The sequence below is a fragment of the Electrophorus electricus genome, chromosome 12, assembly GCF_013358815.1.
Source record: "Electrophorus electricus isolate fEleEle1 chromosome 12, fEleEle1.pri, whole genome shotgun sequence".
In the NCBI taxonomy this organism is placed as follows: Eukaryota; Metazoa; Chordata; class Actinopteri; order Gymnotiformes; family Gymnotidae; genus Electrophorus; species Electrophorus electricus.
This window is the reverse complement of record NC_049546.1, coordinates 15,562,185-15,634,273: the sequence shown is the minus strand read 5'-3', so window position 1 is coordinate 15,634,273 and position 72,089 is coordinate 15,562,185. Positions and strand designations below refer to the sequence as shown.

The 72,089-nt window shown below is 39.9% G+C and overlaps 2 protein-coding genes and 1 long non-coding RNA gene across 4 annotated transcripts; 1 reads left to right on the top strand and 2 right to left on the bottom strand.

Annotated features, from left to right (window-relative positions):
- Positions 1-43,226: 43,226 nt before the first annotated feature.
- Positions 43,227-48,329, bottom strand: LOC113581331. The gene is made up of 3 exons (XR_003411058.2): positions 48,093-48,329; positions 43,905-44,044; positions 43,227-43,512 (listed from the first exon to the last, which is right to left on the bottom strand). It is a non-coding gene; the product is annotated as an uncharacterized LOC113581331 (long non-coding RNA).
- A 792-nt stretch (positions 48,330-49,121) lies between these two features.
- Positions 49,122-51,871, top strand: lbx2 (ladybird homeobox 2). The gene is made up of 2 exons (XM_027017093.2): positions 49,122-49,903; positions 50,706-51,871. The coding sequence occupies exons 1-2, from the start codon at positions 49,579-49,581 to the stop codon at positions 51,164-51,166; spliced, it is 786 nt and encodes a 261-aa protein (XP_026872894.1). The 5' UTR covers positions 49,122-49,578; the 3' UTR covers positions 51,167-51,871.
- A 2,913-nt stretch (positions 51,872-54,784) lies between these two features.
- pcgf1 (polycomb group ring finger 1) lies at positions 54,785-65,504 on the bottom strand. Of its 2 annotated transcripts, XM_027016509.2 has the most exons (10): positions 65,394-65,489; positions 64,344-64,449; positions 63,700-63,852; positions 63,545-63,613; positions 63,330-63,435; positions 59,325-59,367; positions 58,312-58,398; positions 56,835-56,984; positions 55,291-55,371; positions 54,785-54,906 (listed from the first exon to the last, which is right to left on the bottom strand). In XM_027016509.2, the coding sequence occupies exons 1-10, from the start codon at positions 65,478-65,480 to the stop codon at positions 54,856-54,858; spliced, it is 933 nt and encodes a 310-aa protein (XP_026872310.1). In that variant the 5' UTR covers positions 65,481-65,489; the 3' UTR covers positions 54,785-54,855. The 2 variants fall into 2 exon arrangements, with proteins under 2 accessions (XP_026872310.1, XP_026872317.1); XM_027016516.2 differs by lacking the exon at positions 56,835-56,984 and having other exon boundaries at positions 65,394-65,504.
- Between the last annotated feature and the right edge of the window lie 6,585 nt (positions 65,505-72,089).

The window sequence follows — 72,089 nt, the reverse complement described above, 5'->3', positions numbered from 1 at the left end:
TCAAGTTAAAAACCTGATTGAGCATTATATTATTTTATAGATGATTCATAATGATAATTTTGAACTGTGTTGGAATGTCCTTTTTTTGCATTGATTTATATAGCTGTGATACAATCATGTCTAGTCATATTAAAACATGATTAGAAAAATATTGTTAACATGACAACAAGACAAAGATTTTTTCGAGAGTTTTGAACATATCTGATATGTTTTCATGATACACTGCCATTTGTGATTTGGACTTATCTGAAGTAAATAGAAGGCACATTTTGCATCTTTCTTCTAAGCCTCCACTAGTTAAAGATAAAGTTTCAGAGAATTTTTGGATTCTGAATCTAACTCTCTTTTCCAGCAGGTGGGGAATCAGTCAGCAAGGCTACCCGTACTGATAGCACACACACACATACACACACACACACACACACACACACACACACACACACACACACACACACACACACACACACACATACGCATGCACATACATGCGCGCACGCACACACACGCTTGCCCACACATATGAACACACACACGCACACACGTGCACGCACGCACACACACACGCGCACACGCGCGCGCACACACACGCGCGCGCGCACGCGCACACATACACGCACGCACACACGCACACACACACACACACACACACACACACACACACACACACACACACAAAGAACTATGCAATTGTTATAGCCTACTGGTAACTTCAAAGCCAAAGATCACATTTCTTTTGCAGACTGTAAGTACAACAGACTTACTCCAGATTAATTGTTATTAGGTTCATTTTGGCACATAAGAAAAGTACAACAAAAGTGTACTAAAGTCTGTTTATTTATATTTTTCAATATTATTTTTATCTAGATAAAAATATTTGTATCTATTATTTTATACTGCAGAATAGTTGCTCATTTATTTTTGCAACAAAGCTTGCTGGACGCATACATTAAAAGGACATGGGTCTGGGGTTTCATGATCATGTCTGAGTAAAGAGTTTCAGTACATGGGTTGAGAACTTCATTTAACCCATATAGCAGGGGCTATGACCTTATACTCAGTGGGTTTTAACTGTCTTTGGCTTGAAGCTTTTATTTTATTTTATCTAATATATATATATATATATATATATATATATATATATATATATATATATATATATATATATATTTCACAGCAGTGAACGTTTGAATGTACCCAATATTTAACACAACAATTCCTTTAAAAGGCTATATGTTCGCTGTAAAAATCAATGAAACATTTCTGTTACATCAACTTTTAATTACTAACTGTTTTTGTAAAAGGATTATGGTTCCAACACTAACACACAATGTTAATACAGATCTTTTTTTTTCTGTTTTTTAATATAGACATTTTCACTCATAGAGATTGAACTTCATAGCATTTTGTTTTGGCACAATGAATACTATATGTTTTGTAGTGCAACAACATTCAAGAAGCCTTCAAATGTAGCCTGCTGATTTGATTTCTACAGGCTAAGAACATTTTCCAGCTGCCCTATTGCATTCTGTTCATATTTCATGATGAGTGGACTACTGGAAGTTACTATGGTCACAAATGGTCACTTGAATTAAAATCTCATAAGACTAGCAAACAGGGCAAACTGTCTTCTGTATCTCCTATAAACTCACAATTTCAGAGAGTTAAAAACAGAGAGTTAAAAAAAGTGACAATATCTAACTTCAAAAATTTGGTCCTTTCCAGAGTGAAACTTGACCAGATTCTCAAAGTCAATACTTTGCTTAAGAAGCGCCCCACCACTCTATCTTCCTTTGACACCCTTTGAGCCTCCCTCTAGAACACAGGAAACAAATGAAAGACTTGGGGGGTGATAGAGCGAGCACCTCGCTCCAACATGGGCTATAGCTAGTCATAGCAAGAGAAAGCATAATTACAGAAAATATGAAAAACAAACACTAAAAATGTTACCTAAGTTTGATCTCATCTTCAGCTGACGTATCGTCAGTGATGTAGGAAAATGCAAACTCACAAATTACAGCAATCAAGGATAAATAAAAAAATGTATTTATTTATTTTACACTGTATTATAAACTCAGATCTTCTTTTATGGTTTCTGATATAACTTCAACAAGAATAAATATATTTTACATTCTAATATTTTCTACGCGCACTCAAAATTCCATTGATATTTTTAAAGAAGCTTAATTATTCGGATTACTGCACTGTCATAACCCAGACCTTATTTTGTTTACTTTGTCATGACTTGTCACGTCATCTAATTTTAACTATTTGTTCTGCTTTGTTATTTTCTTTGGTAGAGAGAGAGAAGGGGTTATTATGTTTAGTTGGTGAGGGTTATATTTGTGTTGACAGGCTAAATCAAACGGCCTCTCAAAACAGACAACAAATGGTTTGTAGCGCCAGTGTGGCTGCTTCATAGTCTCGCAAGCACACTTGAGCTCTCCACTGTTTCTCACCTTATTCTCATACAGAGATACTGGCGGAAGCAAAAGCTGCCATACGTCTCAGTAACGACAAGTTATATGGCTGTAAGGTGTCCACAAATGAACCCACTTTTCTCACTTCCCTCATTTCTCATTAGCTTATATTAAAAAGTAAACATGGCTTGCTTCCATGTGCACTCTGAGCTAGTGAAAAAGCATTGCAGACCAAACATTCCAAGCTGTCAGGCGAGCTGTCATAGTGAGAGATTCCCTCAGACCATGTCACCTTCACATTCAGTTAAGATGTAAACCTTGGCAACCCCCTGGTGAGGACTTGGACTTTACCACATTGTTAAAATCTTGGCTCATCCAGTTGGACTATACCACTCATCTTGTTTTGGAGGATTTTGTAACCTCAAGGCATATGCCCAGTTGTATAAAAAACAAATGAAGTGGTCACCCCTTAAACAGAGTTATGAATATATGACTAGCGTTCTTCTCTTAAAGGAATTATATACAAACTTTTGAAACAGCCAAGAAATCCAACCTACTTACAGGTTATTTTAAATGCTTTTTTGCAAATAAATAAATAACTCCAAACAAAAGAAAATTCTACTGAAAACATAAAGCATCAGGATTATCCGAAAACTTAAATCACGCCTCTTCACCATTTCAGCGGTAAGTATATTTGCTAACAACAATTATATTTTAAGCTTTACTGTAAAAGTAAACAAAGAATTAAAAAGGAAAAGAAAGAGACCCAAGACCTTTTGTTAGCAACAGCCTGACTCATGCAACAAAGCGCTGATCTCTAGGATAGATTTCACATTCACAGCGGAACAGACACTAAACCTATTTTTACTGGCCTGAGCTAGTGTTTGTTGGAGTGGTGCCACAACTGCTAAAGGAGCAACATTAATGCTCCTCCATGTTCTTCTGCGTATAGCAGGAACACAGGAAGTGTGAGTGACACGGCCGAATCAAAAGGGGATAAGAAAGGAACACGGCTCAATTTATCTCGACTTGTCTTGCCTCAATTCAGGAAGGGCTTAGTGAGCACCCCTGACATTAGTCTTGGTGATGCATCCCATGGGTCTCTTTTACGTGTTTGTTTGAGGAGTCCGAACTGCACAACTTTGCAGCCATGGCCATGGTTTAAACATTTATGGTTCCCCTAACCCTGTCAACTGAACAACTTTTTACACTGGATTCCGGAATAATAGTCATTTTCTGCTAAAGTCTTGACTAAGACAGAAACATCAGGAGGTGTGTTTGTATCTGTGTATATGGTGGGGCCAGGGGCATTGTAAATAGGCCCAGCAGGTAGCGTCATGGTTTGTGGAAGCGTCAAAGGCAAAGCACTGGATAGATTTACGCTTGGAATCCTGATTTTTCCTTCGGTACAGTGGGGCAGTATTTCTTTTTTTTTTTAGGATAGCAGCATGGGGCTGTCTAGAGATGTATGTTGTGTGTGTGTGTGTGTGTGTGTGTGTAAGTGTGCCTGTGTAAAAGAGGTTGGTGTAGTTAAAGAACACACTCAGCTGCTAGATTAACTCATCAACGCCGCATTGCCGGGTGTCAACAGAAATGTTTCACACACAAGACCAGCAAAGAATGAATACCATTTGGAGGTCATGGGAGGCAGCCTCCTGAGTCCCCTGGCCCTTTTTAAATGTTAGTGTCTGCCTTTCAAGAGCAAAGGTGTCACCCTGTAAGCTCTGTCAGGAACTGTAAACCTGTTGGACACTGCTGGGCTTCACCTAAGAGTGAATTCAAATCAATGAGAGTCATTCATTACATAGACTATTCGTTGAAATGTTTGGTCAGCATGTTTATGCTGTTTTCTTAGCCCGGTCATACCTTGCATGTGCTGAGTGGTAATGCTTACTCATTGAAACAAATAAGGTCAGGTGTGGTGGTAATTAGTTTTACCCCTACTTAGTATAGATTCCTAGGTTAATGAATATTTTTAATGAGTAATAGTCAGTCAATGTTGATTACGTGTCATCACAGATCATGTACAAACATACATCATAAATATTTCAAATGATTTCTAATGTGTTCAGTAAGAAATGCAACAATATGTTAAAAGACAGCTTAAAGCCGGTCTTCTCTGCTAGTCAGTGTCCAAACGCTTTTATGTGGTCCTCTGCATAGGCAGAAAGCAGAGAGGCTAAGCTCACACTCTGAAGCTGCATTAGCATCATACCTCCTGTGTTTGTTTTAGGGTTGTGGTAGATAGCTCATGTGCTCTAGATAAACCCGATCTAATCACACAATTGCCGCGCACCAGGGGCTGGCTGCAGCTCAAACTCGCCATGGTTCATGGGCCGTGTGTTTGTACGAGCACATATCTCAGACCTGCATCGTAACCATGACGTGGGGCTGCACACCCAGATTAAGGGCAGCGGGGGCCAGGCTACAACACTGATTTACAGCTGTAGCAATGGCCGTGGCCTGGTCCGTTTCACCCTGTTCCCAGTAATGTCTGAAGGTTCCAGGCAGCCGTGGGCGAACCCGACGTTACGGGCTTGGGTCACCACCTCCCCCCGTCCACCGCCCCCCTAAAGGGCCCTGGGAGTGACCTCCCCCGACAGTGTTCTTAGTGTTGGGTTCCTGCTCAGCGCCCATACGAGACGGGGGAGGGCAAAGGAGTGAATAAGCGCACTAGCCCTGTCAGCTCCAGCACCCCAGGTCCCAAGGGTTGGCGCCAGCCCTGCCTTGCTCAGCCCTGTGGAGAGGGCGGAGCTGGGGGGACCAAAATAGACGCGACACCCCCAAGCCCGCAGTTGCTGGGGCAGAGCTCAGCAGCAGGGAAAGAAGCAGGATCAGGTTGCGGCGGCTGTCATCGTAGCACAGTCATTACTTCTGGGCTAATTAGCCCAGGCCACAAGTAAACAAACAAGATGCCCAAGCACAGCGCACCTTGTGTTTGCAGCTCAGTCCAGCAGAGACACAGGGATGTGAACAATCACAAAGCTAAATGTGATCTACACATCATGTCCTGCCTGGGCGAGAAGACGTTATTGAAGTTAGCAATGAGGGTGACGTCTGTCAGATCGTGATTATGTAGCGTAAGATATAAGTGACGATTATCCTACTCCAGAAGCATTGTATGCTGTTTTATAGTAAGATACAATACTAGAGCTAACATTTGCACATACACACAAACAGCAGTATATAGCAGTGACTATAGCACTATGGAATAGAAATGACTTCTAGTCTTCTAGTGTAATACCACTATGATTTATGTTGATCAAAAATAACATTAGATTAATCCATAGCTCAAAGCAATCATGCCATACTTTACTGGCACACCAAAAAGGTCCAGTGATATAATCCTCCTGTGCCATTAGCCCAGCCTCTTCATCTGTACTCTGGTCATTCCAGACCATGTTTGGTCTGTTCAACATTCCCCTAGTCTCATCTTTCTGTCACAAGCTTGTCACACCCGATCAGTAATATTCAGCCACTGAGCCTGACCACTGAGAGAGCCAGCAAATCACACTGCATTCTTCAACTGTCAGTGTGTGTGTATGCATGTGTGTGTGTGTGTGTGTGTGTGTGTGTGTGTGTGTGTGTGTGTGTCTAAGTTACTAATATAAAAGCATAATGCAAATTTGAGTGTATGCCAAACACTCTTTGCTGTCAATTATGACTTTCTGCAAGTGGCCTATCTGTCAGGTCTGCCTAAACATTAATAATGTAATTGCCTTGGCGTTCAGGTTTCATGTTTGTATCTACTTAGAATGACCATCAGTGATTTTCAGATATTCATGTATGCACTTGAAACTTAATTATGGTATCCCCTGACATAGCTAAATACCTAGTGTCCATGCCGGACCTTGCTAAGTGTCAGCTCTAAACTGAAGTATCATAATATGCAGTAAGTGACAGCATTGTTTTAAGGGAATGGAATGCTGCATTTATCTGGAGAACAATGCAGTCAGATGGCAAGAGTAACTTAATATGTAGTCTTAAAGAACATATGTGGACAACCCTCCCAGTCAGTATGGCTCAAGCCTCTATTAGCTAATTCAATTCACTGTTCTCTTTAGGGTTTGAAGATGAGAAATGGGCTGGGTCAGAGATGTGTTTATCTTGCATTATGATGGAATAGATGGGGTTAGTTTATAATATAATTACACCATGCAGGACACTGACCCAGTACGACCCATGTCTGCTATGCAAAATGCCTGCCAAAAGGTTCAACCGCCACACGCCACTTGAACTCAACCTCCCTGGCACTCATTAACATGTTATTTGTGATGCTAGATTAACCTCTGGTTTAATACTATTGATGTGTGCATCTTATCTGCATGCCCTAAGTGTGGTTGGGTTGTGTGTGGGATGGTATCATAGCAAATGGCACCTGTAATTTCAGGCAGCGTGTTACTGGTGATTCAAGGGCAATGAATATCAGTGAAACATTTTCCATTGTGAGCAAATTAAACAGAACTGCTATGAAGTCATCTACTAAAGAATATTTCTCAGAAAAAAAAGTCTGACTTAAAACCTTGACTAGGGGTGTTTTCTGGACTATCATATTTTTCTGTTTTACAGAACATGCAAGTTGTTGCAAGGGGATCTAAATATGTTACTCCAGAACATGTGGTCTGTGCATTCAGAGGAGCTCAGTGCACAGAGCAAAGCATTATTAGTTTGTCTGTTGCTTCATTCAGTGGTGTTGACCTTAATGTCTAGCAAAGACAGAGCGACAGCGAATCACTGTATTTGTCTGGTGAACGAGAGAGAGAGTGAATGAGAGAGGCTCAACTCTTCCTGTAGGAGTGCTGTAAGGACATTTCGCCATTAACATAACTACAGTGGCACAGTTTTGAACTTTGATCTTTCTCAGCTCTCTGGATCAAAACAGACACAGCTCTACTGCCCAGGCCTGTTTCCGTTAACCACAGTCTGAACTACAATGGAAGATAAGATGGTGTTGACAGGGGACAATTTAAGCTCAACTGGAGCTAGTCTGAACAAATTAGACCAAAGTAGCTTCATTACATTTCTTAAATGTTTATAAGGGATGTATGAACCATTGTAGAAGGGCTATAAAATACTAATGCTAGGTAAAAAGGCAACATAGATTGATTACAGTAGTGTTCATTTTCTTATAATTTTGTTATAATGCATGTTGTATGAACTCAGAGCATAAACTAACTAATCAAAATGTTCTACAAAATACATTTTTAAATCTAACCTACAAAAAAAAATCTTAAAAAATTAATTGTGACTGAACTTTTCCAAGTAACAAGATATGGTGTTTTGTACCTGAAACCTGTTAAAACCTAAAACTGATTTTCAAATAAGATTGCCATTAGATTCTGGTTTTCACCTCCCAGTTGTATCAATGCCCTCATATATGCCCAAAAATTCAACAAGTCTATTGTTGTCTGGGAATCCACCTCATCCAAAACCAAAGAAAGTTCAAATCCCAAGCATGTGAAAGTGACCACAGTTGTACTCTTATTTTGTAAAGCTTGTGAATCTACATGGAAAGAAATGACTTCCTAATGCATATGTCAGTACAAATATATCACTTAACAGTAATGATTAAAGTGAGAGGACTGTTGTGAGAACTATGGTTACAAATGTGTAGTGCTAGTGTTCAGGCCAAGGGGTGAAGGGAAGTCATGGCTTCCCTAAGCCTGAATAATGTGTGGAAACGGCAGAGCATTTGTTGTGCTGTCGGCCTGCGATTTGATAGACACTATCCGCTTACACTGACGAGTCTCTCTGTCGCTGAAGACATTCACAACTGGTGCCAAGGCCCAATAAATCACCCAGTATCAAAGAGGCCATGTAACGCTTTCTGGATTTCAGCATATGTGGAATCAGAACCTGTCTGTCAGCGGGCTGAACCACTCAGGGACGCGGGGGGTGGGGCTCTGCAATCCATTCCCACTCTAATACGCACCATATGTGGGCTGTGTGTGTAGTGCTGGTCACTACCTGCTGTACTCATCAGAGCCCTGCACAAACGAGCTGGAGACCATGATAAAAAGGGAGCATTTTCTACTAAAGCATAGTACTTACAATCTTCAATAAACTGTTTTAGCCATTCAGTAATTAAGTTTACTGAAGCCGAATAGTTTTAGCAGGTCATTTTTCATGCAACCTAAAAATCCTCCAGGACTTGAAAATGCTTACTATGATAAGTCATTTTTAGTCTGAACAGCAGAAAGAAAACAATAAAAGCATTCATTCTCATTTTGAGCAGTGGTTGAAATACGGAGGTCTCTATGATATTCCCTTTTCTATGATGTTCGCTTTTCTGAAATGCACAATAACATTGGGGTTTATTAGTATGATGTGCATATATCCGATATTAAAGAGCCAAGCGAGAAGAGGAACCCTGTACAATTTAATAGCTTTTCAACAGGAAAATATTAAGTTCAGCATTTTCCCCCCAGTCAATACAAGTTATACACCCCTGCTACAGAGACTGACATAACATCCATAAAAACATACAAACTCTTGTTTATTTATGAACTATCAGTGTGAGTCCATAATACTTAAGCTGTTGAGACGCTCATCTGTATTAAGCAAGATGAACATTTAACCATGTCTGGCAATGTCATGGAGGCCTATCCATCTTGACGTTTAAGACGACCCTCGCTGTCATCTGTGGTTTTAAGTTCCTTGAGCAACTGAACATGGCACTTGGGCCTATATATCTCTTCTTTTCTCTCTCTTCCACTCTTTCTCTGTCATCTTTTCTGTCTTTCTCTCTCTCTCTCTCTGTATCTCACTCTCCTGGATGCCCTGCTGCTATGGTTTAAAGTTTGTGTTCCATCAAGCTTCTGATACCTTTACTCCCTACAGAGGCAGTTATCAAACTGTACAGCCATCCCAGAAAAGCCTGCTCTTCTACTTCACTTGTGTCGTTCTATCAGAAAGGAGTGGGGTTCTGCTGATGACAGACTTTGAATGATATAAGATTTTACTTGTGTTTTCATTTCGCTGGTCCAGTATTTTTACCCATGCATGTTCCATATTCAGAGCAGCTTCCATTAAGTTCAAAGTTCATCACAGAGACATATAATGGTGTCCTAAATAATAATCCTAAATGTAATGGTGAAATGGTCACTGATAGCTTTTCATCATATGTATGTATACACTTTATTGCAGTTTTTACTGACTTTACTACTGCCTTACTACCTTTTACTACGGCACACTGCAGCTAGATATATAGATATATAAATGTTTATCTATAAATCCATAGAAGATTCTAGGCGATTCTAGAGATGTAGACATATTCAAAATCATAGCAAAGTACACAGTTTCCAGGAAAACAATAACGTTTCCGATCCTCCATCAGCTTTGCAAAATGCTTCTGAATTTCTAGGAGGAACCGGTTTATATTGGAAAAAGTATATATATGTAATTTATTTTATTCAGTGATAAAAAAAAGAAAACCATAGTACAGTAGTGTGTAGTAAAACTTGACTACACAGAGCTAGGAGCTACAGTCTAAGGGTTGAAGTTGTGTGGTAAACCTACAGCTGGCCTTCATGTAATGATATATTATTCTAGACCTTGAGACAGCATAAAATTCTGTGTGAATAACAGCCTTGACCATAGTTGCAGAGGTAAGCTATACTGGAACATTCCCTGCAACATTTACACCCACTCTCATATTTAACTGATGCAGCTTATTCTGAAGTCCTTCATAGAATAAACTCATTTCATTCCATTCTGCCACTGGTTTTTAGGGATATCACAAAGTGTCACAAAGACCTTTATATGCACATATTGGGCAACAAGTTATATTTTTATAGAATAATAAATAATAATACATTTATTTCTTTGGCATCAGGATTGCTGCTGTTGAAATTTTTTTCAGAAGGCAAAACTATTAACTGAAGTAACGTGATACAGTATATATTGTAACTAACTTTAACACTCCTTAATTGCATACTCAAAAACATCAAGCCTATTTTCTAACAGGACAGGAGTAAATACGACATGAATTACAAAATTAAATAAAATGCACCAGAATGAAATGCAGACAGAGGAGTTACTTATAGAGTTCAACTGAATATGAAAGGTTTCATCAAAGGTTGTGATAAAATAGTGGACATGAATAAAGCACTAAACGTAGCTTTAAAAGTTTATAAACAAATTGTGGGGATGGGGTTTTCCAATTAATTCAGTTGCTGTACTTTGAAGGAGGGGGTGAAGGATATTAAGGAAGTTTATAAAGTAAAAGTCCCAAATAAGTAACTGGCAAGTAAGCGAGTGAAGTGTATGTAGGAAGCAACCGTGAGAATTTCAGAAATAAATGGAAATGATAAGAAATCTGCAGGTCCCTGGATTTTAGAAGCGGGGATTAAACACTCATGTTTCAGCTGAGTCTGTGATAATCAATACTGTTCCGTGAGTGACTCAAACTTGACATTTGTGACATTTGTAATATACCGATACCTAATTCTGCTGAAGCATGCATAACAGAAGCCTTAACTTACCTTTGGCAGGATTATGGTCAGAAACCCTGGTCCCATGTATCTGATACCTTTGTCATATGCATAGCCATTTGGAGGACATACAATGGTAAAGCATAATCTACCAGATGGAAGATTTATGTTCTTAACATAAATGTAAAAAATTTCAAAAGTGAAGAAGTTAAGAAGTATTGTTCCTTCAGATTTATGTTCTTAACATAAATTAAAAGAATTTCATAAGTGAACAAGTTAAGAAGTATTGTTCCTTCAGATTTTCATTTATATATATATATATATATATATATATATATATATATATATATATATATATATATATATATATATATATATAAAATATGCTTTCATGATTCGTTGTTTGGTTGGTTGGTTTTATTGTTTAGTTAATGAATAATGTATGGAATAAGATTAGAATATCTAAATAAATAATCACACAATCATTAAGTAAAATGCAAAGATTATATTTTTGGTAAGAACCCAAAAATCTTTTAGAAGTAGCCAGCATTATACAATTTTTGTACTTAAACCTCACAACTCCTTCCCAAACTCCCACCTTCATAGATAATACCCCCAAGGCAGAAATATCAAAGGCTACGATAAAGATAAACAAACATCTAAAGTTCAAAACATCATATACAACAAGTGCCTAATGCATTTTAACCTAATAAAATGAAATATAATTTTTTATTTTAAAAAAATTATCCAAACCATAGTCAAGGCATATTTCTGTATGTTCACACCTAGATCCACTGAAAAGAGGCTCGGCTAAATATTTTCTCCTGTGCTGGACTGATGTCCTCTTGGTCAAGGTGACTGAGCCATGTGGCCATCGATCCCTGTCTCGCCTCCTCTTTATTATCAAATGTAACAGCATTATCTCCTGACCTCCGCCCACCCCTGATGGACACAGGCAGTAGCTGTGCTTACGGCAGCGGAAAGAGGCGGAGCAGGTCATCATTATCAAATTATAGCTCTCTCCTCAATACCAGAGAATTTATCAAATGCTGTGGTCAGTCTCCCCCTCCGTAGACTTGGCCTTCCTGGTGTCATTTATTCATGGACACATTCCCTGTACTAGCCTCAGCACTGTAGTTAGATATGAAATAAATGTAACACATTTGTATTTGCTTACCCTCTGCTTCTGTTTCTACAGCTAAGAGACCGATATTTACTGCAGAGGGCAGTGTAGAAACCGTCTCACAACATAAAGAAATAAACACGTCCATTCATGTTTGCAGCTGCACTGAATTACCAGATTGATTAAGTCCTCCGCTGTCCACAGCTTAGTAACAATAAAATTCTATTCCTTAGAGAATGCATTACAAGATGACATGTCAATCTCTCTCTCTACAGCTCTCTCTCTCTCCCTTTCTTCCTCTCTCCCTGACACAGGCATGCACACGCGTGCATGCACACACACACACACACACACACACACACACACACACACGCACGCACACACACACACACACACACACACATGCACGTACACACACACACACACACACATACTCCCAGAGTGAGTTGTCTTTGTGAAGGTTGAAGGTGCCCTGGGCCATAATTCCCAGAAGGCTGAAGCATTTGAGCTCTGGGTTATTGGTGCTCCACTTCACTTCATGTAAATGACTTACACCATAATTGAAAAGGGAACTCTCAGACGTGTTTGCCCAGTTAATCCATTTAAGATCATTATGGGAATCGTCAGTTGGCTCGACCCAGCTGCAGAGGGACAAGCAACAATAGCCTCCCGTCTGGGGAGTGAGTCAATTCACAGCTCCACCAGGCCAGGGGTTAATGAATGATTATTTCTCACTTTGTAACATGGTGAGATGCAGGGCTTCAAGGGGGAAAGACCTCTTCCTCAAGAGAGCAGATCTAGGGGTTAGGCACAGCTAAAGGAGAGGAATATGAGTGAAACATTTATAAGAACAAAGGGCAAGAGTGTCTGATTTAAATCACAACCTGTAGGCTGAATCTATTATGCAGTAAAAATAATATAGATTATTTTAAAATAGCATGAAATAAAAAAAATATTTAGCTAACAGAACATAAACTGTTTTTCCCAGTGAGCTCAACCTGCTATCTGAACAGTTCTGCTGATTAAGTGGTTTATGTTAATAACATCGACTTCTGAGAGAACTGGATGCCCATGTTTCACATCAACAGTACCAGAAGACCAAGTGCAAGAGGTTTCTGAGAAATACACATCTGGAATAACACAATAACATTGTGTTACATTCCGCTGTGGCAACCGGAATGACGACTCTCTTCCGAGGTTATTGTGTGCCACCCATACATAGTCACAATAGCAAACAAAAAAAAAAAAGCATATACAGACTAGGATCTCACCCCTGACTATTGTTGTGCTGAGTTCTGTTTGATGTTGGAGTGACTTCCTGTACAATTTTTGTATGAGCCATTGTTTGTGTCAACTTTTACTTTAAATCACTCATCACATCAAAGAGGGCCGGTCAACCGCGGCCTGGAGCATGAGGGTTGCTCCGCTGTGATGAATGACACGGATGCAGTATGTTCCAGTGACCCCCCCAACCCCACCCCACCCGTGATGGATACTAGCGAATGCAGATTTATAAATAAATAAAGGCCACAGTTACTACTCCTTTCTGTTATGCAATGTTTTAATGACCTTTAGTGGTGCTGAGAAATGTTGTGCTATATGCTATGCATATGCAGGCTTTAATCACACAAGTCAAGGAATTTAATTTTCTGTCACTGTTTTACAATAATGGTTTACAATATAGCAATACACATATACTGCATGTGATTTCACAGTTAACATTTTGCTACGTACAGGACTGCTTGTTACTTTTTATGCTATTATAGTTCCCATAATTACAATAATCACTGTTGCACATAATAATAGCAAATTAATCATTCAAAAACATCCATTCAAATCCACCTTCATGACTTCACCACTACATAATAGAGACTAAGACAGTATGTCAGCAGTCCATTACACTCACCCTAAAACAAGTTATCAGTGTGTTGAAAGTGAAATGCCAATCTCCAAGCAATATGCTGCTCAGATCACCGCCCCCACACACACACACACACACACACACATTTGTATTTGCTTACCCTCCGCTACTTTGTTTCTACCCAAAGGGCAGTGGTAGCTCAGTGGTTAAGGTACTTTACTTGTAATTGGAAGGTTGCCAGTTCAAGCGCACCCCCATTGCCACTGTTGGGCCCCTGAGCAAGGCCCTTCACCTCAAGTTGTGCTCAGTCCCAATTGTAAGTTGCTTTGGATAATAGTTTCAGATAAATATGTTAAAAAATACACACACTGCTAAACACTTAATTATCTATTGATCTGTTTTTATAAGTCCTTTCTCAGAGCAGTTGAACCCTGTCTTTCACCTTTTCAACATCCCCTTCTTTAGCGTCTCCTCTTCAGTAACTTCTAACAGAAAACAGAGCAATCAAGCTATTAATGTTTTAATGTGTTCGCACACTATCCCTGAGGCAAACGTGAGTTAATGCATGAGAATTCCATCGGCCTGCGAACATTTTGACTGTTTGCCAGGATCTGAACAAAGGTATTCTGTCTGGACTGCTTGCAGGACCTCCATCTGCTCAAGTTCCTTCCTAGAGAGCCACTTAGACTCTCCAAAAGATTATGAAAGTTTGGAGTTGTGCTGTTGGAGGCATAGCAAACTGCTCTATTTGAATTTGTGTTCTTTAGAAATATACTCTAGAGAAAAAAAATCTGGCAAGAATAAGAATTTAAAGTATGGAAATTCAGAAACTTACATCTGAATAAAGAGGTGATGATAGGCTACGGGAAGACAGCGGGTGAGTCAGTTGGAACGGACTTCAGCGATAGACAGGGCCGAGCCGCACGTGCCTGAGCGCTGATTTCGTGCCATCTGAAACACTTTACCGTGATTGACAAAGCGTGCAGTTCACTCCCGAGAAAAACAACCAACTGATGCCTTCAAAGCAGCTGTTAAACTTCTACCCTGCAGAAACACAATGTGCTGCTTTACCCCAGGATCTTTGGACTTATTGCATTCACTTAGTAATAGCAATGAAGTGAGAAGGCATTCAAGTTATCAGTTGTCATTGCTGGTCTGCACTGCCACAGTTATAAATAGTCATCTGTGTGCATGCCAGGTAACGGAAGATTTTAATAATCTGTGATGTGAAGGGAGAGTTGAATGTTTAGCATCATTTAGGAAGGGGGCTTTTTGGCATCTGCACATACTGTCACGCTAAAGGATGTGATGAAGGCCACATCCCCTTTTACAATTCACCCAAAAGATCTTCAGACTCTGCTGTTTCCTCACGTCTTAATCGCCTCTGGACTGAAGTAAATATTCCCTGCCCAGAATAAACATAGATATGCATTATGACTGCATGGAAAATGATACCTGCTTGAACCAACAGGCTTGAATAAACAATATGATCTTGTATCTTGTATTTTTATTATATTTTTTAATTAGCATTCATATTGGTGAGTGAATTGCCAGTATGTGTTAAAGTTCAGATAAGAAAAAAATGCCCTGATAAATTTACATAGAGCACACATAAGGAACAATGGTAAATGTTTACATGCCGCAGTTACTTACATTGGTGCTTATGTTGTTAATGCAAAACTCTCCTTGTATTTATGGGATGGAACCGATGGCCTGAGAGGGTAGAAGAACTTTGTAAAGCCCTCTTTAGAAACACTGTATCAGCCACTGAAGAGTAAGAGAGGTGGAGACTCCTGCCCAACACTTCTCTCAACACAGCGCAGGACGCCTGAGCCACTCGGACCGACTATGACGTCAGTCAGGGATGCGGCCTGGGCCGCAAGCACCTCCCTGGAGTGCCAGGGCCACGATGCCAGTGGGACAGGATACGGGCAAAGGTGGAGTGGTCCGACGCGCCACGTGACATAAGCCACTATTAAAGCTGTCAAGGTCGGCAGGGGGGCTGCCTCCCACGCCCCCATATCCTGACTGGAAAAGAAACTTCCTCTTCCTTGCTTTCACACCACAAAATGGAGTGGGAAAAAGTCGGTAATGGAGATTGTCATTGAAAGCTGATACCCCCACTCACCTAATAAACTGATAAATAAACTCTGGTTTAAGTCATTTTGTAAACCGTTTAGGTGCCATGACCATTATGCAAAGATGGTAATATTTCAGTTTATTACACGCCGGTACCTACCGTTCTCTTCCAGTTTTCAGTTTCTCTCTATATCGCAGTATACAGTAAGCTCAGTATCTCTTGTAAGATCTGTGAGGTCACAAAAAATATTCATATAAGTTAGTCAAACTGATTGACAGTGATACATTTTAATGAACTGATCCATATCAGCACTGGCATTTGCAGTAGCACTGCACTTCTGGCTACCAGACAGCCCCTCCTATCACTCCTCATTCAGGCGACAGAGGCTGAGAGGAGTGTGGAGTAGGTCAAGAACTCCCCCATCCTCCCTGTTTCACACACACACACACACACACACACACACACACACACACACACACACACACACACACACACACACACACACACAGAGCCTTTTTCCTCCCTTGGCAGTTTGTGATGCGTCAGGGGTCAGTGGATCCATTGCAGAGGGTGCATTAGAGGACAACAGTAAGACTGGGATGATAAGTGTCTAAGATGTCTTAATCCCCCCCCCCTTCTCTCTCTGCCCCAGGCTATGCCCCCTCCCCCTACACTTTATCCCCCCCCCACAACGCTCCTGCCATCTCTGTCAGGTAAGGGGGAGCAGAGTGGTGTCCATGCTGCTGGTGTCCCCGGGCTCACGCCAGGTGTTCCTGCTCGTCCTAATGAAACGTAAAGGGCAGCGGGACGAGGAGAGAGGAGCCAAATTGAATCGGCCTCTTCTTTTGTGCTGCATTAACAGCTCAATTAAACGCCAGCCAGCATCTGCTGCTGCTGTACTGGCAGCCGCAACGCCCTCGCTCGCTCATGCACGCACGCACACGCTTGCACATGTGTGCATGTGTGTGTATGTGTGTGTCGTGTATTAGCTGAAAATGAGCTCTTTCCTATTTTTGACGCACCTCTGTTAGTCTTGTTAAGGCAGAGCCTGTTTAACTGTATTGCCAAAACATACAGAGAAAGAGGAAGTGGTTGGAAAAGGGCATTCATTCATCTTGAATTGTCTCCTAGAAATGTATTTATTATGACATTATCATGGTCCAACCTTACTAATGCACCTTTGAGGATGGAGAAGATAAAAGCAAAAATATGGCTGAGGGAGAGACAGAGAAAGAGAGGCAGGGAGAGAGAGAGAGAGAGAGAGAGAGAGAGAGAGAGAGAGAGAGAGAGGGAGATAAGAGAAAGGCAGCAGAGGGGAGTGTGAATCCCTGGCTGGGACTTCATCCATCACTGGAATCAGTGTGTGCTGTAATTACTGTGTCAAATAGACGAGAAGATGCCTTGGAGGAGGAAATATGTGTGTGTGTGTGTGTGTGTGTGTGTGTGTGTGTGTGTGTCATTTTGTGTCTGTGTAGGGGCTGTGTCCACAGACACCCTCGTAATCATCTTCTCTCCTAAGTTGCTTCCACTTCGACTGTCATCTGTCATGCCCACATATGCTGTCACCCAGCACTGTCATGCATGTCCAATATCCCTGAACCAGGTAAAGCAGGATTTCAAATAATCCTGGGCTACCCTTTTGAGGCTCATCTCTCATGTCAGATGGTAAGTCTGTACATTAGCAGAGACTGAAAATATGAAGGCTTGAGCCAAAGCAATCCCAAGATATGGGTCTAACCTTTTTATCAGCATAAAGTAACACGTCAACCTGCGTAGTGTGCTCATGATGTAATCAGAAAGCTTTTTAAAGGTACCTTGAGGGATTTTATTGGGACCTCTACATGCACTAAAACCATAACATGTTTTCTGTCACCACTGAAATTCTACATCTCTCAGTCAATATGTTTAGTGAGGGGTGGCAGTGGGAGGTGTTGGAAGGATTACAGATGTTATGACTGTATTCTCAATCAGAAACATTTGCCAGAAAAACTTTGGAAGGATCTTTGAGAACGTAGCTTTAGCCACTTTGGCTAGCAGAGTTTAGTGTTGTCAATATACTCTTGTCTATAGTCAATAGACATGTTTTTGTTTTCCTAGGCATTGGATTCATTGTACAATATTGCATTATACCTAGCTGACATTATCTCATCTTTTGCAAACAGCCTTTTTTAGGCAGGTGAAAATTCAAACCTGAAATATTTCCAAAAGCATTTTTGTTGCTACATAGTATTGACTATTAAAGGAATCTTCTCAACCTGACTAGATAATGATGAAATGCTTTAAAAAATCGAATATTTGCCAAACACAAGCACCAAGCTGTTCCGTAACACATCAGCCCTCCCCACCTCCTACCCAAACCCACCCCATGCTTGAGAAGTTATCTGAAAAATGAGAAACGCGTCCCACGGCCATATGGCTCAGCTGGAGCCTCCAGAAGTGAGCAGGCGGGCGAGGTGGAAACAACGCTGTCCGCTCCACTGCCTTGAGCCTTTCTTCAAAGGCTCTCCTGGCCCGCCTTAGCACGGGGACAGAGGGGCTCGGGCAACTCTTGGCAGCCCTGGGGTGACACTGCCCTCTGGGAAAAATCCACTGAGCCCCGTTGACCACTGCAGACCCCGTCCGGCCACAAGAAATGGCTCATAACAAAAACCCCACAACAAAGAGACAGTGAGCCGGGCCAAAGAGAGGCTGCCAAGCATCCGGAATTCCTCTCTTGGAGTGCGTGGGAATGTGGAGTTGGTGGTTATTAATTTGCTCAATATAATCACCATGGAAAATGTAAATGCCACTGCCGATCAATAAATCACCGGCGGGCCATGGCTGGAGTCAGTTGAGGTGAGGCACATGGACAACCATCAAAGGTCACAAGGCTGACCTTTGTGTGTGTTGGGGGGGTGTTGATAGTGTTTCAATTTTGTTTTTGTGTTGTTGTTTTTTTATGTATAAAAGCTGAACACTAAAGAAGATGGAAGATTTAGTGACATTTAAAGGATTGGGGGTGGACAGCGGTATTACAGCCTATACTGAAATACTACTTACATGTGCTGAATCCTTTAAATTCTGGGAACCAGTATTTTGTTTTCTGTGAAGTTCTAGTCAGAGCTAGAACACAAAAGTGATTATTTATTTATTCATGTGAAGCAAAACTATCCTTGGACCTAGACTATCCTTGGTTTAAGCACCTTGCATGCCATTTCCCCTCTGCTGCAGTCACATTTGGGTGAGTTACACTAACTAGTTTTGCGGTTCAAGCACAATATCAGCCCTGCTTTTATGGCCGAGTGGCAACTCTCCTGGGTCATTAGGGGAGTGTAACATTTGGTGCCATATGCTTGCTGGTTGTAGGGGAATCATGGGCACGTTGTTCTGTAGCTGGATGAAACAAACGTTTGGCCAGTTAATGACAGCCTGGTCGACAGATGTCAAAAACACATGCCCCAGCAAGACATAACAAAGATATGAACAATGACAGAATATTTCTTACCCAGAAAGATATAACATGCTACGGTATTTGAAAAATTGTAGTTGAATGCACTTTTGACTACCCACAACATCCAGGCCCATAATATTCCTAACTTAACTAATAAATCACTATTGGAAAGCATGAATTCAAAATAGCTTAATGTGGTACACCATTTGTAAAAGTGTTTGCATTTAATTCATTATTCAGAGCGTCAAGACTGTGCAGTGCTTCTCACAATTTATCCTCATGTAATTGACTTCCATGTCACGCCCTGTGAACCTGAGACTGTGACAGGTACCACACTCAGAGGCTGCCCTCTTATTATGAGAGATGAATGGAATTGGTTTATTCTCCCACTGCCCTAGGCTTGCGAAGCGATCTGTCGCCCAGGGCACCTGAGGGCTGTTTGGAAGCAGCCCATGGCTGAGTGGCGGGCACCGGGTAATCAGCATGCAGAGAGAGGTAATTTAAAGATGCCTCGTCGCTGACAAGAATTAAATTGTGTTTTGATTTTCTCATTAGCCTAATCTCAAGTGGGCCTCGTTACTGTGTAATTTTTCGGCGTTGACACGACATCTCGTTTTGGGAGCTGACAGCCGTATGCCGCTGTTTCTGGGGGGAGGCAAGTCGACAGCCAGGCTCGGAGAATGCTGATTGGTCGAGACGACAGGCACCCTAGGGGACTCAGAATGGGGGGAGGGGTGTGGCACAGCTGATGAAGGCTGCTCGGATGCATCTTTCAATGTCACTTTGTTTTTGAGGTGCCATCGCTTTAACGGTGGAGTAAATTAGCTTCTCAGGGTCCCGGCGCTTCTCTCTGGGAGGCTGTCTGATCTACAATCACTGTGTGCTCCCTGAGGCTGGGTCTGATCATCTTGAAACTCAACTCTCAGCTCCCTGATGCTACTCAGCTATTTCTACTGCAGCGTCTTGGCTTATTAGAGCTTAAAAGTGAGAAGCATGGAGACTTCTAATGAAGAAGACCCTAGTAATTACAAGTTCATGTCTTGTGGATTTTTGGCAAGGAGTAAAAATGTAGTAAGCTGCTTAAGAGCTGAATTACTAAAATACTCTACAGCTAATGACCCAACAATTTTGCTATATGAGTCCTCTGTCTCTCTGGTCTACATCTGTGTCCTTGCTAAGATTTTAGGGCATACATTTTTCTCCTCGTCAAGTCAACACTATAAACTGCTTATAGGCCTTGGCCTCTTAGGACAAGGAAATGGAAGAGAAAAAAAAAAACAGTACATGTCAAGATCAGGGTTATGTCTTAGTCAAGGCTTCCACTACCTCAATAAATCAATGCAAAGACCAAAAGAACAAAGCACTGCACCTTAGTAGAGCTGTATTGCAAAAGCCCAGCATTTAAAGTGAAACGATAACATTATACGTGTTCAAATTTGAGAGAGTTCGTTTGAATGTTGCATAAAACATTTTGCATTTGTTGCACAGTTTTCTCTATTTCTTGCCTTGATATTTTATGCTACCTTGTCAACTTTTTGACAGCACTGATAAATCATTGGGCCTAATATCCTGGATTCTTTCCCTGGCCTGTGTTTCTGTTTGCCAGTCTTTAGCAAGCCAAATCTGAACACTGTGACCTGAGCACAGGCACTCACTCACTCACACACACACACACACACACACACACACACACACACACACACACACACACACACACACACACACACACACACACACACACCTGTTGAGCAGAGTCTTATGCCCAGTCAAGACATTAGAGAGGCTTTTACTCAAGCCAAAGCAACTACAAAAAGCTGTTTAGCTGAACGGCTGTGCTCCAGCAGCCTTGCATTTATGTAACACATTATTTATATTTTAAGCAATAAATGCTTTCTGTTCTTACCATGTACTACCATGTACTAAATTTGCACTAAGTAGCAATGTAGCATATACAAGGAATTTCTTAAATCAAGCCTTATTTCATACATTCCAGTAATGCTCTGTCCTGTCCTGTAACCTAGGGCCATTTTTTAGTGGACTGTATATGTGATATAACATTTTTCTTACAGTCTCTTACTTTTCACAAAGGAACATATTGTATATAGATCTTGCTTTAGCTCTTCAGTTATTTTCTTCCTTTTGGATATAATCCCGCTAATGACTTAGAAAGGATCCTCTAAAGGCCTATTAACCAGAAGCTGTATTATGTAAAAGTACATACAAGACAATGGCTCATCAATATAACAATATGACTATGCAGACAATGGAGTAGCCTAACCACAGACATGACGTTCAGTAACCTTGGTTCCCACACGTCCACTATGGAGTCTTAAGAATCCTTTTAGCAGCTAGTGCAAGGATGACTGAGTTTACTTTCCCCCCTCAGTTGGATGCCCATTTCCTGTTTGGTTAAGGGGTGTGTTGCGTCTACTACTACCCTATATACTCACACCCAAAAGCAGGCACACCTGGTGCCTTATGTCCTGCACTCATTTGTCACTTCAGCACATACTGGCCTTTGAATATGGCTGTTATTTATTGGTTTGTTTAAGTAAAGGCCACGCAGGAATGGGCAGTAGCCATGTCAGTGCTCCCTCTGTTTTTCTGTATGTCTCTTTTCAGTTATAGTGTCAGAGGGCAGCTGACCGGCGCTGTTTTATTGTGACAACTTCACCTCTCTTCTAAGCTTTGAAAACACGCTGATGTCTTGTAGCTGGGGGGCTTGACTTAACGCTTCTGCTTAGATTCTGTTTGTTCGGAGGTCTATTTGTTTTTCCATTTACGTTTTTGTCATTAGTGCCGTCTGTCTGTCTTCTGACATCCATTAGCATAAAAATTAGCCCGCGTTTAGGAGACTACTTGGAACATCTGTGCTGATGCGAATTAATTGAAATCCTGAATGCTTGCAGCACTGCTAATTCACCATCTTACTAACAGTATCAGGGAAAAAACAACACATTTTGCTATTTAGAGATGTCTCCTTCTTCTGCTAATTAAGAAACAAACAAAATATAGGCACCGAAGAATGCCGAGTGCTTAGTTTGAACACCATTGCACTACAACGAATATGGAAAGTGTGTTGGTTTTAATCCTGCTTTTTCTTTTCTCTCTACCCGTTTGTACCTTTCACGATGAAAATATATAACGAATGGCAGGCACAGCATCTGGGAGCTTAACTCACAAAATGTGCACGCCAAGAAGAAGAAGAAGAAGAAGAAGAAGAAGAAGAAGAAGAAGAAGAAGAAGAAGAAGAAGAAGAAGAAGAAGAAGAAGAAGAAGAAGAAGAAGAAGAAGAAGAAGAAGAAGAAGAAGAAGAAGAAGAAGAAGAAGAAGAAGAAGAAGAAGAAACAAAATCAAAACGTCCCAGCTTGTGAATCAAAACTGCTGCTTGAGCTGGTGTCACAAATTATGTTATTTATAACCTGTCATAACTGAGACTCGCCATGCTGAAACATGACCACAGCGACAGTACAGTATCATTTATTCCGAGCTTAATCGGCGTGCAGGTGTCGGCTAACGGGCGCTGACTCTTACCCACATGTGCATTAGGCAGCAACTGATCTGTAGCGGCGCGCCGCTGGGGTACGCTAGCGAGCGCCACTCCTTTACGCTGTGATCTATTGCCGCATTTAACGGCGGTGATCTATCGCACGGAACTGGCAGTAACGGATGAGCCGGCCGCGGCGAAAAAACTCCCTCATTTGTCTCTGTCGCGGCCGGTGAGCGAGAGGAGACGTTAATGCGGGCCGACGGCACAGTGAGGGGATACAATTATGTCTCTGTGCCTTCTCGAGAGCTCAGTACCCAGCTATATTAGCCATAATAAACCGGGGCTCCGTGTTCTCGCTGTCTCACTCCCTATCTCTCGCTTCCTCTGCTTTTCCCAAAGAAGCTTTAGCAAGACCATCTTTGAACTAAGGGCTTAGTAGGGCTTCTGATATTCTTACAATCTCCATGTCCTTGACTCCTTTCATCCCCAATGAAGAGATATGTATCTAACACTCATTTATATCACAATCTTTGGATAAACTGACTTGAATCTAATGCATTCAGCATTCCACATGATATAACAAGCATGGGGCACCATTCCGTTTTTTGTCCACTTGCTATAAACATCTGGGTTGTCGCATAAACTGTAGTTCACTGGCATAAAGTACAGTCCCTTTCAGAGATTATTCTTGCAAACAGCAGACAAGTTTATGAACATGCCAGGTGATGTGCCTTCACTCCACCCATACTGAGTAAATCATTCCCACACTCCAAACCAGGCTTGATGTGTATGTTGAACACAGACGCTTGCATGGTTGTCCAGATCTGTCTGGACAGCTAAGATTCCAATTTGGAATGGGGACGGCATCTGTGCAACTGGCCAAAACATGCTGGAAAAAAAAAAACACAGGAAACATTTGTAAAGAAAAGCACCCAGAAATGTCTGCAAACACTAGCATAACTACAAGCACATCCTACATGCACATCTGTGACTTAATAAGGAATATACTTGTAAACACATAGAGGATGTCACCTGAGGACACACATTTTTTTCTACTTGCAAATTGCATATATAGCCTCTGATCCATAGCATTTACTGTGGATTTTATTTCTGGACATCGTCCACACTCGGGCTAAAATTACAGAGATTATTATCATTAAAGGGGAGCTGTTTAGCGCCGGTGAAAAAATAAATGGCATGGCTTTGTTCCATGTTAGCATCAGCCAACGTCATAGGCACTCACCGTTTCCTCTCCTCATTCTAGGTGTTTTCTGTAGGTTTGAGAAACATCAGCAGGGGCTGCTATGTCGCTTAGCCAGCACTGGCCGAATATTTGGCTGCATTTCAAGGTCACATAGGAGGAACTTCGCTGCTCAGGCAAAGGTTGGTGTTTAGTGCAGTAGAGTAATTCATGTCACTGAGTCTTCCTGACAACTGCCATAGACCACATGCAATTCGGAGAACTTTAAACCCACTAAGCACATCATTTTATCCTGGAATGAACTGCATGTAGGGAGGAAGAAGGCGCCAACTTTATTTTAGGTGTCCATTAGAACACAGTTACATAATCCTGACTTTAAATTATATGCTGTATAAGGTTTAAGAAGGTAGCTACTGCTAATATGGTTATAATCTACTCACATAATACTTTTTCAGCATTATCTCTGGATGTGATTTGATGACAATTGTTTCCAAGTGCATTGCATATGAAGGAAGTTAAAAGCATTCTGAAAAACAGATGGCGTGCATTGTGGTAGAGACACATCTCTAGCTATTTAAGTCCTGGTGCTGCCTTGCAGTGATGGTCTTGTGCAACCACATGCTATGAGGCTATAACAAACAGGAAAGTCCTGCTGTTTTATGAGAACAGACCTGTCCAAGACATAATCTCTCACACACACACACACACACACACACACACACAAACACACACACACACACACACCCACACACACACAGACACGCACACTCGCGCATGCACACACACGAACACACGCACACTTGTGCATGCACGCACACACACGTGCACACTCGCGTCTGCATGGGCACACACACACACACACACACACACACACACACACACAAACACACACAAACAAACATGCACACACACATGCACACACAAGGTCAGTCAGTCATAAAAGACCATATTGAACTGAGAGTACGTTGCAAGAGTCTTTGGTTTATCTGTCTAGACTTGGGAGTTTAAAGCCTCTGATTCTCATTCTGGGTTTAGAAATCTCCAGAACCCCATTCGATGATGACTACCATCTGATACGCCCAAGCTGCTCACTGTAACTAAAAGGAAGGATGTGACAAACGGGAAAAACAGACAGCACGCTCCCAAGAATGCCCTGCATCGTCTGAGCGTGAGCCGGATCTGGAGCTCCTGGCCTGCTGCTTCTGGGCTCAGTCTCCCGGGAGGGAAGAGGCAGCCTGAGATGTTAAACTGAGCCACTCTGGCAGGTCAGTGCCTCCCAGTGACAGTGTGTTTGTGGTATTACAAATGATCCCCAGCAGCTGAAGTGAATGAGCATCCAGGCCGCCTGACCCAGTGCCTGAGGCCGTTTACATGTATTTCTCTCTGCAGGAAGACGCAGAAGTATTGTAGAACGTTGCTTAGGCAAAACTTGGCAAATTCAAGTAGAAACAAACTATTGACTCTTTATGCCATATCACATGAAATAGGTTAGATCATAACCAATATTAACTAAGCAGGTATGTCATTCATGTAGGTGTATGATTTAATAAATACAAGTCTGACATAATATTGACACCACAAACTGCAAAATTTCCCTGGCTCACTATTTGACCTACTCAAAGAGACAAAACTAAGATAGACCCAGTGTTTTTCTATGAAACGATAAATGCTGTACACTACAAAGCAGCTTATTTTACTGTTGTGGTTAACATTATTTTACTGGGAAACTGCCCATCCACATAGAGATAAATGATACAGTCAGTGTAACTGTGACAAAAGGGTTAACGAAGACAACAAATGAACAAATGAACAAAAATGGTCATGGAAAATCATTAGCATCAAAGCATAATAACAGAACAAAATAATAATAACATTGATTTTTCTGTTTTCTGAATTCTTCTCTGCCAGTGAAATAATCTATTCGTGTGAGATTCATGTGATAAAAATATTAATCATTTTTTCCCTATTTATTTACTTTTAAAAATCCCTTTTCATGCTTGCATTTTATTGTTAGCTAATGTATTTTGTTTACCATTAGTTTTATACCATTACTGGACAGTAACTGAACAGATTTTTTATTCTGTGCATTTACCTGTTCTTTTGCTTTTCTAAGGGATTTTATTTTTCTTTTATTAATTTTTGCAAAGAGTAATTAAATTCAGGTTTATTATGATTATACATATACACATGTACAAGGCTATATATATATATATATATATATATATATATATATATATATATATATATATATATATATACACACACACACACACACACACACACACACACACACACACACACACACAAATTAGGACTTAAGATAAATTAATTTAACTCAACAACTCAAAGCATGCATTTGTCCCAAGTTAAACATTACTTTTACTTTAGGGATAGGAGTCCAGAATAAATAAATACATAACTGCACAAAGAACCTAAGTCCTGATGTTTTTTCCCCACTACTAAAATGAATACGAATGATTGAGCATCTCAGTGCAAATAAAAGTGACTTGAAATGACTTGAAAGTTCTTTCGGTTTCAGCTGTGAAGTAGTGAAGTATTCCCACTGTGTATCACTGTGTAACACACTCCATTCAGCAAGCTTGTTTAGAAAAGACATGATTTACAGCAGTCCGCCATTTTAAGCCTGGTGCAGTTCATTAAATTCTTGAAGAAGCAACATATCTCAGCTTATTCTAATCTCCAAAACTGAGGCCTTTAAACACCCAAGCCTGACCCATGTGTGTCCTTCTTCATCCTTTGTGCTCTCGTTCCTGCTCTCTCGCCTCTTTTCCTCTTTCTTGAAGAAGAAGAAGAAGAAGAAGAAGAAGAAGAAGAAGAAGAAGAAGAAGAAGAAAGGGAGGTTGTGGCTGAGCCGCAGTGCCTCTGCCTGGCTAATTAGAACCAGGGTCCGTTAAAATGGGAACTTTAGTAAAACATGCCGTAAAATCCTGAAGGGTAACTATAAACTAACCGATTTCTTTCATTCTTTTGGAGGGGACTCAGAGTGAAACCTGGGTGTAAACTTTTACGAGCACCCCTGGGGTCACCCGTAAACCCCTTAATGGAGATGAGATACGAGGGGATCTCCACGGCCTCCCATTTCGACCCCCCCCCCCCCCCCGCCCTCTCTACACATTTTTTTTTTCGTTGTTGTTCGTTTTTCACATTCTTAGAAAGGGTCAAGTGCTTGGGTTCCATACATATGTGAACCTCTTAGTGTTTCCATCTGCAACGGCACCAGAACTACCATAAACAACAAAGTGAGATATGAATGCGTTTGAATCGTGCATACTGGTTATGGGACTCTAAGACCGATATGGGCCGTCTTAGCCCTGAAAGCCATTTAAGGCTTTGAGTGCTAGAGAGCTGTGTCAGGACCAAGCAATTGAAGGTAAGGTTCATGCTGTTGTAATGGCAGTCGCAGGGGACTTGAGCTTTATGTTTCTAGAAGCATTCCATGCTGGGCTCATCAGGCATTAACAAGCTCATGTTTTACTGAACTATTTAAGCCTTCATATTAGATTAAGCATTTTTTTCTGACAATTTCAAATTAGAAAAATCATTTTATTAATTATGTGCAATGCAATTCTTTTTTTTTTACATTAGTCATGCTACCACATTGAGGCAACTAAGATAATTTTCCTTAAACTTTTAAGTCTGAAGACAGATATTAGTGTGATATATGAACAGAAAATGTCCCATAAAATTGTAAAATTAACAAAAACGTTTGAGCATCTCTAGAGTAAGATCTTGCTATAATAATAAAATAAGTGAATTAAGTGACTGTAAAATTCTAAACTGTTTTAATAACAAAGGACACTTTTTATATTCCTTCATTACTTGGGATTACTTGAAAGCAAAGTTGAAATGTTCCTTGAGTCACTGTGATAAACAGCATCTGCTTCTTTTTATTCTTAATCATTAATTTGGCTAGCAGCACACAAAAATTCAAAGATGAAATTTGGCACCATCTATAATGTATAGACAGACACACACACACACACACACGCACATACACACGAACACGCACAGGCACACACATACACAAGCTTTTTAGGCCTAAAGGGGAATTAAAGCTCTGAACTGACTCATTGCCAGTCTATTAGCACAGGAATGATGATGGTGCTGAAAAACTTGACAAAACAATTTGTTAATTTTACAAATGATAATGATTTTTTTCTGGTCACAGCCTCCCCCTCCCCCCAGGCAAAAGAAAACACACCGTGCACCAAAATGACATGTTACTGGGTTTACGCGTCTCTAATACTGCAGTCAAGGGGGCAGTGGGCTACATACTTTCAGTGCTATTTGAGCTATCTCAGGTTTCCTTGAATCCTGAACTGCGTTAGCCCTCAGACCACCTCCGATTAATCTTCCCCATCATAGGACCCTTATAATTCGCCATTACAAAAGCCATTAAAGCCTGGATCTGATTCAGGGCTCCTGAGAATACTACAGCAGAGAGGGCTTCGTGAAGCAGCCCCAACCATCCCACCCCCCCACCCATCCCCTGGCCGCCACGTTGGCCCTTCGTTCCTTGGATGAGCTTCGAGCAGAGCAGACAGGTCCTTAAAGCAGGGTGAAAAGATCAGCCAAAGGAAAACAAGGATGATGAATGGCAGAAAATGAGGGCCCTTTTGCTTTCTTTCATCTGCTCTGATTCTGGTCTTCAGTGAGCCATTAACCCAAAGGACAACTGTCCACTGGCTCGGTGAGGAATGAGCTCCCCCCACACACTTCAGGCAAATGTTTATGCCTCGCCAAGGAAAGTGGAACAGGGGAACATTCAGGAGGTGAAAGAATGGGGGGGGGGGGGGTTGCTGTTTGACCACTTGGACCCAGACGTCAGACGTCTGAATTGATTTCATTAGTCCTACTATAGCCCACTAATAAACCTAAGCAGTGTACTGTAGACTCAGGGCTTATACACAGTTTCACATTTGTTTGGCCTTTAATAGTAAAACACTTCAGTTCTTTATTGAATACTTTTAGGTGCTGGTGAACTAAAAGCAAATGTCTGAAGTACTGATAACATGATCATATGAAAAAAAAAAAAACCTAGTTGACACTTTTATAAGCACACTTTAAGCATCTATCACTTTTAAATTTGTTCAATACTCTTTTTCACTGTCCAGTCCACAGTGCATGCGAGACCCACAAGTCAGCAGACTTTTCCAACTCCAAAGACCAGGTGAAAGGACAGTTAAAAAGCAGCAACACTCAAGGGATGGAACTATCGCCGTGCCCCATGGGAAGGGTCTGGGGTCTTGGTATGGTTCATGGTGAGTCCAGCCACCAGCACCTGCACCGGGTGAAACGGAATCTGCACTGAACTCTGTCTCTCCAAGACTGTGGCCTGCCAGTAGTCTGTGAGAACGATTCAGGGTCAGCGAGAGAGAGGGAGGGAGAGAAAGAGAAAGCGATGGAGAGAGAGGGAAAGAGAGGGGAGAGATAAGGTCACTCTTGCAGACAGTTTTCACATTGTAATGTGTTTTAAAGATGTTCCTTTTTCAGGGGTAAAGGCCACCCCTATCCTTTTCTATCATTTTATCACTGAGGGACATGGTAACTGGTTTCTAACCCCAGAAAGTTCATATACATAAACAACGTAATTCATGTGAGGAACTGCACTGCAAAGGTAAGATATGACCAAGATGTAAAGAGTAATTCAACAGCTCAGTAATTCAGTAGAATGGCTTTCAGTTCTTACAGTCAGTAAGGTATATTAATTATTATAGGTTCAATTTGTCCAAATAATTCAGCATATGATCATTTGTCTGTTGTAGTTATGGGGAATTCACTGTAACCAAGGAAAAATACATTTGTGAGCCCAAATGAGCTTTTCCTGGCAGCAATGCAAGCTGGGAGAGTGGGCAAAGCCTGCTGGGAGAGAGGAAATAATCATTCATTAACCTTTGAACTAGGGGAAGCATCAAGGCATTCAACCTATCCCTGTCACACACCTTCCCTGCTGAGCATCTGTGAATCAGCACGTAGGGACGGGAGACTGAGAGGACAACACTAAGATATTATTTGGCCTAGCCCCCCCAAAAGACATTAACTGGCCTACACCCAAAATAATTCACACTTGAAGTCATATATGTAAATTATTACTCAACTGAATGTTCAAAGTCACAGTTGCTTTTTGCGCACTGAATCACAGTGAACACGGTGTTGATAAATGTTCGTCCCTGTTGGTTCTCAGTCAAAACTAACATTTGTTCGCGTGGCCATTGATTTAGTTGTCATTTCTGGGTTAAGACCAAATACAATAACAGGCTTGCCCTCACACAGTAGCAATAAACACAATAAACGCAGGGCTACGATCTTACCCGCTGACATTATGAAGTGCTGCAGCTCTGTGCGCCAGTCCTAGTGTAAAAACAAACCAAATGTCATCGCTCGAGCAGCCGCGTTTTCCACCGGCGCGGTCGAGCACTGGAGCGGGCTGCTAGCCTAATAAACCCTGCCCCGACTGTTAGCACTGCCTCGACCTTTCGGTTTCCACTCTTACTGACATTTTCTCCAAATGGAAAGAGTGAGAGCGAGAAAGAGCGCTAAAGGATAAATCAGATGTTTCACTTCGCTTCCCCGTCTTTTATCGATTTGAACCATGGAGAACTTCGCAGAAGGGTCGATGTTCCATGTTTGTTAACACTAACTTGCTGCTGGACGGGCAGAGAAGATGGAGTTTCGGATTTTTTTATCCAATACTAGTCCTAATAATGTTTTAGTGATTTAACAATATCGTTTGGTTGGAATCGCCCGGTTCTGACGATCTCTAGGTATTTCCTGTGGGTCAAAGACAAGATATACGCTAGTTGTCATGGTTACGTTGACAGAACAGTGTTGGATACGTGCGTAGACTTTTCCCTGTGGATACAGCATTGATAGCGTATTGCATTATCCTGAGACGACTACAAAGACTGGAGATGTGAAGGGGCTGGTTTAGATTAAATAGCCTGTTAATTATTCAGGAGACTGATATTACACACGAAAATCTACTCTCCTTGTTATTAAAAGCTCTGGTAATTACTTCAGAGCGTATCAGTGTTCCAATAACATCTATAATGCTGTTAGCAGGGCCTCCATGTGTGTAATTGGTGAAAGTGAACAATGTCTTTTTAGTTGTGTGTGCGAGAGAGAGAGAGAGAGAGAGAGAGAGAGAGAGAGAAAATATAATTTTATGTTAGCATCTTTTTTACTAATAGAAATGTTTTATATTTATGCCATGAGGTCATGTGAGGTATAGACCAGTGTATTGCAAAACTTTGCAGTCCAAAACTTTGTAATCCAGTTATTTTGAAATTGGTAAACTGGTATGCAACTGATACAGGCTTTGATAATTTTAAGGAATTTTTAAAATAATAATAAAAAGTGCAAAAATATTAAGTCCCTACATATAAAGAATATGTGTAAGATTTCTAATTATGGTTTATTATAATTATTGTACAGTATTATGTTGTGATATGTAACAAATATATGATTAACACATGCCATATATATATATATATATATATATATATATATATATATATATATATATATATATATATATATATATATATATATGGTACATGTTAATCATTTTGTCAAATGTGTGTATGTGTGTGTTTGTGCATGTGTGTGTGTGTATGTGTGTGTGTGTGTGTGTGTGTGTGTGTATTTGCTTGTGTGCACTACAGGTCTCCATACTGCTTTCTCTGTCCTTCTGCACTCTCTACATCACTGCAAAAAAAGGAAGGAGTCGCTACCAGATGCTTAAACAAACACATCACCCAACTGCCCATAACTCAGCTCCACTTAGCGAGGGCTGTCAGTGGAAATGCGAGCAGCGCCGGGGCCTCTCCTCTCCTGCCGTACGCGCACACCGAGCGACCTGCAGGCGAACGAAAACAGGATCCAAGGAGAGGAGAGGAAGCCCATCCTCTCTGAACTTTGTTTTAATCAGCCAGTGTATTCATCTGTGTTACCGCCTCTCTGTTCCCATGTGTGCTAAGTAACGAGCGCGGGAGAGGAGGAAGACACCTGGGAGTGTGAGAGAGTGTGAGGTGCACGGGTGCGCTTGTGCATGTTGAGAGGTGCAGATCTGGGGTTGTAGGGAGCATGTGTGGGGGAGTCATAGGGAACCATGGGGCCAGGGGTTAAGAGTTTGCAGGTCATGAGGTCACTCCATTTTCCTTACTCTCAGCCTCATCTCTCTCTAAAAGCCATCACCGGTGTACTTATGAGAGTAATTTATTACAGTACACACTGCCCGCTGTGGCCAGAGAAATGAGAGGAATCCCAGGACCAACTCACCTCACATGGTTGCACACATACTGTTTCACATTTGCTATACATTACAAGTCATTAGGGGACCTAATTTAGGCCCTTTGATAGTTAGTCCTTTTGGGGGGAATTATTGTTTTATTGTTACATTTAATACATACATCAACTAAAAAATCTATAGTAGTGTCCTGTGTGTGTGTGTGTGTGTGGGGGGGGGGGGTTAGTTTGTTCGTTATATTACCTTATTATTTTTCTGTAATGCTTTTCTGTCCAATCACCAGCTCTGTGCTTGGGTGCATCTGAAATTTGCCTTTTGCCCTCTGGTTACTTGATAAATTATCCTCCACTGAGCTGTTGAATGATCTCCTTAATGGAGTCTACATCGTTGAACAGCTAACAGATGCTTCAGTGAGCAGGCATGCTGAGCCAAAAGGTGCCGAGCAGGGGTCATGATTGCCGTGATATTGCTGTGGAATGTTAAATATGGATTCCTCCAGCCACTCTTGCACTTCCTCCGTTAACAACAGGACGGGCTCAGTTGAAAAGCAAGACGATAAACCATTATCACACTCCTCAGAGGGCCCGCAGAGACAGACGGCAGAGGAGAATGTAAAAGATGCAGTAACATGAAGTGGGGATGGTGGTGAGAATTACACTGGCCTCCTGGTATGTGTGAAAGACATCCCTCGAACTTCTAAAGCTCAAACGCAGAGCAGGCCCATCACTTGTGCAAGGGCTGAAACATAAATTGTAACGCAGGAGCTGGGAGGATGGTGTGGATAAACAGTTGTCTTTTCCTCAGAGAGAAACAATAGCAGAGGCCAATCCAGCCTTATATTCATTCACTTCCAAAACACTTTAAATGCCATTCTACAAGCTACAGGTTAAAGCAGGTGCTGACTGCAATAATATTATAGCAGTACATATCAGAGAAATCACAGATGTTAATTTTTTGGGAAAGATGACCATCCACTCTTTGTTTAGAGAGTGAGAAATACTTCTCTCCATAAATAACTGCAAGAAACTATATGCTTTAGTGGTTTGCCAGGAATGTGATTGAATTAAAAATGCAACTGCATGCATGTGTGCACACATGTGCGTTTGCGTGCGCGGTGTGAACCCGATTTCTCCAGAACTGCTCCACCCTGCCAGTTATCTGTCAGGCCCTGACTGTGTCTCATGTGCAATCAGTAAACGATAGAAGTCATGGAGAGAAAAATGGAAAGAACGTTCCAGAAGAAAGAGGCCTCAGCTGGCTGTCCTGACCCCAGCTAGGAGCACGGACTGTCCTGTGCACTGTGATAAAGCAGCTTTTTCCTACGGAGGAAGATGGATCTTAAAGAGACAAATTTTGTATCCCCATGCTAATGTTACAGCCTTGTCTCTACAGACATTACTGCCAAGGCCCTCTGATGATGTCATGCAATAGTGTTGACTGAGATGAATCTGTTCTGGCCACAGATGAGGAAGGGTTTTTTTTTAAGGATAGGGGTTCCATCAGTTAATACAGTCTGATATATACATCAAAACATAACTGCACTAGCCTGTACTAGAAGCTGAGTGAATGCTAAACTTTGCAGGATTTTCTGTGCAGCTGTGGATCAGCAACAGTTATATAATTTCTTAAGTATGTGAGCAGATAGCAGTTCATATCTGTGCTCATATCTTTACTGAAACTAGATCTTCACACTGACAAACTCCAACAGACATTTCCTTACAAAATGAATGATGCCTTCTTATTACTTATGTAATATGTGAGTTAAAGCATTCATGCCTAAAGCTACTTTCAATCGGGAATAAATTAAATTTAAATTTGAACAAATGTTAATAGGGAACTGGGGGATACATAGCTGATTTTTAACAGCTATTTTTTTTTATTACACTATGAAGTAAGTATGCGCTTTCTATCTCTTGATAAAGAGCTTTCTTTTTGTTGGTAATGCATTCACAGACAAGTGGTATAAGTATAATTTTAATATTTTTCTTAATCAAAGTTATATAAGGATTGTTTTTAGAGAAAAGTGTACCTCAAGGTTGTTGTTGTTGTTGTTGCTCAACAGTTCAGTTGTTCATTACTGATATACATAAAAAAAGGGTGAAAGCACCCGATTTCAAATTTAATTGGGGTATGGGGGTGAGACACATCTGAGGAAGAAAGCTAGAGAGTTTTAGGAATTACACAACTCTGAATATGTTGTACAACCTATAGTCCCTATCATGCATAACTGCCTTGAAATTTCCACTGAGAAATCAATAGTTTCTATTGAGTAAATGTCTTCCTCGTCAGTGAAAATACTTGTTGCAACAACTGGAACAAAATAAAGGACTGTGGCTCACAAATCTGCATCAATATTCTGTCAGGCTGCTACAAAATTAATGTGAGCACCAATATAAAAGTCAACAGGCCTACTGAACAGACTTGAGATTGCTGTAAGTAATACAAAATATTTGAGGTGCTACCAATGGGGGAGGTGTTGTCTTAATAGGCTGCAATTTACAGAGGTCCATAAAGTAAGCTATGACCCAATCTGAATAAGAACACAGCTATGGAGAGTACATCTAAAGTGAAGAGAATGTCATATTGTTGATTAATTTTTTAAATTAAATATGTAAGTTGTGTGTGCAACAATAAAGCGGGCATTTTTAATCGTGTGTGTGTCTGAGAGACACAAATAGAGAATAAAAGGAGGAAAGAGAGAGAGAAGCTCACAATGTTTCACAGTAACCAACAAATTCTTTTTAAAGTTGAAAAAGCATACCGAGTTGGATTATAATTCATCTGTGGCTAAAGGGAAGTTATACAGTGTGTCCCTGAGTGTCTGAAGTGTGTCACATCGAGGCAGGTACCAAGCTACTCAGGCCCAGGGATTAAGGCTGCAAGACTGAGTTGCTGAAGAGTACGGTCACAGTGCGGACGCGAGCCAGTCAGCTCTCCGCCTGAGCGAGACAGCGAGCCGGCAAGCACGCTGCGTCTGGGAATTGAGGCTCATTGATCTGTCCTCTCCACTGTGTCCCCGAGCCTGTAAAAATCATTAACCTCCCTGACATGTACACGCTAAAGCTCGGGCCCAGTATCTCTGTGAGGTTAATTAAAACTAAACGCAGGGAAGGGGTTGGAGAAAGGGCTGCTCTCACGGGACAGCTTTTAAATGACAAAAGAAAGAGCGAGCACAAGTAATGTTCTATGTGAAGGTCTGCGCTCATTGGATACACACACACTCACACACACACTCACACACACACATGCACAGACACGCACAAAATTGTCATTGTGACATGACTGCAGTTACATGCGCACAGATATATTGAGATATGACTTACATCACTGGCTCATTACTGTAACCGTTTCTCTGTAGGACTTGTTTTAATGCTCTTTTGTGTTGGGAATAGCTGTCGGTATCCCTCGAGATATTGTTATTAGCTAGCTAATTCTTTATGTTCTGTTTTCATTAGAAGAAAAAATGCTTTGCTCACATTTGCCAAAGATTGGATGGAGAATGAAAATCGATACTTAGACTGTTTTTATCTTATTTTACTTTTGTTCTGAGAATTCGTTTTCATAATCACTCTCCGTGCCTCCATTGTCAAAGCACTTGTATTATGACAAAATTGTATTTAAATTTGTTGAAGTCACACATTGCATGTTGTAGGCCATTTTCTTCTGTAATTGATGGTAATAGGAAATTCCAGCTTTGTGTGATTAGATTTAGGGGCATCATTACAATGAAGCGTCCACAATGCAGCAGCATTTCTTCATGAAATAAAGAAATGAAATTGAATTTTCAGTGACCCTCCATCCTGCTTGCACTGCTCAAGAGCAAGATTATTATACATTTTTAATGGTTTTATTATTGAAACTACCGATTATGCCTCAAATAAAGGCATTTTAATATCCTAAGCCTTAATAACTGGGCCTGTGACGGAACATTCTGCCATGCTGGCCTAGATACGATTACCAAAGCACTGCGCAATCACTTGCTGCAAGTTCCTCTCCATTTTCTGCTGGATAAACCGGTTACGCTACTGCAGAGCGGTCAGGAAAGAGACACTTCTCCACTTTATTGCCTGCTATTGAGCACGCTTATTGCTCTGCGTTCTCCAGTGTGTCTGTCCCAGGTCGGGGAGGCGAGGCAGTGTGTGTGTGTGTGTGTGTATGTGTGTGTGTGTGTGCACGCCAGTGTGGTTTTGCACTGAGTTGTTCTCTCTCCCAGAGCAGATCAGTAATTAAAGCAGCGTAGCTGAGTCAGCATGGCGGGCGTACTGTGAAAGTGCCAAGATTTGCAGTGGGGTAAGCAGAGATAGAGACGAGGATGAGATTGTCAGTGTGGTCAGTGGTGTTGAAAGGGCTGGATTTAGAGGGGGGAGCTTAAAATTGTTAATATACAATTTGTGGTATACCAGTGTGCTTGTTTACCTAAAATTGGGTGAGGGGTTATTCATATGGACCCTCTTTCAAGGTATAAGTTGTGCTTCTTTAAAGCTATGACAAGCTTGAAAGTGATTCTTACACACTTGCATTATCATATGTGGTACTTCTGTTGCACTTTAAACACACGGTGGCATCCAAGCACAGTGTTGCTAAGAATTACTGAAATAATTTGGAATAGTGCTGCCGGCTGGTGTTATGCCAGATTCTGACATCCACTATAAATGTGTAGCCCTGTAAACTGGCTGCTCTAAATGCAGCAACCTGAGACAAATATAGAGCATTTCTCCACCTGATATATGACATTGCCATGTTGGCATATGGCTATGGCATGATGCAGCCCCAGGTTCCTGTTTCTATAAATAGTTTCATGACCCGGTCTTATTAAAAGAGTGATAGAATGTTTATGACAGAATGTGCATGTTCCAATTATGATGACCACAGAATGATCGATATGGTAGGCCTCTGCATTTGTAGTGTACAGGGTGTGAAAGTAAATAACACCAGAGAAACGTTTATGGAGGCTTTTTGTCAAGTAAATTGTACTGCACCTTGATTTCCTGGTAATATGAAGTGCATGTAAACACTTAAATGAGCCATTCTGTAATGTCGAAGTAGAACCTTGTTTTGTTTCAAAGTTCTTCCCCATTGTAAAGCAGACTGCTGCTTACAGGGTAGCAAAGAACCAAACTGCACGAGACCATCCGAAGCCGCCTGTCCGCTCCCTGCGCCGGCCTTCCGCTCTCTTCAATACTGTCACGGAACAACGTGCGGCATGACGGTGGACTGTAGCTCGGCATTGTGTGTGTGACAGGCCGGGAGTCATCCGTGATGAATGGGCCTGCCAGCAGTCCTGACGGCTCCGTTGTTCAATACATATGGATACAATACCACCCGCCTCTGTGACACGCTGATAGGCTTTTGTCCCCGTTGTTTCCAAGACGCTTCATCTCGGCCACCCCATTGTGGGCCCATCCAGCACATCTGCATTAAGCACTTGAGCTGCTTGTCTGGCAGGACGGCCACCACTTTTATTAACCAACCCCGCGTGTCTGTGCCGGAGCTTTAAGTGGAGTGAAGAGACCGCAGGACGTTTGCTGCTTGAGGAGACGCGTAGCTTCAAAGTGTGCATCGCTCATGAGAGTAACTGTATGACAGAAATGTATGACCTGAGGCGATCAGCGTTTCTGATTTCTTGCTCAGTGATCACATAGAAAAAAATTTGCAATGCCGGGTGGGCATCTGGTAAAGGAGGGAATTGGTAGATGTCCAAAGAATTTCAATATTGACTTTTTGTTTTGCTTGATCTGTTTGTTTGTGTGTGGGATTGTTTAAAAATGCATACACTCTGAATTACTGAAAAATATGTCACGAGACGGCGCGCTGTTTTAAGTCAAACCAGTCTAAATACCCCAAAAATGGTGGTGATTAATGACTGGACAATAAATGAAGCTGAAATTAATTTCTTACCATAGCTACTTCCCAGAATTGCATTTATTAAAAGTAGCTACATAGGCTTTCTGGTGTAACAATACATGCATCACATAAATGTCAAAATTAGGTTTGTCTCTTTAGCCATCCAAGAAACTATGAAATAACTGATAATTTGTCATGCTTATTGTAGATGTATCTATGTTGAGTTAAAGGTTTTGGCAGCACAGAAGCACTAGATGAGCTACATAGCCTCATGTTAGAAAGGTGGACTATGACTATTTCATTTCTTTACACCTATCTCTGTCATCTTTGTCATTTATCACCTGCTTTAACTAAGGTTCTGGCACAGGTAAAGCTAAGCGCCTGACACTGCATGGATGGTTGGTGTGCAAGACATTGCATTGTTGTCTGACATATTTACAGCAGAGATTTACAACCTCCTTTAGCACTGTCATGCCTAATTGTTTATCTTTTTCCCTACCAAAACAGATCTAAACTGCTTAATGGTTGAGATGAATATACCAAAATACACACACCTCCCACAAAGAGCTGTAAATAAGAGCTCTAAGTTAACCACTCTCATCGAAATATAAAAGAGATCATATATGTTCTTTTATGCGCACACTGGACCTTTTCTGCCATTACTGGAAAGGAAGACCGGTGATGCTACAGGTGATGAATCCAGTCTATGGCACGCAGTATGGTCACTGCCTCCATAGATGCGCATGTGCACACAAAAGATGAATGTGGTTATCTCTTCCAGATCATTGGTCCCACTTCTGGACCACTTCCTGTCTCAACTTTAATTAAGATTCCATTCGCCTCAAGTGCACACGTAGCCATATGCACAGCACATCATGTATGGATAATGTACAAAAAGACATTGCCTTACAAACAATATGTTAATTTTTCACTTCAATATAGTCTTAACAAGACCATTAGGCACAGTGACCCAGTTTTAGACATTATCTTTATGTTTTGCACAGAAAACCTCCAGTATTCTAATTTCCTCAAATCTGTCTAAGTGTACTTTATATTCTGGATGGTGTGAAATATCTTTTGTAATTCATCAAGTTTACTACCTCCACCTTTGGCTTATACTGAAAGCCTTGTCGTCTGACTAATTTACAGTAGCGGCTTAGAAGCTCCTTTAACGGTGTAATCACTTACTTTTTATCTTTTTCTCCACCAAAACAAATCTAAAATGTTTAAAAGGATGAAGCTAGTATACCAAAACGCACAAACCTACCGCCCACATAAAGCCATAAAAAAAGAGTATTGCGTTAGTAATCACCGTCAGCGAAAAACGAACGAGTGAATTTGTTTTCATGAGTCCACGCAGTACCTCCCTGGCGATACAGGAGAGCAGGACCAACTACAGCTGAAGCTAGTATGGCCGCTGCCCCCAGGGACACGCACATGCACACGCACTCACGTGAACTCGCTCGGGGACTGTTGCTCGTGGATCGACTTGAGTGTGAGCCTATTTCTGATATTTATGGGCTACGGGGATACAGTAAGTTATGGCGCAGCCAGGGCTGAGACCTTCCTCCATATTTTCACTCCCTTTTCCTGACATTTTTTTTCCCCCTCAATTTGACTTCTCCAGTTTTCTTTTTTCTTTCTTCTTTTTACTTTATTTTTTTTTTACAAACCAGATTCAGATATTCTAAAATATGTTTTTAATTAATAAAGTTTTACTAATTATTTATTCCTTATTTACTGAATTATTATATTATTAATCACTTTAATCAATTATTTTGAATTTACTACCTAGTTGAATTGGTGGGGTTTCTACACTCAGTTTTACGTCAAAGCTGATCCAAATGGAATTAATATCTCAGGTACTGAACAAATTTTCTGGTTTCTCCTTCGAAGGGGCGTCCAGGAGAGGAAACGATAACGGTGTCTGGTGTGATTTTTACAATAAGAATGATTTTGATTTACTCTTAAAAAACAACGAGCACTGTGTTGTTACAACTAGCCTATACCACTCTGTTTGTTTTACATTCTTCTATTCGCGCAAATTATTAAGATAAGCAGCATGATTCCCCAAAAGAGCGACCGGTCATTCTACCCTTCTCTGCAACCCGCGCGGAGTTTACCTACATCTTGAGTTTCGCTTTAGTTAATGTGCTAATCTGTGTGATCTATTCGCCTCACGATCTCATACGGTACATTATTCCAGCGCGATAAAGCAGCAGTCACACTCTGCGCTGCAGTCCGACATTCAGCTAATCCCTCTTGCGTACCATGAGTAATGTGGCACCGGGGACGAGGCCTTTTTCCTACGTAAGATGACTTACTTCCAAGGAGTGAATAGTTTCTGTTTCAGACTGAGTCCAAAACCAGAGGGTAAATGAAGCCTTGGCCGGGTGTTTCTCTGGGATGTTTTGAAAATTTATCTTTTTGTCCTTTCTGACAGTGCCATTTATCTGCCATCTCCAATTGGATGCTATTTATGAGACACGGCTGGGACATGCTTCTTACCATTCCTTATATGTAATCAGGGCAGAGATGGGTTGCTCTTAATGTAGCCAGCATTCTATATTTCAAGTCATACAGCAGTAAGAACTTTTGTGCATTTGGTATTATTTCTGTAAACCAAATTAACCAAATTTAATATGTTGTCAGATAATAACGTAACCCCATTCATTTTTTCCACTCTTTCTTTCCCTCTGTCTTTTTCGCTCTTTGTGTGTGTATGTGTGTGGTGTGTGTGTGTGTGTGTGTGTGTGTGTGTGTGTGTGTGTGTGTGTGTGTGTGTGTGTGTGTGTGTGTGTAACACAAAGAAAGAGAGAAAGCGAGAAGAGAGCGTATGCTTGAGCCTTGGGAAAGTTCAGCTCCTTACTGGATATGTACTTATCCTAAATATTATTTGACCTTCCCGGTGCGAGCCATTACTCTCAGTGGAGTCACTCGCAGATGGACTTTCATTGCATTAATCCTCTAGATCAGGTGGGTTTTGTCAAAGTGTTAAACTTAAATACTTTGGGTCATTTATCTTTGCGGAGAAACCGGGGCTCTGTCAGCGGCCAGACGAGCTATTTCCTCAATGCGCTCTCGCAGCGGTGTGGCGCAGGAGAACCGGAGAGCGCAAGAGCTGATCATAGCTTAATCAAATCCTCATGCGTGCTGCTCCACTGCCCAGGGAGGCGAGATGGTGTGTTTCGGGTCGCGACGCATCGCTGGAACCTACACTTCTCCGTAGAGGTGGCTTCAATGCACCGATTATTTATTTATTTGTTTTTTTGTTTTTTTTAAAGGTAGCTCTCCTCGTAAAACGTTACACCGATGTGCCTTCGTTACCCGTGGACCTGGGGAATTTTATGATAGGATGATTTCATGCGGCCCTCCCGCTCTCCCCATTAGGCGCCCAAGTGACCACGGCTAGAATTGCCGTGATTGATTCCACTGCGGTTCCCACAGAACAATGTAATACTATTTATCTTCATGAAGCGCTGATACGAGCCTAGAGTAAACTCTGAATTAAATCCCCTCTTTTAGAAGCATAGACTGGGTTCACAGAGAATTTCATTAATCGTGGCTGATATTGTTCCAACCGCTACTTACATAATCAGCGAATAAGTTATTTTCACATGTGAGGGCATGTTACAGGTCACACTTAACTGAATGTCTGTTTGTGCTTTAGTGTACGCTGTCTACTAAGTGCGAACTCTGAGTGACTGTACATATCTATGATGAAAAAGTGCGTCAGTTGCATCAAAACTGATAAGGCTTACATTTCGAAAACACTGAATCCGTGCATTTATTATCCTTTACGTTGGTATCCTTGTTGACTTTTTTAAATAATTCGTCGTGTATTAAACAAAACTCACGGTGCAATAGCCTGGAATAAGACGATGGATGAAATATTCACAAAGCAAATAAAATGTGTTTTCAGAGATACTATCAAAGCATAAATAGTATTTGCATAATTATGTCTAAAAATATTCATTGCTTTTTTTCCCAAATACTGCGATGGTGATATAATGTAATAATAAATCTATAGGCTAAAAATGTATAGAGAAATAACAAAACTCATGTGCAGTTGTTTACATGAGAAACAACATTGTTTTTTATATTAGGTATACCTTACTCTTGAAATAAATATCTTATGACAATGACAAACTTGCATGGAAGATGATAATCCATGAGTAGTATATCGGGAAAATTAGTTTACTTAAGATTCCTTACCATAGAAGTAATTGTCTTACTATTATTACTTAATGCAAATCTGACCTAGGATTTCACTAATACCTGGTGCAATAATAATACATCATCGGCTATGATTTACGAAATAAAATCACTTTTCCTTCAACTTTAACCAATCTTGTGTATTCGTCGTGTGACCATGGTGACATCATTCTAGGTCTCCATAGCTGACCGTCATCATTATTGCCTTGATCAGACCGCGTCGTTTCTCTTCCTCAGCTCAGATGACGTTACTCACAAAAGCAGCATCCAGTGTGTGTGTGTGTGTGTGTGTGTGTGTGTGTGTGTGTGTTTAGGAAAGGGTTGACTTATTCCGAATTTTAAATGTTTTTTCCAGATCTCCAGGTTTACTTACAAAACACTGTCAAATGCTGCATGAATGTACTGAGAACGACATGTTGGATTTTTGTACAATTCTATGTTTTTGTACAATTGCAGTGAAGCCGTGTGTGGTGTTTTTTTACCTTCCAAGATCATCATCATCATCATCATCATCATCATCATCATCATCATCATCATCATCACCATCGTCACCGTCGTTGACGTCGTGGTCGTCAACATCATCATCATTATCACCATCACTCACAATTATTATTATCATTATTATTTTTGTTGTTGTGGTAGTGGTGACCGTGGTGGCGGTTATTATTTTGGTGTTGTCTTTGCTGATGCTGCTTTATTAGATTGACTTGTTATATTAGGTACTAAATATGTACTAAATGTAATTTTCTAAATTTTTATTTAATTTTAATTCAATTGTAATATTCATATATCAATAATTTTGAATCAAATACGTGTGGGTAGAACTCTAAATACATAGGCTATGATTCATATCAGAAATAACTTTTTATTACATTTTTAGATTCAAAATCAGCTTTTTAAACGTATGGATTACACTTTAATGTCTATTTTTTATACGTTTTATACACAATCAGTGCAACTATAATTAGTACATTATATATTAACAATGAATTAGCATAAAAAATGATTGTTAGGATGATCTCGTGGCCTGAGCCCTTAGTGAAAACCGCGTCTTTGTGGAAACCACGACGCAGATGTGCGTAATTGCGCGTGTCCATCAGTGTGGGGAGGTGCAACGTCAGCGGTCCATTCAGGTGAGAAGAGGAGGGTTCTAGAAGGAACGAAAGCGGTTGTCATTTAGAGTGTTCGAACGTTCGAATCTTATTTTTAGGTACGTGATATGTGGAGGCGGAAGCCTAACACGAATTGTCTTGCCCGATCCCGCTTGTGTACCTCGGACTGTAGCCTGTCGTGATGTGATATATAAACAATAAAACATCCGAAATGTGTTCTGACCTAAATGTGGGACCAACAAATAAATTGTCGTTCGACCATGAGTAGTGGCTACATCGAATTCACACGGACATATCTGTATCATTAATTGTTCTTTATCAGTGGTACTGATTCTATTTCTTCCGAAACGCACATGTGCTCTGTCTTGGAAAATAGAGGAAAAAGCTCCCGGGGTTTTTCCTCCGCCTCTTTTTATGATCTCCAACCAACCATAGAGCGTTGGCGAGGAGCAACATTGTTCCCGTGGGGGTCCAGGCCCTCTGATCCGGCAGGGGACCGCGCGACCGTTTGTCCACAGTTTGAGGCTCCGGGAGGGCGCCCAGTCGGGAGTCCAAAACATTTGTCATCCACTGAAAGAGAAAACATCAACAGGTACTAAATACCGCGGAACATGACACCACCAAAAGCAACACGGGATGTAAAACAGCGGGCAACGCCAACACTTTAATTGTTGTTTCGGTGACGTGTAGGAGATGGGTTTGGATACCACTTTGCCACTAATCGTGCTCTCCTTAAACAAACGTGGATAATGAAGCTACTTACTGTTAGTAATGAGGACACAAGCCCATGCGCCAGCAACTCAGAAAACAGCAATGAATAAGCTTCACACGCGCTCCCAACGTGCCACACACAATTAACCCAGAGGCCTCTTCGAACCTCTAAATTAATGGATTTCCGATCTTACTGGTGGTTAATTGACTTGTGGCTGTCAAAATCAATGAAAAAAATAATCAATATGACATTAAACGCCATAAACAGAGCATAGAAGACAGAGCAGTCTATTGAACGTTTGTGTCTCTCTTGTGTAACCGCAATATTCTTGAATCTCTGACCCCTTAATGCGAAATATATAAGCTCTAGTGGACAAGCCTTTTTGGGCTACTATAAATTTCCTTAAATTTATGAAATTGCTATGCATAATTTATGCATACACTTCTTCTTGCTATTTATCAGTGTTCATCAATAATAATAATAATAATAATAATAATAATATCACCATCATTGTCATCCTTGTCTTTACCGTCATCACTAGATTGTCACGTAAAAAGGAAATATTTCAGAGCCTATATTGTTTTAATTTATGACATCTAACCTTTTCTATTCTATTAGTTTTTTTATGCTTTTGATTTTGACTAATAAACATAGCTTCACAAATAAGTAATTTAATCATTTTATTTATTTATTTATTTTATTAAACAAGATTTTCTTGTTTGATTGATCTGAGTTCGTATGTCTGTAGGTGTTCACAAAGATTAAGAGTTATCGAGTTTTCTATTGCCCAAGAAGCCTGGTTTATCAGCTTTTAGTTTCGACTGAAACCATATATATTCTGTCCCAGCATGTATTATAACATGCCCCAAATCACCGGTAGGCATGTTAGATTCTGCCGTCTCGTCATATCTTAGTAAGTTTATGATTTTTAGGCAATTTTGACCATGTGGTGATTGTTCACATAGGCACGCAGACGAGAGGGTTAATTATTCATTCTAGTGAATACGTCACCAAACTGAGACGTGTGCACAAGTCAATAAGGTTACATCTTAAATCGCTTCACGGGTTAAATCCGCCATACAACTGATTAGCATCTACTACACTGAGAAGCATTATTTATTTTTTATTATTATGAAACAGTATATTCTTCTTTTGATCGCCATCGCAATGATGTTAGGAATAGCCCCAGATTTAGGTCAGTGGGTGTAGGCTGAAGAGTGTAGGCTTGGTGGAAAATACAGCTATAATCGAAATCACCGGAGTGGCTACAACTACCCCCAAACATATCTCACTTGGTATGGCACGGTTAAAAGTCACCTCATGACCCCATGTTAATGCGTATGTCCCCGTATCGTGTGTATACTGTACTTAGTACAGCTGTTTGGAGTAGGCAACCGAAGAAAGCAACTGGCGGGAGGGCAAATTCTATCAGCAACAGATCCGTCTTGAGGACACAGTACAACACGAATGAGCTTCAGTTAAATGCCTATAACTTACCTTGTCGATTTATTGTTATATATGCAGAAATTATGTTTTAGCTAATTTCTTCAGTGCATTCCAGGACTAAAACGTGGATCAGAATTGTTGCACCTGCTTCGGTCTGAAAAGGTGGATATAGATTGGTCCTGTGCCTCATTTTCTTGTTCACTGAAAGCGCGTGAGAAATGTAGTCATCATAAAATGAGAGCGAATTATGAGTTATCAGCCCATCTTTTAATCTAGCTGCGCCTCACAAGTGTTTACAACTAAAATTACTGTGAGCACATTTGATACGATAAATGAATTTGGTCTGTGAAGCTTACACTATTTTGCTTCACTATATTAATACATTCTTCATTTGATATTTCACGTTTCTAAATCAAAGGTAACTTGTGAATTTAGAATGGTAAACTGGTAAGGCTGGTGCGTAAAGGGTGTGACACTATGCAGAGCACTTAAAATAAAGAGATAGGCAGTGATCTGAATGAATGTTATAATGGTATTTTTTATTTAGTTAGCCATAAAATTACATCCATTTCCTCCACGAGGAATAAAAACAGCTTAAAAAATTCTGGATGTAGATTTAATATTTCCACTAACCAGGACTGTCATTTATGTAAAATATCTGCGCAGAAAAGTCTGCGTTGCAGACACACTGGCCACGAGACCGAGAACTGCAGCAAAAATAAAACCCGTCTTCCCTTTAGACTTGATGATTGATTGTGTCAGGTGTTCTGTTTCTAATTAACGTTTAAATTAGGCCAAAGACAACCTTTCGAATTGGCGCTGCTGTGCCAGAGAACGTAAAGATTTTTTTCAAGCATGCAGGGAAACGAGATTTCCTTAGACTTATCTTTAGAACTAATAATGATTGTCGCACTTGAGAGAAATGTAACACCACGCTGAGTGCGTTGAGAGGCGCTTCGGTTACGCTGCCCATCCTCGTTGGCGTAGTGTGAAGTGCTATTGTTGGCGCATAAATGCGATCATTCTCCATATTAGAAATTCTATCCATTCACATTGAAATATTATACCCATCTATCGCTCAACGGGCCTTGCTTTACTCTTCCTGGCTGAAATACACTCACTCTTACAGCTGACAAATCTAACAGTATAGATTCAACCCAGCGCAAAGCTCATCAAGAGAAATTGCTAAAAGTTTATATTATTATAATTAAGGGTGGCCACTTGAAAGTAAAACTGTTTAACAATACATGCTTTGTACACACAACTAGGTTTTGAAACATGAAGTATAACAACAAACGTCATTCATCCAAAAAAGCACGTAGTATATTAGGTCACTATTACAAGCAATAAATAGTACAAGAGACTCTATTGTAGTAAAACTTTTCACGGATCGCATTGTCACACGTTGAGGGAGTTTCAAGCATCTCCCGCTCAGACTTTATGTGTGTGTGTGTGTTGTGTGTGTGTATGTGTGTGTGTGTGTGCGTGTGTGTGCGTGTGTGTGTGTGTGTGTGTGTGTGTGTGTGCGTGTGTGTGTGTGTGTTTAATTGTTACTCATTTCCCATAAACATATTCATATAGGCTCAGTGTCACCCACGTGGACTGGTCTGAATCCACCCCTAATAGAATGTCGTGCCGCTTTACTAGTCGTAGGCTTCTGGCTTGTTTGGTCCCTGTACGAATGTCACCATATGGTACTTCTGGCAGGGACAATGCCGTGTTTCGGCAAGCCTTTCATTCATCGCCAAGCGGCTCGTGTAAGAGAAACATCTATCACTCTAATCGATTAAAATCCCGATGAATCTCAATTGTATGGTGACGTCATTTTAGCCCTCTGCCATGTCTTTTTTTTTTTTTTTTTTCTTAAAATAAATAAATAAATAACCTTGTAGTAGAAAAATCGTGGACACAAAATGTGCAATAAATTCTACAAATTATGGAATAAACGAATATTAAAGTGGGCATATTGTTTCTAAACTGATATTGGGCGTATTCATTATGTTTGTAAATCAATATCACCTTTCCGTAATTGCCTGCTTTTTAGTCTTCAACAAATAACATCAAACAAAAATATATTCTTACCACATATAAACACATAAAGAATGGATACAATAAATATTTAATATATTTTCAATTTTTCTATACATTTTTAATTAAGCTAATAATAATAATTATAACGTTGAGACATGAAAAATATAAGGTATAATGAAAGAGCTAGCAAAAGATTTCCAAATTATTAATCCAAAATATCCTCGTATAGTGTTAAATATAGCACATGAATTATCTCATTTGGAATTTTGGTAGATAACAATAAATATACACTATAATGTACCATTACAATTAATGACGAAGAACATAGCACGCATGCACATCTACAAACTGAGATATTAATAGAATACAAATACAGTGCTTTGTTTTTGCAGCGCAGCACCATGCTTTAAAAGCACGACTGAGACTTACCTGTTTTTCACTGCAAGCTTTTCGATACGTTTCCCATGTGTACACAACGAAGGAGATGCCTCAAGACATAATATGGATTTCACTGTCCAACGTATCGAAGAGACAAAAACCGCGCCATCCATCGTGACAAATGAACGTCGATCCGCTTTTTACCTGCATCTGCCTTCCGTGGATTAAAGGAGCAACGCATTGTCCCGATTTCATCTTTAGCGGTGTGTTACTGGAAAATTTTCCGGTCGTCTGCAACGTAACTTAAAACTTACCTTGAATCGTTTACACGTAATCATCCTCAAACTGACTCTAATGGTCTACTGAGTTAAAAATGAAAAAAAAAAAACTAACTACGCACAAGAAAGATTGTGTTGTTGTTGTTTTTTACACTTCTGTTTATAAATTAAGACATGTTAACCGATTAATAATTTGCTTTTAATCCTGTTTTCAACTTATTTATGAATACGATTTGATTTGAATAAACATTGTTTAATAATACACAAAGGTCTTACATTTAAGTTTAAAATTGCTATAGTTTTTCGGGTATCGTTATTATTCTCGCCACTGAAATATTTCTTGATTGCTGAAATTAGAGTCACAACGTTTTTTTATTTGACAAGAAAGATAAAATAATATATAAGTAGTTATTTGTATTATTGTTATTCATTCTGTGGAGTAGAGGGATGTAAATAGAATGCTGTGAGGTTTGTTGCGGTTAGTGGTTCGCCAATCATGTGGAGGCTGTTTGAGTGTTAGGCTCACATCCTCATAACGGTCCTTGATATTTGAATAATTAGCCTCAGCAATAATGAGATCACTCTGATTTGCAGAACCGATTGAAAGAAGTATACACTGTCGTTACTAATTGAGTCAAAGGAACACTACCAGTATTATTTTAATGAGCACTAACGCTTCCTTTTCAGAGAACAGTACGCGTGGAACACGTGGTTCACTCTAAGTGGGAGTGGGGTGTCAGATGCATAAACATCTCGAGCCGTCTTCCTTCTCTTTAAACTTCGGTAACACCGCAGGGGAAACTCCTCCTATTCTCGCGTCCAATTAATTATTATGGTCTGGCCCTTTAAGACAGAGCAGCAGGTCAGCAAGTAGTGTAGAGTTTCTCTAATTGAACTTCGCCCAATCAACAATAACTCGTTAGCAGTTGCTTGATCTTTCTTGTTTCTCCGAGACAGTTTATTTTCGTGTAGCGAATCGGCCCCCAGCCAGTGCCGTTATACTTCCTAAAGATCTTCATGGGGCTCTTCAGAAAAAGTTGGACTCAAACAAGGGGACTACGTTTGTGGTGCCTATGAGAACGCAGCCTACGCCTGAAGCATGGTGTTTTGGGAAGAGCATTTCAGACTGAAGATCTTCAAAGATTCCGTTTAAAGAAACGATAAGGCCCTGAAAACGTGGTATTATATGCATAAACCAACGGTCGAGGCAAATCAGTCGAAGTAGAAAACTTTTTTTGAAATTGTTTCTTAGGACTGCGATGACCTCCAGTAAAGACATGAAGACAGGCTCTGTTTTGCAGTCCAGCGGCGAGGAGAGGAGACGGGGTCCTTTGGACCAACTCCCACCCCCTGCCAACTCCAACAAGCCTCTCACCCCATTTAGTATTGAGGATATTTTAAACAAACCTTCTGTAAAGAAATCGGTCGCTAATCTCTGCCCACCCCGAGCGCTCGAGAAAGTGACTGGCTCGAGTGCGGTTCGCAACGGTATCACCACTCCTTCGTCGCCGTTATGCGCTCTGGAGGAGCTAGCAAGTAAAACATTTAAAGGTCTTGAAGTCAGCGTTATACAAGCAGCAGAAGGTAAATAATTCTTTTGTATTGTATTGTCGTTATTCCACTGATATGCATATTACTGATAATATTTTCGTGTTTCAAATTCAAACAAATAACCGAAAGCATTCTTTGTTAGCCTTTTTTTGTGACTCGTGCATATATTCCTTCAGCCGCAGTTTTATTTTCAATTTAACGTTTCGCTGGAATGCAGTAGCGAAAACTTTGAGGCATATAGCGAGGTCTTGTATGCTCTGAACACTGTCAGTCTTTGACATTATTTGTCAGATGTCAAATATTCAGCGACATATTCCGGCACGCTATTCCATTTTAATTGTTACGGGAATGCTATTAAGGTGGCAGTATTCTATTTTTACAAGTGTAATTCTGTTATGATTTTGACTTTCTGCCAAATGTTTATTCTAATATGCGAAAGCATGTTATTACATGTAGCCTCTGCTTAGGAAACTATGTGCATTAAAATAATTATGCACAGGAGTCTCATGCATAGACTTCTTACTGTCCTTGGTGAACTGTCAGTCAGATATACAGCAATGGTGGTGTGTGATTGTCAGAGACATAGAATGCCCTGTCCCTTGATTACTGATTGACTCGTGAATTGTTTTGATTTGCTTGGGAGTTAATAAATGTATTGCTTGGGAAAACTTTCTCATTTTATCAAAAACAGCTGTTGCGCAGCTGGACTGAGCAACCACGGCCTAATACACGATAGCTTCATATAGCACATGGCATGATGCGCATATTAGTCTCACAACCATACATTATTCCCAAGAGATCTGAGAGTTTAACTCTTCTGTCTTTCCATTCGAAGGTCGTGAACATTTAAACGCCTTCGGCCAACGACAGGCGTCCAAGAAGCGACGAAAGTCCCGCACCGCTTTCACGAACCATCAGATCTACGAACTGGAAAAACGCTTTTTGTATCAGAAGTATCTGTCACCAGCCGACAGAGATCAAATAGCACAGCAGCTGGGTCTGACCAACGCGCAGGTTATCACCTGGTTCCAGAACCGACGAGCCAAGCTCAAGAGAGACTTGGAAGAAATGAAGGCAGACGTTGAGTCCCTCAAGAAAATCCCACCGCAGGCATTGCAGAAACTGGTGGCCATGGAAGACATGGATGACCCCCAGGGTGGATCGGGTCCAATCTCCCCCAGTATATCTCCATCTTCACACGGCCACAGAGCCTTCCCTCAGTCACCGCCCTCTTCCAGAGGCCAAACCACAGACGAGTTCTCTGAGGAGGATGAAGAAATTGAAGTGGACGATTGAAAATAGGCCCTTATTTTCACAAATGGGCATTTTTCACTTTTGCACGGACGCTGACTCTGCGGAAGAGTTTGAAATTGAAAGGATGTTTTTCTCTCGCTCATGTTTTAATTTATTGCAAGGATTGGAAAGCCTTCAAGATTTCCCCGTTTCAGACTGAAGACGTGCGTCAGGAGTACATTTTCATTCAGTAGGATATGAGAATTGATTAGTGATTGTGGTACAGGATCACGACTGCAACATGTGTATGTACATTTAAGTTTTATTTCGTCACATAATTTGAGGGGAAACGTGTGCAATTGTTTTGTTACACAGTTCATCATCACCATCACACTATTTACATCGTTATAGCTGCTAATGATACGTATCTGCCAAATGTGATTTTTCAACTAATTTCTCAAATATATAGACATATTTATATTTATACAGTGTAAAAATAGGCTTGCAATTTGACAAGCATTCACTAAAACAAATAGTCCTGTTGAGGATAAGATACAATTGCTGAAACATTTTCTTCCGTATTATTGATATATGAACAATTGTACAATTGTACAATTATGAATTTTGAATAGATCTTCATGGCCAAATTAGTGAAATAACAGGAGGCAAGGTTATGTGTATGTCACCTTACGATGCATTTTACGATAAAGTTACTGTAACATTCTATTTAATCACCATTTATGTAAATAAAGGGTATATGATATTTCACGTTGTTTCTTGCTGTGAAGTTCTAATCTGAGCCTCTAAGTGCATTTCTGCATCTTGATGGCAATGTGAATATATTGGCTGAAATGTATTTATTGACCTGGCATGTAATTTATTTTTAAGCATTATTATAACAAATAATAATAATAATAATAATAATAATGATAATAACTATTATTATTATTATCATAATTATTATTTGTATTATTCTTTATTTTAATTCCCCTTTACCCTATTTGATTGTAGTGAAAGCTGTAGTCTAGGTTTATAACTAAAATATGTTGTGCGTCCACTATTCGGATTAACATCAACAACAGCATAACATAGGCCTTTTATATTACTATAAGTAAACATGCTATCTTGGGGTCTGTCCTGTCTTAACAAATCGTGTTCTCTTCTCATGGTAAGTCATTGTATGTGTTAAGTGGCTCGAGCTCAATTAGGGGCAATTGAACATCCCCCCCCCCCCCCCCCCGCCCCCCCGCCCCATGCCCTCGTAAAAAAAGCCTGTCACAATGACTTTAGCGCTCTAGGCTGGCAACAAAAAGCTTGCTTTCCCCTTTGCGACATATGGTTTATGAATTTTCCCTAACCCAAACTAGTCAACGTGATTGATTAAGTTAACCCGCCTTTGCCGCACATAAACAGTCTCAGTCGGTCGGGTCGAAATAATGCCCGGCATCTGTGCCCCTTTAAATGCGTGTGTTGAAAAACGCCCATGAATAGCAATTGATTAGCATGGGGTTCCTAATGAATAAATCTCAATAGGAAGCCGAAAGAAATGGGAGGACTGTTGCCTCTTTCTCTCCGCATCCGCGTTGTCCGAACAGCCGTCTGCTGAATATCTTTCGGTCCATTTGTATCAGCTGCGAGAAGATCAAGGCAGAGGTTTTGGTCAGGAAGAAAACGGAGCGTTCAGGCGCACAAATGACTTAATCGCTCGGAATAGTAAGGGTTGAAAAGTCAAGTAGATTTTTATGAGGGCATTGTGGGAAGGACCGAAAAAGGGCCAATAACGAGTTGTCATTGCCGGTTAAACAAAGTCAGACTTCTCTGTCTCTTCTTTTGCAACGCCTGGCGCGTGTGATTTGCTAGAATTTGTTCTCGCAACATAAGAATTCTAAATATTTTGCAACATGACTGAACATTTTAGTGGTTCTGACTGCAAATACTGCTAGTCAGGTTATATCAACATTCACACTTCAAGACAGTTATTGTTAGGAAAAACATCTGCCCCTGGCCCTGTCGACATCAGTGTGGATCTTGTTTGAATGCAACAGAAAGACTTGTTATGTAGCATTTATAAATACCATTTTACATGTTAGATGTGTCAATTTGTGATCCTGTTTTGGAGATGAAAGTGGTTTATTACTTGCATAACTCATTTAAGGTCATTCTCACGTAGATTACAGTCTATATACTATTAAGATAGAACAATTTACTAAAATTAAAAAAAAAAACATGAACGAAAAATATAGGCTATAATCATGATTCACATAACAAAAACATCACAATCTTGTCTTGATTTAGTGGATGATCCAGACGTTTTACTATTAAGCGAAGATACTTACATATTAACAATCTCATTATCAGCAAACATGTTACTGCAATGTATTAAAATATATCGACATTTATTTGTTTTATGGTTAGCTCACCTAAGTTTAAAATCTTATAATTCTTAATGGAAGTTGGGATATCGTACCATAGCATTAGACTGCAATTTGTAACCAAAATCAAAATCAATACATTACCTGTATTTGTTGCTTAAACTACCTAAATAAAGTTTTAAATATCTAAGTCCTAGCATAAAAGCTGGTCGAAACTGAATGGCATCACGTAGTGTAATATGGGCTGCACGGAGGACTATTCATCGAGGTGCTTCATACACTCGATCAGGCAAAGCTAAACCAACATCATGGTTCTGAATATGATAAACAAACAAGCTTTGTAAATAGTTATACGGCGATGTGACATAAACGCTACGTGGATTTCCTAAGCTATGGTATAAATGAAGGAAAATCGATTCCAGTGGTTGCTCTGTTAGGCTGTGTTCATTGTCAGTGCGTTAAACGGGAAATTGTAGCTATTGTTAAACATGTTCGTATGCCACAATTGTGATATGACTACATGCCAGTTTAGAGCTGACCGCTTAAAATAATTAAATAAACAAAACAAAGTTCCTGAGCGACTGAATTGGCATTTACTTTTAGCTTTTCCGTAATGATTCGATGATGGAAATTGCAGTGCTCCATCAACACAAAATAAAACAAAAATACTCACTGATTTAACGTGTTTACTCGAAACCCGAAAAAATGTCTGCCCGCACCATCTGTCTCTGCTACCCAGTGCTCCAATTTCTTAACGTAATTTTATCAATAGCTCACGTTATAATTACAATAACCAACATGCAATCTAAACAGTCATTTTCCTGGACGATTTTCTTAACACTGAAAATTAGAAACGCTTTTAGATGGGATATTTGGTCATTTGACACATTTTGAACTGTTTGTTAGAATTTGTGCTTGATTATTATTTAAAGTGCTGAAAAAAACATTCTGCGTGATTTGATGGCACATTCTCAGGCTTGGTCATTACAAAAGTAGTACGGCCAGCCCGTGGCACTGTGCGTCGAACTGTTTAAATAACCGTTTTTACAGGCGACGTTTTGCTGAAACACGTTGAAATATCAATACTGCCACATTGTGCTCGTGTTTAGAATTGCACTTCCACTAACCTAGTTCCCACTACTGAACACTGAACAAGCGAGCCTCTCAAACCATATTAAGTATCGATATATCGATGGATCACCGATTTTAGGTGAGTAACAAAAATGTAGTCTTTGGACAGCAATAGATTTTTTTACACTTAAATTTATTTTTCTTTTCAAAAATACAAAACAAAAAATAAGTATATATGCACAGAAAAACTATTAAAATAGAATATGTGAAATACAAATTATTTACACCAGTTGATACTATTATACAATCCTATCTTGTTCTCTTGTCCTTGATGGCATAGTGGAGAACCAGTGGTTGGGCCTAAAATAACAACAATAACAATAAAAGAAGAATAGTGAGTGTGTAGAAAGTCAGTATTACCGGAATCTTCTGCCTTCATATCATACAGTGCATGAGGCAAAAGAAAACTTCAGCTGATCATTCCTTTTACCAGACCACAAAGCATCACCAGATATTTGGCTCTTACTATTACTTTATAAATTAGGCTTCTGTGCTACTCATGAGTATAATCCTATTCATTGTTTAGTGTTCTAAAATATTCCAAACACAAAAGCAAAATTTAAAGAAACAGCTATTATAAATTATTAAACATTTAAAGAAATAGCTATTATAAATTATTAAACATTTAAAGAAATAGCTATTATAAACTACATAAGATTTATGAGAATAAAGAATGGAAGCTACCTTTCCAAACCAGTGGGAGAGCCATAGTCGCTTCATAGTCATGTGATCTGGTAGAGATTCATTATTAAACAACATCTGGACCTAGCGAATAGAAGACCCCCCCCCCACACACACACACACGAAGAGAGTGGGGCAGGACAAAGGCATGGCAGTTAAAACATATGAATTTTTGATCTGAAGAGAAAGAGAAAAAAAAAAAAACTCCACTGCAACCTTTATTAGGACATGTTCAGTGTTTTAGAGCTACATGTTTTTTTTCTCCTGAACCATACACGTCTCGCCAGTAACTTAGTTCATTAACTTAGGTGTTCATTTGGAAAGTTCCTAATTACATTTTATGCCATTGTATGCCATCTTTAACAGTGCATTTTTATTGTATCATAAATATATTGAAACTGTGCTCCTATGACACATATTGGGAGTAGATTTGGGTGATATAGATTTAATAATATATTGAATATCACATTTCAGTTCAAAATGATTGCAGTATAACTTACTGCAATCATTTTGAACTGAAATATGATATTCAATATATTATTTTTTTTCCTCAAAGTAATTTATTCATGTTCAATAACAGTGTAATTTCATACAATTTCCTATATAGAGTCGAAAACTATTCTCACAATAGTATAAGATATGGAAATGAATTATTTGCCAAACATTTTAACGTTTTGTTAATCATGAACAGATGTGTCTCAATGAAGCTAGCTCAAAAAGGTTTCTTTTATCCAAGTTTTTGTTCTGTATTTTTAAAATTATTTACCACATTCATCTATTGCACAGGCGTAACTTTGCTTTGAAAAATGCGGAGACAAGAATGGGACCAAGTGTTGCTTTCACTTCAGCTGCCCCTCAAAGTCGTGTTCGCTTTAAGAAATCAAGTCCTCAAGCACACATTTTCACTGTTAAGAAATCAACCGTAGGATGAAAGAAAGGTGAAAGGTTTTGTGGCCGTCTTTGTTAAACATATCACAGTTAAACAATACAATACTATATATGTAATATATATGTATATTCGCAGAACAACTGTTAACTATTTATTTAGATAAAAATGATTTGTTTCGTTTTATTTTGTTAGTTGTGCCGCGTTTATCGTCGCGGCATCTTGTGCCAAAATATAAGCACGATCGTTTTCTGATTCTGTTATGGCATCTGCAGAAAGACATTATATAAAATATTTTCAGAGTACACTTTCAAAAAGTAGTGAAGACGAAATCTGCCATTTCAGAAAGTGGTGAGGATATGTCCCCAACACCCCCAGTTAAATTGTGCTTATTCTCTATTGCAAATATTGTGTTCAGCAACATCTGTCCTGCTTTGTTGGTATATGTCCGGGAGTCACTATCATCTTAACTAAATTTTCTACTGTTCTTTCTGTCTGACATTTTTATACAAGGCAATACCTTTCCTGTATTGACAATGTACAGACAAATACAGCTATAGTGAACTTCATGGTAATGACACCTTATATACACCAATCAGTCAGCCATAACATTAAAACCACCTGACTAATATTGTGTAGGTGCCACCAAAACAGCTCTGACCTGTCGAGGCATGGACTGCACAAGACCTCTGAAGGTGTACTGTTGAATCTGGCACCAAGACGTTAGCAGCAGATCCGTTAAGTACTGAATGGTGGGGCCTCCATGGATGAGATTTGTTTTCCCAGTACACCCCACAGATGCTCTTGATATCTGGGGAATTTGGAGGCCAAGTCAACACCTTCAACTTTTTGTCATATTCCACAAACCATTCCTGAACTTTTTTTTTTTTTTTGCAGTGTGGCAGAAGGATTATCCTGCTGAAAGAGTCCACTGCCATTAGGGAAAAACATTGCAGTGAAGGGGTGTGCTTGGCCTGCAACAATAGTAGATGGTACGCATAAAAGTAAACTCCAGTTGAATGCAGGACCCAAGGTTTCCCTGCAGATCATTGCCCATAGTATCACACTGCTTCCAACAGCTTTCCTTCTTGCATCATTGTTCCATCTTTTCCACAAGTAACCAACACTCATGCACCCAGCTGTTCACATGATGGAAGATAACATGATTCATCAGACCAGGCAACCTTCTTCCATTGCTCCAGGGTGCAGTTCTGATGCTCACATTCCCCCTGTAGGTGCTTTCAGCAGTGAAAAGGGGTCAGCATGGGTGCTCTCATCAGTCTCCAGCTAGGCAGCCCCATAGCAAGCTGCGATGAACTGTGTGTCCTGACACCTTTTTATAATAGGCAACTTTTTCAGCTATTTGTGCTACAGCAGCTCTTCTGTGGAACTGCACCAAGCAAGCTAGCTTTTGCTCCCCACGTGCATCAGTAAGCCTTGGGATCCCACGAGCCATCGCTGGTTCCCATTGTCCTTCCATAGACAACAGATTAGCTTCAAGAACTGACTATTCCCTTGTTGCCTAATATATCCCATCCCTTGACAGGTACGGAATCACAGATATTCACTTTTCCTGTCCGTGGTTTTTAATGTTATGGCAGTGTATAAAGTCATAGGTAATGGGGATGTAATAAGATTAATACAAACTGGAGTAAATTAAACGTTCTCTGACAACACTGATGAGGCTCCACCCTCCTTCCCCATCTGCCTTTTCACTGTTGCCTTCACTTACCTATACATCTGAGCATATGCTGTCAACACTGCAATACTGACTTTTCCATATTATTATTTCTTTTGTGCTTAATCTATTGAAAAATGTTATATATCACCCAGCAGTAATGGAGATCCTCCATGGGAGGTGAAAAGCACTAAATAAAGGGTTAGTCACTGAAACCAGTGTCTGGAATGACTGACAACATGCCATGACAACAGGAGAAAAAAGTAACATGCTGAAAATACACCTTTCAAATTACTGAATAAAATTCTAAAATGCAAAAAGTACCAGTAAACATACAATGAATTAGACAGCTGTCCATTTGATTTAGCTGTATATTTCGTTAATTCATCTATAGTATTAAAGTTCTACTGAAACAATGTCTCAAGCAGGGCGAGCAGGGGGAAGAAATTAAAGGACGGACCTGGTGCCTTTCCACATTGAGTCGATGGCACAATACTTTCCTCAGGTGCCTGACTTCAGCTCTGACCGAGCAGCGCACAAACTTCTGCTGCAGAGATCAGGGAGAACACTTTAATATTGTTATCACAAGAGGGGAAAAAAAAAAAAAAAAAAAGACTACTTCAAGGGCTACTGCCATATCACCAATGTTTAAAATCCAAAACCCATTATAGAAGCCAGAGTATGTGAGCGGTGTAGAATGGCAAAAAATTCCGTTGCTCTCGCAAAGTGTTCCGTAATCACTCTGCTCCAGCTTTTCTTATTCCCACTCATTTGCTCCTTGCTCAGAGAGCTTTGCAGTCCCTCTGCTCCATCTCTGCTGCACTGTCTCCATTACCCCAGTCCTCGCTGCCCACTCAAGCCAGAAAAAAATGCTTCTGTTTTAATATGCATTACAAAATGAGATAAAACACACTTTAAGAAAGCTGTCATGTTTTATGGAACTGAAGGGAAAACAGCAGCAGGCTGCAAAAATAATTTTATCTAAGATAATCTTAAAATAATTTCCTCTTTCAAGATTATTTTAACCAAAAAACTATATTGTTTGGCCTGCTGTGCATCGTGCAGGGGCTATTGATGGAATACTACATGTTTTTGAGGCATGTCTTTTTAGATTCCACAACAAATCCTTAATTTGTAGTAGTGTAGTAGGAACCTCACCATACTTGTGTTCTCTATTAGGGGTTTTAATTAGGGACATAATTAGGGACCTTTTGATCATTTTCATGGTCTCCAAGCTTGTAAAAATTATACAGTGCAATTTCATTAAAGGCCGATGTCACATGTTGCACTGGAGCAGTACTGGAGTGATCTTGGAGTGAGAGGAAACACCAGCTTTATGAAAACCTGATCCTCACACTGGATGAAACTGTATCACTCTACTCCGCTCTCCCTCTGCATCGCTCACATACTCTGATCATTATAAAAACCATCATAGCCATTAGACTTACTTCTACTTTGTTCATTGTGTCTTACCTGTAAAGTTAATTTATTTTTGTCTTTTCCAGACAAAGATGAGCTGCAAAAACAAAAAATAAATAACAAATTAGCTTCATTTATACACAATTTTTTCTAAAACCAAAGGAATTCTTTAAAAACATAAAGAAATAAACGTCAAGATCACAATTCTGTAGGGCACAATACAGAAGGACAATTAACCATGAGAGAAACATCTGCTACTGGCAAAACATAGCAGGAAGGACGGAGAGAGGCAGTGATGTGTGAAAAGCTCAGGTGGGCTTTTAAGATGACAGACTAACCACAGAAAGACTCCAGTGTATAGGGGCTGACATAGAAGACCTATGGTGGAAAATCTGGTCTGCAATACCATAAGCAACCCAGGGGACCCGAGTGAGCATCTTCAGTTATAATGACAGAGATTCTGCTGGACAGGAGAGGGCCAACCCATGCTAGTCTTCAAAAGTGAGGAAGTCAAGAGGGATTTACAGGAGTTGAGCCATGAACCAGCATTTCATGGATTTTTCATATTTAACCAATTAACAAACAGCAAACGCAAACACAAACCCCGGCTAACTGATGAGGCAAATCCTTTTACATTTTATTGGGGGAGTGAACATCTGCTCGACTGTGGAAACTAATCCAGCAGTTACTGCTTGATAAATGTAACATTCAAAATAATAAGTTCTGGAGGATTCCATAATCTAATTTTTCTTAGTTGCTTTTTCTTCCATCCAGTATATCTGGCTGAATACTCACTTGAGGGTGTGTGCTACAGTAGTTAGAATACATCTTGACAGATTTATAGCAATTCTTTAACAATGGTGACTATAGGAAACATAATGATATACAGTTGTGTTCAAAATAACAGCAGTCCAACATCACTAACCAGATCAATCACTGTTTTTGGTAGAAATTATATTACTACATGGCAAATAATTTACCAGTAGGTGTAGTAGAGTCATAGAAAACCATCAGACCCAACATTCATGATATGCATGCTCCTGAGATTGTGTAATTGAATAATTAATTGAAACAGGCGTGTTCAAAATAATAGCAGTGTAGAGTTCAATTAGTGAGGTGGCCCTTATTTAAGGATGAAGCCAACACATGTTGTACATGCATTTCTCTCTGAAAACCTGAGAAAAATGGGTCGCTCCAGACATTTATCAGAAGAACAGGATACTTTGATTAAAACGTTGATTGGAGAGGGGAAAACGTATAAAGAAGTGCAGAAAATGATAGGCTGCTCAGCTAAAATGATCTCCAATGCTTTAAAATGGAAAGCAAAACCAGAGATGTAGAAGAAAACGGAACACTACCATTCGATTGGATTGAAGAATAGCCAGAATGGCAAAGACTCAGCCAATGATCAGCTCCAGGGTGATGAAAGACGGTCTGAAGTTACCTGTGAGTACTGTGACAATTATAAGACGCCTGTGTGAAGCTAATCTATCAGCAAGAAGCCCATGCAAAGTCCCACTATTAAAAAAAAAAAAGACGTGCTGAAGAGGTTACAATTTGCCAAAGAACACTTGGACTGGCCTAAAGAGAAATGGAGAAACATTTTGTGGACTGATGAAAGTAAGATTGTTCTTTTTGGATCCAAGGGCCGCAGACAGTTTGTCAGACGACCCCTAAACACTGAATTCAAACCACAGTACATTCTGAAGACAGTGAAGCATGGTGGTGCAGGCATCATGATATGGGGATGTTTCTCTTACTATGGTGTCGGGCCTATTTATCGCATACCAGGGATCATGGATCAGATTACATATATCAAAATACTTGAAGAGATCATGTTGCTTTATGCTGAAGAGGAAATGCCCTTGAAATGGGTGTTTCAACAAGACAACGACCCCAAACACCTCAGTAAGCGAGCAGCATCTTGGTTCCAGACCAACAAAATTAAAGTTATGAGGTGGCCAGCCCAATCCCTGGACCTTAATCAGATAGAAAACCTGTGGGGGGACATCAAAAATGCTGTTTCTGAGGCAAAACCAAGAAATGCAGAGGAATTGTGGAAAGTTGTCAAATCATCCTGGACTGGAATACCTGTTAACAGGTGCCAGAAGTTGGTCGACTCTATGCAACACAGATGTGAAGCAGTTCTCAGAAATGGTGGTTATACAACTAAATATTAGTTTAGTGATTCACAGCAATGCTAAATCCTAAAGATTTTCAGTTTATACAGTAAATATTTGAGTTTGTGAAGAAAAATGCAGACACTGCTATTTTTTTGAACAGCCCAATAATCATTTTTCTTCATTTTCTGTTAAGCAATTAAAAATTTGATATTTTTCTTCATGTTTTGATTTAGAATATAATGTGCAGCGTTGCCAATGCATGGAAATAAAAATTATTATAAGGATTCTGAGCTTTACTCACATTGCTATTATTTTGAACACAAATGGACAAGTTAAGAAACAAACATTTACACAATAGAGTAACTACTCTGACAGCTGATAATAAAATAAGAGAAACTACCATCAGTTAGACAATTACATTAAAACTCTCCTTTGCATTGAATTGTAGCCATGGACCAATTAAAGATGTTACCAAATATTGCTATATTTTAAATAATTTTAATGGCTAACTAAACATTTCAATAGAAAAAAAAACTGCGTTTCATTACAGGCCACACAAATGCAATATCACTAACAAAAAATGTAATTATTTAACACCAGTTGAAAAGCCAAATAAAATATTGATTGCTGGGGTACATGTAAATGAAACAAAGAAGCTACACAACATGTGCTCTTCTCTCTCGAAGAACATGAAAAATAGATGAGCTTGTCCCAAACAAAGGTGCCAATGCCCCAATTTGGCAATATTTTGCTTTCCAGCCAAACACACACAGACAATCTGTTAATAGTATTAAGTAAAATAAAAACAAATCTCAACAGGAATACTCTGGTAAGTGTTCACTGAATTTAAATGGCTGTAGTCATGAGTATAAGAAAAAGGGTCATTGGTACAAACAGCTGAAAAATTCGACAGACGATAACTATAGCAGAATGTTCGTGTCTGAGCTGGTCTGTGACGGTCAAAAACTAAATCGATATCTACTCAGGAATTATACATAATTAAAAGCCATTTTATATATCATTGTTTTTAATCCTCAGAATTAAGATATTTTATGCTTTAATTCTTTGTCGCTCTCTCACTTCAACTCCACAGATCACTTAGGATACACAACAAATATGAGAAAAATGTCACATCTGCAACACGATAAGCTTAACTGTACCTTAATGCTACAGTTTTCATCATGGTAACAGTTTGTCTAAATTTACAATCCTGCCCAAGCCTACTGTGTTATGCACCAGTTTCCACTATGCAATCTTATCAGCATTTCATATTTACTTTGGCATTTTACACCACCTGTGACCTTTGTCACAATTCTTATTTTCCTATGTTTTTTTTTTTATTATGAATACACACAGGAAAGTATATCTCACAAGGCTACAAAATGCTTTTCTCTTATGTACATGTATGCAAGCAATATATGTATACTCACCAGCCATTATATTTGGAACACTTTGCACCTGCATTCACTGCCTACTTTAAAAGGTATACCTGTGTCCACCTCGGACTTAATTCTGCGTGCTGCACAATGCATCAGCCACCCTTCACCCCTTGCACCAGTGGTTAACCTCTGACCACAGGAGCACTGCTGACTGGCCACCACCACGAGGTGGGCGGTGCGCCTCTGTCAGTGTGCCAGAGAGACAGCGCTGGTAAAGCGTGTTGTGCTGCTATGCGTGTGCCAGTTCACAGCAGCGTTGCTCCAGCTTTTACATGTGCCTGCGTTGCTGCTGAGCAGAGAACGGTCTAGCGTTTAAATAGAGCTAGGCGCTACAGTTAGACAACTGCATATGTGGACAATTTGTATTAGTCAGGTGTCCATTTACACAGCAGGACAAAAGACACCTAACTGGCTGATTTAAAAGCCGTTCTCTCGCCTTCTTTCAAGTGAGCCACACAGGAAGTGCACAATAAAAATAAACCAAACTGTGCTCTTACCTTTGTCTCTCCAAACAGAGTGACACTTGCTCATCATATCTGTAGAAATGGGCTTTAGAGTGGTCGAAGCTGGTGTACGGTAATCCTGTATTGTCTGGCAATGAATCTATGGGGAAGACATACAGCAAAAGCGAACTGAGCATCAAACCGCTGTTTAAGTTTATGGTAAAAGTTTCCTGTTCCTTTACAGTGAAGTTGAACATGAACTTGGTTACCGTCACCCGGCTGTATGATACGCTCGAGGCCTCTTGACTGATAAAATTCCCTGATTCTCTTGTCCTCACCTGAAGCACAAGAAGAAACAAATTTTGAATATTCTGTAACTAATACCACTTCTTCAAATGGTCTATTGCGATGTAGGGCTACTTACTTTCCTGTAGTCCAGGGACCAATTTGTAAACAATGTCTTGCATTACTCTGTCCAGCTTAAGATTCAGCAAGGGCTGTGTTTCATGAATTTTGATGTTACACATTGGACAATATTTGCTGGTCTGGAGATATTTCACAATGCAACTTTTACAGACTAGAGAGAAAAATAAACAAAAAACATGTATTAAATTTAATTAGGAACACATTAAGAGTTGAAAAGGGCTGTTTAACAGCTGAGCCAGCATTTTTGAGAGAATCCTTTGAAGTACACCCATGTAATTTACACCTGAAACACCTTGTAGGTAGCTCATGTTGCATTGCCCAGCAGGACTACGTGTGTAAAAAAGCCCAGGACCAACTCTTATCCTGATCAAATTAACACAGCTTAAATCCACTACTATATCATGTCTTAATGCTGTACTCAGAACGGTCTGTTGCCTAAATATCTGGTTAGTGGTAGTCCTGTGGTCAGAAGCTGACCAGGTATGAAAGGAACAGAAGGGCTGAGGAATTCTGCATGCAAACTGATGGACAGCATCTTGAACTGTACACTTAAAAATCTAACAAACTAGTAAGTATAGGTACAATGTGTTTCTAATAAAACGGCTGCTGAGTGTGTTTGAAGCAAGAGCGCACAAAACTTACAGGTATGAAGACATTCGGTAATAGTTGTTGCATCAATGAAGTATCCCGCACACAAGTAACACACGATGTGTTCGTTCAGATCCTTAATTTTTATTTTAACTTCCTCCTGTAAAATCAGACAGGATAAGAATCTGAAATCACTAAATCTATTCAATAACGCAAGCCACGTTTTCCTTTTCCTCCGGAACCTCAGCTCTGAAGTTTGCACGTCTACATTGGTACGATGGACTTGCCCAACAAAACTCTTGCGCACGCGAACGGGCTACGAGTACTGCGCGTTATTACCACGCGGCTCTGATCTGAGGTTAAATCTTTGCACACTATTGAAATTACCGGACGCTCTAACAAACCCCATACAGTAACGTTGGTAAAACAAAATTATTCATAGCGATTTAATTTAGATATTTGCTATAGCCAGTGAGGGTCCAATATCGGACAAACTTGTCGTGAACCGTATCGTGGAACAGCTGACTAGAGGGAATCTTAATCGCCCCGGTCACAGCATCAGTGAACGCGGGGGGTCAAGGTAAGACAGAGGTAACCACAGAGATTTTTGGTTATATGTGTTCAGTGACTAATAGGCTACACTCTGGCAAATCTCTGCGTACTCAGCGCGAATGTGGTTTTAAATCAAAGCAAGAGGAGTTGGTGTCTGACATCAATAAACGCAGTTGTTCACTTGTCATGCTAACCGGCTAACAGAGCTATCTACGGCACACCGCGAGGATGTACTCATTTTCAACATTTCAGACCGAAAGAGAAACGTCGAATCGAAAATGTTCCGACATAAGCCCAATGTACAAATTTTATCATGTACAATATTTAAAGGACTCCAGAGAAAACAACAACAACAAACAAAAACCCTTGTGATGGGGAACGACACACTTGATTCTCGCACTCACGCCTGCGCAAAGACGCTGCATGTTCCACCGTCCGGGCGAGCGCGCGGTGGCAGGCGCATAGAGTCGTATTTATACTGTATCACGAGGAGTCGATAAAATGCCTGGCACAAGCAGCTATGCTGTATTGTGACAAACTTCCCTCACTTACCTCATTTCTTAGAGGGTCAAGTTTATACACGTTCTGTAGTTGGTTTCTTAGCCGCATAGCTATCGCCATTGGACCTTGCTCCGCCATCTTTGGGAATTCTGCATACTTCCGGGTAACGGTAGTGGGCATGTTCGGTTAGATGCGAGGGTGTGTACAGCAAAATCCGACTGCTCCACACTATCATTTCAATTATCTTACTTTTACCTAATAATTAAACGGTCGTTTGCACTGCATGTAAAGCAAAATAGTGTGTCAAGCATGCCTGTCTCCAAACCCCTCACTGTGTTATTCTCTACCATAAACTCTCAATGTAAGGAAATCTGACCTTCAGGATAATGAATTCTTTGAGTGGCTTTATAGAGCCTCATCTAGCTAGGTTTTAGGCTTAACAGGGTCAAACCTGTCACGTTGTCTATAAACTATAACGTCAAATAATTTCAATTTTTATACTTTTACATTTTTAAAAAGTATGTAGTATTATGATGCTAAACAACGAATTTAATGTATAATTGCCTGTAAGAGCATGCCGTTCATCATTTAGCATTATAACTGCATTAAAGTAGAAATATAAAACAACAAAAAAAAATTTTTAAAAGCTTTCTTTGCATTCTTTTATATATATATATATATATATATATATATATATATATATATATATATATATATATATATATATATATATAAATGAGACACACACACACACACACACACACACACACACACACACCCATAAACATAAACATACATATGTGATGTGATGCTCCTACTTGGCCAGTAGATGGCCACATGTACGTTTTCTTTTCTTGGATACTTGTAATAGGCTGAAAGGGAAGGCTAAAAACTAAATTAAATCAATGGTTACAATCAAACATCACAGAGCACACTAAGCAAACAATCTACCACAAACACAAATGCGGTGGGTAGACTAGAAAGCTATTTATTATATTGAAAGTAGGCTAATTAAATATCTGCCTTAAGCATAACTTTCTTTTTTCGAGATTTTCATTACAAGGATGTGAAAAATTTGGAAAACCTTTGTGACCATAGTGACTTGATCCTGAATGACAGTACAACAATGATGTGATTAGGATGTAAAGAATTCTGGGAGGTATATCACAAGCATGGACCAGTGGTTCAGGCATTGATTTGTGATCGTAGCTACCGGGTTGTATTGACAAGAGCCTGGGGTAGTGAAATAATGACAAGAAGGTTCCCATATACAATTTCATTCCTGTTGATTCTTTGAAAGGCCAAGAATGGTCCTCCTCATGGCCATATTATTATTTCAATTTATATTGCAATTATTTTTAACTAAAATCTGATATTTGTTATATTACGGTTTGTTCTCAAAACACCTTATGATGGACACTCAGAAAAGCACCTTGAATTGATTTCTGTATGAAATATACTATATAAATATACCTGCCTTGCCTTGCCATATGGTATTAATTTTAATCAAGTCCCTGACTCAGTATACAATAGGAATACATGGGAAAGGGGTGTTGCAACATAGACCGAAGCTAATTGGATTAACATTAAAGCTCCCTATGTTAACACTGATATGGAATTTCCATCCTCACTCTCTCAGCACCTTCTACCTCTTTATTCTCACTGTTGAAATCACTCACCTGTACTCAGCCAGTGTTCTTCATACTGCAAAACTGACTTTTCCTTATTGTTTTTTATAGCGACAAGCTGATGAACTTCAAAAGAGTTCAATGTAGAGAATTTTTTATTAAGAGCATAATTTAAAATTCTAAATCAAATTAAACTTTGAACTCTACCTGCCATGTCTGATCAATGATACATGCACATCTTTGATTGATAAGAACAAAAGCCAGAGATTCTCCATTATTTCAGGGTTTTATGTGATTGGCTCATGAGCTGATTATCACATTACATCATGAGATTTGAAGTTGTCAGCTATTTTGACTTGGACTATTACCTCCATGAAAAATAACATCTTCCTTGTAGAGGAAGTACACATCATAGAATAAAGTCAGCACTACCTCATTCACAGTTATAACAGTTATAACACATTAAGAGACTGATAGAAGTAAGGTGGACAACAATCCTTGAAGCCCCTGACAAAGGAAGAACATATCAAAGAAGATGGGAAGGGAGATCGAATTTAAGAAAATGTGTTGTTTTAATTGGTCCGCATGACCTCACAGAGCTTAGTTTAATGGGCCGCCTTCTAACACGTTTTGATTTCATTCTCCTTCAACTGACATAATATAGCTGTCTGAACATACTTCCTGACTATCAAAGCATAGGAGAGATAAGTTAAACAGACATCCAATAAATGGAGTGTTCAATAAATGGAGTGTAGCAGAGAGAGAAGAGAGAGAGAGAGAGAGAAAATGAAAACATGCTGGTGACACCACATGGCAATACAGCATGTTTCTTGTTGCGATTGATTCATGTAAATGGGAACCAGAACATGTTTTACCAACACATTAGTTGATAGAGATTCTGTTCCCTTCACTCTGAAGCAAAAACAGATCTTGATAAGTGAAAACAATCTTGTTGAATCAGTGAAAAATTGCTTTCATAAGAAACACAGTTAATAGAAAGCATTTGGAAAGCACAAATTAAATAAAAAATAACTGAATAATAATATAGGTCAAAAATATAGCTAAGGGTAACAAAAGAAATTTCTTGACAACATGAAGTTATTGGTCTTTGATATTAAAGATTTTAGAAAACCACATTACTGATGCTGAAGTTTTATGTCTAGTGATCTTAATTATGATTTATATGCTGGTTATTATTTGACTGCCATATGCTCTCTGAGTGAGAACACTAATGAGAATGTTTTACGATTATGAGAGAGAAAATGAGAGACAATAAAACAAAAAGAAAGATGTCCATGTTAATTCCACCACCCCTAACCTGAACCTACTCACCCTAAGATCCAAAAACAACCAAACAAACATCCAGAAGGTGGGAGGGGGTTCTCTTGCTGGGCCATGCCAGGTGGAGGCCCTCCATTCTGGGTATACAGACTTTTGCCTGCCCCCTGCCTCGAAGCAATCAGAGCATGCAGGGACAGACAACACACTTTTTGTTTTTGGCCCCTTTAGAAATTAGCTGCTAAGTGGCAAGCTAATGAAGAGAGCCCTCTTTAGGTCCTGCGACCAGCCCAGGCCCAATCTGCCAGACAGGACCCAGAGAGCACAGCCAGAGCAAGAGTCTCTTACAGGAAGGGGGCTCATGGATTATGGGAATTCTAATAATAGTTTGGAAGTCCAAAAAGTGAGAGAAATAGTAGTACTACTTTTTGCAACATTGTTTCACTTCTAAGATGGAATTATCTTCTATTAATTCTTTCATAATTCAAACAATTGAGTATTTTAATGTATTAAGATGTGAAATTATTTTTGAAAGTAGACAGGTTAATCGTCTTGTGACAAATACACATTTTTCTTGGTGAAAGTACTGCCCTACTGCTAAGACTCCAATTTAATCATCCCTAAGAAACAGAGGCCTTGGGAGCCCAACATCCTGCTAAGGTAAAAGGCATACAGGCTGTTGTGAATGGTACATGTTGGGATAAGTGGACTGTTTACTCTACTGTGACCTGGAAAACTAAGCACATGTTTAGATATGCCTTTACAAAAAATATTTTAGATGGTTCCTATATCTGCCATTTCATTGTTGTTCGTTATAGTTCCTATGTAAATACACAGATGTTTATTAATTATTGAGAGTAGTGATGTAACCAATAACCAGTTTAAAAAAGAAGCCCTGTACTATAGAGTGCCTGTCAGTGACCAATGTGATGTTCCAGTCCTAACCAGCAGGTGGTACTAGAGCAGAGCAAGGGGTATCACTGAGCAGATGGCTACATCCTTTGTTCATCTGTGCCAGATCTCTTTGGCTTTGCTGTTTTGTTTCTTCGTTTAAATGCTTTTACAGTGATTTGGATCTGTAAGTGGACATTTTGATTTAATCAGGCCAAATCATTGTGAGTAAGAGAGAGAGAATGTGTGCATTTACCTGTCTAAGTAAACTGGATAGAAGAGCCTTGCAGTTTAGTTTTAATGCTTCATCAATGTTTCATCAGGGTTGTTTTAATAATAGGTGTGTGATTTACTTTACAATGTCTCTGCTTGCATTTTCTGTAAATAAAAAAATTTAAATGCTCAAAATGTCAATATGCACCTAACTGACTCACAGAAACATCATGCTATAGCTGCATTGCTTCCTTATCTTAACTATGATTTGGTGGTATAATAAGTAGGCCTAATTCTCACTCCAATTGTATTATTTCTTACATGGACAATTAATAAAAATGCAAACATCCTCTGTATTGTTGTATACATTGTTGTTGTTTTATATGCTCCAAAGTTAAATAACCTGGCAATGGATGATAACACAGATATCTGTATAGTATCAGTAAAGGATCAAGTTTTCTCCATTCGGCCAAATAAGACTGATGTGCATTCTGTTGCTGGAGTGATCTTACAGCAGTATAAGCAGAGTTTGGTATAATTGTCCCAAAGGACCTGATGGCAGTCTTTGATTTCAGCCAGAGGGAAATACACTCAGGTGGTCCCATCAGGTGGAGGAGCGGAGGGGATCTGTCAAGACAGGCTGGGGTGATGGATGGAGAGGCAGGGGGTTGAGAGGTGAGAGGCTTTCAGGACTTGTTTCAAAATGTCACAGTGGTGTTTGTTTGTGTGTATATTTATGATGGTATAGAATAGTTTTTGCAGTGTGTGGGTGGTGAGTTTATAGTTTCACCTAAGTAATTGCTGAGGTGTTTTGGGATTCAGCTTTGGTAAAAGTATAGGTTTAAAACACTACAAGTGTGTACACCATAGAAATATTGTAAAACAAAATGCTGGTGTTTTGAGACACATTCAGTACAATTATTATTTAGTATAATTTAATTCAATCAGTACAATTATGATTCAGTACAATTGTAACTCATATTTGGGCTTGCAGTAGGCTTAAAATCAAGTGCAACATTTTTGACTGATAAACCACACTCATTGCTTTATATTTTGTTATCTTTATGGTAAGTAATAACATACTAAATTAAATAAAGCGTTAATGTATAATAAAATATAATTAAAAAGTGTTTTATTGAGCAAAAAATAGCTTTCAGGTAGAAATTTAGTAAAATGTATACTGTATTCAGTGTTTCCAACTACTCCCAGACAGTCTTCTTATTATGAGTTATTAAAAGAGGATCTCGATCTTTGTCTTTGAGAAACAGAGATTCCGGTCTCAGTTGAACTGGTACTGCTTTTAGCTCAGCCAAACTTGTATTTACTTAGAGGAGCAGCGGTGTTGCACGCCTGGCATCTCCCCAGCATTCCTGCAGTGCTGCCTCATGTTGGACCAGGCCCAATATAAAGTATACTTTAACAGCAAGCACCTTAAACAGGTATTAAGGGTGGTGCAGTGGCCAGGGCAGCAGCAGCATAGCTGCCCTGAGAGGATTCAACATAACATAAGCACTTCACAGATACACACTTGTGAAATGAGAAGGGGTCATTCAGTTGAGCGAGTATTGTTTTGTTTTGCTTTTGTTTTGTGTATTGTGATTGATGCACAAGATGCAAAGGTTTCTAGGTTGCAAGTGTCATCATTTGTGTATTAATGACTATTATTAATAACTACATACAACAGAGCTGTATCCCGGGATACAGCTCTGTTGTATGTAGTTATTAATAATAGTTATTAATACACTAAAGGCAATTGTGAACACATAAGCTATTAATGAGTTAGAGGACTCAGTGAGACTTTAACTTTAGGCATAGCTTATGTTCTCCAATGCAGCTTTATCTCCAGTGGGTCAAGAACCTGTTTTCAATTGATTGTTCCAACCAGAAACTGATTCTCTAACTTTATAACTGGCTTTGAGAAGTATGGCTGCATAATATGCTCAAAATGCAGTGATTATTTTACTGCACATTGCAGTTGTGGAATTGGAATTGTCAAGACACTGGTAAATATGTTATAGATATACACTGAACTTTGATCTTTGTTTTGACCAAATTTTTTAACATTTGTTAGATCACACTTATCAGGAAAATCTGTTGCTATTCAGAGAAATACATTTAAAAAAAATTATTTTTTAGAGGGGTCATTGTGGCCTTCTGCGATATTACTTCATAGGCCAATATTGTGATAATGATTGAAAAAGATATATCGTGCAGCCCCATTCTGCATGCAATTCAAAATGTTGCAAAATGGCAGCTTCCTGTACAGCTATTTATCAGATGCATCTGCTCTGTTACGGATGTACCTTCCTCATTTACCCCATGCCTGTCTTATCTTGTCATGGCTGTTTGGGTGCATACAGGCTGAACTTAAACATCATCCCGGGCCGAGGGCTGAGAACCAGCCTGGTGAAGCCTGACCTGTAAATCCATCCTCAGCAGGTTGCACTTACTCAGGCTGAGTCGTGGACCTATCCCTGCTAGCTCTGGAGCAAATGACGATAGTTACTGATAAACACTCATCAAAAAGCCTCGACCGCCCAGGTGATGCCCCTCTGAGGCATGCTGTGAGCTGGCAGTGGCAGATAATGATTGTCTTTGATGCTCCAGCTACGTTAGCATTGTGTCCCAGAAGGGGAACCCTTATAGCCCATGCTAAGTTGAGGTTGGGTTGTTTTGGAGATTGTGTTCTCTTGTCTAGTCTCCTTTGACCTACATGCAGGCACACTTTCATCTTGTT

Bases quoted from the DNA above. Each gene is read 5' to 3' on its own strand.
- lbx2 (XM_027017093.2), top strand. From the start codon at position 49,579: ATGACCTCCAGTAAAGACATGAAGACAGGCTCTGTTTTGCAGTCCAGC. The intron at 49,904-50,705 runs GTAAATAATTCT...TTCCATTCGAAG, and splicing joins CGTTATACAAGCAGCAGAAG to GTCGTGAACATTTAAACGCC.
- pcgf1 (XM_027016509.2), bottom strand. From the start codon at position 65,480: ATGGCGGAGCAAGGTCCAATGGCGATAGCTATGCGGCTAAGAAACCAA. The intron at 59,368-63,329 runs GTAAGAGCACAG...TTGTTTTTGCAG, and splicing joins CTCTGTTTGGAGAGACAAAG to CTCATCTTTGTCTGGAAAAG. The intron at 54,907-55,290 runs GTAGCTTCCATT...TTGTTATTTTAG, and splicing joins TCTCCCACTGGTTTGGAAAG to GCCCAACCACTGGTTCTCCA.